This window comes from Carassius carassius, chromosome 40 (assembly GCF_963082965.1).
Source record: "Carassius carassius chromosome 40, fCarCar2.1, whole genome shotgun sequence".
Lineage (NCBI taxonomy): Eukaryota > Metazoa > Chordata > Actinopteri > Cypriniformes > Cyprinidae > Carassius > Carassius carassius.
The window spans coordinates 24,532,163-24,604,251 of NC_081794.1; the positions used below are offsets into that span (position 1 = coordinate 24,532,163).

At 37.0% G+C, this 72,089-nt stretch overlaps 2 protein-coding genes across 2 annotated transcripts; both read left to right on the forward strand.

The window, feature by feature from the left end:
- Positions 1-1,933: 1,933 nt before the first annotated feature.
- LOC132122463 (kinesin-like protein KIF19) lies at positions 1,934-43,107 on the forward strand. Its single transcript, XM_059532748.1, has 20 exons — positions 1,934-2,297; positions 3,808-3,888; positions 26,455-26,565; positions 26,756-26,843; positions 28,011-28,147; positions 31,363-31,488; positions 31,918-32,112; positions 32,856-33,002; positions 33,093-33,215; positions 33,429-33,585; positions 34,440-34,614; positions 34,803-35,001; positions 35,329-35,599; positions 35,864-35,985; positions 36,236-36,399; positions 36,673-36,766; positions 37,887-38,010; positions 38,185-38,570; positions 42,369-42,534; positions 42,775-43,107. The coding sequence occupies exons 1-20, from the start codon at positions 2,259-2,261 to the stop codon at positions 42,906-42,908; spliced, it is 3,039 nt and encodes a 1,012-aa protein (XP_059388731.1). The 5' UTR covers positions 1,934-2,258; the 3' UTR covers positions 42,909-43,107.
- Positions 43,108-51,252: 8,145 nt separating this feature from the next.
- On the forward strand, positions 51,253-70,237 carry LOC132122461 (cholesterol transporter ABCA5-like). Its single transcript, XM_059532746.1, has 38 exons — positions 51,253-51,393; positions 54,190-54,379; positions 54,681-54,848; positions 55,193-55,290; positions 55,739-55,965; positions 56,049-56,190; positions 56,818-56,994; positions 57,646-57,793; positions 58,317-58,485; positions 58,812-58,870; positions 59,166-59,276; positions 59,407-59,582; positions 60,633-60,752; positions 60,841-60,979; positions 61,064-61,154; positions 61,282-61,421; positions 62,801-62,920; positions 63,082-63,283; positions 63,446-63,612; positions 63,704-63,831; positions 64,046-64,183; positions 64,265-64,378; positions 64,922-65,092; positions 65,404-65,517; positions 65,714-65,851; positions 65,948-66,016; positions 66,100-66,191; positions 67,579-67,702; positions 67,791-67,908; positions 67,992-68,083; positions 68,175-68,350; positions 68,584-68,659; positions 68,744-68,838; positions 68,934-69,053; positions 69,152-69,304; positions 69,475-69,554; positions 69,632-69,687; positions 69,949-70,237. Exons 1-38 carry the CDS (start codon positions 51,289-51,291, stop codon positions 70,087-70,089), a joined length of 4,944 nt encoding a protein of 1,647 aa, XP_059388729.1. The 5' UTR covers positions 51,253-51,288; the 3' UTR covers positions 70,090-70,237.
- The last annotated feature ends 1,852 nt before the right edge of the window (positions 70,238-72,089 follow it).

A 72,089-nucleotide genomic window follows, 5' to 3' on the forward strand; every position in this document is an offset into this window, starting at 1 on the left:
TTACTTAATGTTCTAATGATTTTTGGCATAAAAGAAAAATTGATCATCTTGCCCATACAGTGTATTGTTGGTTATTTCTACAAATATACCTCTGCTACTTATGACTGGTTTTGTGGTTCAGGGTCACGTATGCCGATATCTAATAGGGGTGGGAATCACCAGAGGCCTCACAATACGATATTATCACGATACTTGTGTCATGATACAATATCATTGCCATTTTAAATATATTACGATATTCTGCAATATAATGCAATTTATTACCTTTTTCAAACTTCAAATCTAATATGCACAAGAAATATTTCTACTTATTATCAACATTGAAAGCAGTTGTGTGTGCATCACATTTTTGTTGAAGCCGTGATACTTTTCTTTCAAGATTCTTTGATTCTAAATGCCTTTACTTTTGATCAATATAATAAAACAAACATCTGGCTAATCTGTACATTTTGTCCATTGAAAACAAAGTAATTTAAACAAAAAAAAAAGACACAATATACTGTATATGACATCTAAAAAATCTTTAATCAAGGTTTTTTACCACACATCTGTGTGTTTTGATGGGTGTTGTCATATGTGTGTTTTAAGAACAGCCTGTCAAATTAAATTGCCCCCTTTGTTGAGCTTAAACAAATTACACCCCATGTTTGGACTGTTGCTCCAACAAGATAAGGGTCCCGGGCTCTATATATAACCCTGATAGCTGGGGTAAAAAGCTTTATTGTGAAAAAATCAATAAAGTCTACTTTGCCTGTACCCAGAATGCTTTGTGCTCCACTGTGATTGGTGAAGAGGCATTTGAGCTTGCATGAGCATCAGAAGTGTATTGCTGTAGGCTTTTCTTCTCAAAGGCTCATGTGATTAATGGTTTTGGCCTTTTCAAGGACCGAAGTTATTTGGAAATAAAGAGGGGGTTTATAATTAGGTTTGTTTTATGTGTCTCACATGATTTCTAGGCAGCTAATTGGATAAAAAAAAAGTTATTTGGTTGGTCTCATAGTTTTTGATCTGTCTTGTGTGTGTGTGTGTGTGTGTGTGTGTGTGTGTGTGAAAGGTGTGTGAAAAGTGTGTGTGTGTGTGTGTGTGTGTGTGTGTGTGTGTGTGTGTGTGTGTGTGAAAAGTGTGTGTGTGTGTGTGTGTGTGTGTGTGTGTGTGTGTGTGTGTGTGTGTGTGTGTGTGTGTGTGTGTGTGTGTGTGTGTGTGTGTGTGTGTGTGTGTGTGTGTGTGTGAAAGGTGTGTGAAAAGTGTGTGTGAAGAGAAAGATCTCCAGAAGGAGCACAAAACTAATGGTATATTGTCCTTTAAAGGAAGTAAACTCCATAAAGCTGCTTTGAAACAATGTGTATTATGAAAAGTGCTATACAAATAAACTTAACTTGACTTTTTCAGGAATGTGCATTAAGAAAGTAAACTGGTGATTTCATGTTGACTTTAAGGACAAAATGCAGCTGGATACTTATTGTTTGAGTTATGTCATGTCTAATTAAATAAAACACATTAAGCATTTATTTAAAATCTAATAAACAGTTTAGTCCGTTGTAAATATTCATTATTGTTTGATTATATTTGTCATTCTATCCTTCCACATGTGTCTTAAGATTTTAAAATACTGGTATTGTGTAAATAGGTCAATAACATGACAATAAAATCAAGTTTAAAAAAAAAATGCAGAAAATGAGCAGACCTCTAATTTTATTATTAATACCTTTTTTCAGTATCTGAATAAAATATGTATTTGTTTGTTTGTAATATGAGGGGCATGCGAACATCATGGGTTTCTAATGAGACAAAGGCTAAAATAAAATAAAGAATTAAAAAAAAAACTCAAATAAGTAACACATTTATATATATATGAATCGGAGGAAGAAAGCTGCAGTACAGTTGTTGACCAGCAGGTTTCGCTGCTGCCTCTGAATTTCTGTCCACCTGAGTGTAGGAGCATCAGCGGCGGTGAGTGACACGTCTCGTGACTGCTCATCTCTAGGGACATCACAAACACAACACACTCACTCACTCACGCACGGTTTACTGTGGGTGGAGAAACACACATCCTCAGAACATGGACCTGACGGACTTCACTGGCGTTGAAGAAACGCTCGCGACCCACGTTTGACCGTTCAGCGTGTTTTAAAGAAAGAGAGAAGCGCAGGTGCATTGTTGCATGAATCATGACCGCGCGGCGTCTGCTGTGCTCTCTTCACGCGACGCGCGTGTTTTAGCTGACAAATAGCCGTGAAAACGTCCCGCAAACCATTACGATGAAGGACACTGGAGAATCAAAGGATCATCAGCTGACAGTACGTGAAGTCCAATAACTTATTATTTACCTGCACTTGACTTTGTAGACTGTGTTCAGCCAAATATGTGTATATATCTATGTAGATTAAAGACTGTTTATACATATTTTTTCGTGTGTATCATTAAATATATAGCTTATATTCTAACAACATCTTGTAGTTGTAGATTTTGTTTCAACCAATAATAATAATAATGTATGTATAATGTTAGATATAGTATATACATTTATGATTTCTGATGCACTTGTAGAGTTGCACATGTTTTATCTGAATATCTTGTATCTTTACAGTTTTTTTTAAAGACTGTATGCAATAAATAACCTTGCATAACGCTTTTTATGTGTGTGGGTAGTACACACGTTATTTGGTGGACATGCTAAACTTCATCTTAACTTTATTATAATCTGTATTTTTATCTTTCTGTTCATAATGCAGTTCTTATGAGCTTATATTGAGAGACTGAAGTGTTTATATGTTTAAAACGAATTTCTTACATTGCAGAACAATTTAAAATGATCCAAAACTTAATACATTATATATGATCAGTTATATAACCCATGAAATCTAAATATGGACATAAAAAATATGCATATATATAATATATAATAAACAATAAATAAATATGCATCAACTATACATGTGTGCATACCGTGTAGATATGTCAGAGTTTCGACTGCGTTTAGCCAATAACTTTATATGGAAATATGTGATAGAAATACACAAGTTAATGTAAATAAATGTATAAAAGAAACAAGTGCTCTGATTTACTTCTATAGTCACATTTCATTCACTGACATCTTGTATATTTAAAACCCCCGGAGAGATTTCAGTCTGACAGTCTAAACATGTTATATTTAGATTCTTTGGGAGCTTAATACCTGTTTTCTAGTGATCTTTTGCCCCCCTCTCAATAATTCACAGCGGCAGTTTAAGTTCCTTTTCTCTTCTTCCACTGTAATACATCATTACTGTGCTTTAGCTAATGTAAATGTGAGTTAGTCACGTACCTTTTGTAAGCCAGTTTCTATATGATTAGAAAATCAATAATATATTAATAATGATGATAATAATAAAAATTGCTCTGTAAATCTGTGGCCCATATTTAGGTGGAGACATTTGCAGTGACTTTATGTGGGTGTTGGCTGTGAGCAACATAACAGAACTGGTCTTGCCACTTCCTGTTTACATATTAAATGATGGCATTTGTTGCTCTACAAGAAATAACAACCTCCAACTATAATATTCATACTGCATAATTAACTACTTAGATTGTAGACCGTGACCCGTCAGTGTTTATTTCAGCACAAGAAATTTTGATTGTGTGCAAAATCGATTCTCCAGCAAACTCAAACGTAAATGCCCTTAAAATACAAATTACTGCGAGTATTTGTACCATTTGGTATATTATTATTCGATTCAGTGGAATGCATGCTTTTTAAAAAATAGTTAAGGGTTGAAATACTTTTTGAAACCAGTGCATTACCTTTTTTAAATTTTTACTTTTTTGCAGGTGGCCCTGCGGATTCGGCCATTAAGTGATGCTGAACTGGAGGAAGGAGCCACTATTATAGCCCACAAAGTGGATGACCAGGTCAGACCAAACAGATGTGTCAGTTTGTGTGTGTGTGTGTGTGTGTGTGTGTGTGGTACATGTTACTATTTCTTTTCCATGAAGAATATATTTGAATAACTGCCTCAAAAAGACGACTGCGCACTCTCATTGTTCCTTGCTCTGTATCTGTGTAATTTGTATTGACTAATTTTTGTGTACTTTTGTGGTGGCTCTCTGTTGTTTTCAGTCTAGGCACTAAGCAGGTGACTCAGGCCATTACAATCAGCCAGGTTCTGAATGAAGCATTACTTTGAATTACTTTGAGTCCAGCGCTTCTGCTATTTAGAGAAAAATGCTTAAACTAGTAACAAGTATGCATGTTTTTTAGGTCAAGTGGTCTCTTCCTGTACAAGTGGGTGGTTACTGGCCAGAGTGAGATGCAAAGCGGTCCAGATTTTATTACTCAAAAGACTGATACTCTGATATTATGGAAGCCTGTAAAATAAGTTTTAAAAGATAGTTGTGCCTTTTCTCTCAGAATTACAATTCTAAGTTTTTCACAATTAAGATTTTTCCCCCCCTCATAATTCATAATTGCAAAATATCAACTCAGAATTGTAATTCTGAGGGGAAAAAAAGTTGAGAAGTTAACTTGCATAAAATAAGCTCCCAGTTCTGAAAAGAAAAGTTGGAATTGTGCGAAATAAACTTGCAATTGAGAGAAAAAGTCAGAATTGTTGACTTTTTACTCAATTACTTTACTTTTCTTTTCTTTTTTGGCAGAAACTAAAAGTGATAGATGTAAACTCAAATTTGCTTATATCTCACAAAAAATAAAAATAAAAATTGCATGAATATGATTCCATACAATACCATACTGGCATTAATGCATTTGTGGATTTAAAAATATATATTTTATGTTTAATATATGTATACATACATAAAAAGGGCTTAGGGCTGAATTTTTACAGACTTGTTTTAAAATAGTTTGGAAAATTATATGACAACATAATCACAGGTCTAGTTTAAGTGTCTCTAGAGCTCTCATTGGCTGTAATAATCAGGTGCTAACCAATCGCAGTGTTAGTGAATGAGGCGAGTGCAGTCAGATATTCTGTCTCAAGGTTCTGAGTCACAAAGACAATTAACCAATGCTGTGAGAGCTCAGCACGGCATGACATCATTTAATTTACCTGCGTCTGCAACAGCAGGCAGTCATTTTAATTCACCCATTTCACTCTGAACTTGGATTGATTAATTGCTGTAATTATAACTGTATTTGCTGGAATATGTCAGACAGGGTGACATTCATTTGATTTACAATTATAGCAGAACAATACAAAAGTGCTACTTCTGAAATTCTAATTATAGAATGTGTTGCTAGCAAAACCAAGGTTTGATACATTTAAAATGAATAGCTAGATTGCATGAATATATGTCACTTTGGTTAAAAGTATCTGGCAAAAGAATAAATGATAATACTTTTCACATTTATATGGAGCAGAACTTGTTCCTCATGTATATACTATGTAATTATTATAGTAATTACGATAACTAGGTAATAACTAAGTACTAACCCTGAAGCTACCCCTAAACCTAGAGAGCATGCCCAGTCGAATTGCAGAGGTCCTGAAAAAGAAGGGCCAACACTGCAAATACAGACTCTTTGCATAAATGTCATGTAATTGTCGATAAAAGCCTTTGAAACTTATGAAGTGCTTGTAATTATATTTCAGTACATCACAGAAACAACTGAAACAAAGATCTAAAAGAAATTTAGCAGCAAACTTTTTGAAAACTAATATTTATGTAATTCTCAAAAACTTTGGCCACGACTGTATGTGAGAGACAGTTATACAGTGCAGTGAAATTCAGTGGAAATCCCCAATTGATTTAGAATGTGTTTAGTTAAACTTCTTCTAGTAATAATTCAATACAGCTAAAGAATAATGGCATCTAGGGCTGTAGCTATCGAATATTTTAGTAATCGATTATTCCACCAAAAATCCCATCAATTAATCGAGTAATCGGATAAAATGTGTTTTTGCTTAATTAAAGTGCAATATTAATTATGCAAGAGAAGATAAGACTCCTGGGTCTCTTAAAATTAACAACAAAGTTTTCTTTTTTAGAAATGTTTTATTTCTATTTTTTAAATGCATAGAATGCAATGCATGCATCAAAAATAAACATTTAATTATTACCCATTGTTTCTCTGTCTGTACTTGTACTGTGAACAATGACAATAAAGTTGACAGATGAATTAAGTGCATTTAAGTGCCATTCGGTTGGGGTTTTAAATAAAGCATTTTCTGAGATGCACATTAAACATTAAACACATAAAACATTAATTTAATTTATCTTTTAATTACTGAAAATTAACTTAACTTCTTGGTAAACAAAGGGGATTTACTATTAAAAATACAACATGGAAGAAATGTTCTGTGATTAAACCTTTAAAAAAATAATGTTTGATTTTTTTTTTGTAGTAGGCTATGTACATTCTGCTGAACAATAGTCTTTAACCGGACTTTTATTTTGACGGGTTGACATACTTTACAGTTCTGTCTATGTGATATGGTCACATTTTTACTCATCAAACAGTCAAATGCTCATGAAGTGACTGTCAGAGCAGTTTTGGGGATGTTTTTCATGTGTTCACGTCCTTATTGAGACAGCAGACACTGAAATCACCGGAGCGTCACGCGCGCTTCAGTGTGTGTGACAAAGGAAGTCGCGCTTCTGCTCTATTCATTAACACAGACATGCAGAACACGCAGGATTCATATTTAAATAGACCGTTCCGGCTTAATATTTACAGATATTAGTCCATATCGTGATTTGATGTAAGTGCAATGACCTATTTTTGATTAATACATTCAAAATTTTGCAAATTTCATGCTATTCCGCGTTAAACTGTAAATTCCGTTTTTATGACTCGATTCCGCGATTCCCTCCGCGTTTTCTGCATCACGGAAATCATAGGGCCCTAGTTGTGGTATGCCAGCTCTATCTTGCTATGGACACATGCCACAACGTTCTCTTTACGTTTGCCCGCGCCCTCAAATCAAAACACTGCTGACTCCTTGCAGTATGCGACTTCGGATGCAGCGCTTGTGTCTCCTTCCGCTTTGTTATAACAACTAACCTGTCATTACTTCAGATTTGTTAATTGAGCCCCCACTATATCCAAAATCTGTATCTATATCCGATGTGGAAAAGGCAATTATAGAGCTTAAGTCTTCAAGAGCAAAAGATGTGTATGGGATGGACACACTTATGCTAAAACAAACAGGTCAGTCAATTAAGGGTCCATTAACACATATCATCAATGTGTAACTAGATCAAGGGAAATTTCCTGAGTCATGGAAAATTGCTAGTGTCATTCCTATATTTAAAGGTGGCAACTCCCTTCTTACATCTAATTACTGACCGATTAGCATTTTGCCAACAGTATCTAAAGTTTTTGGAAAATTGGTTGCTAAACAAATCATCAGTCATCTTAATTGCAGTTATTTTCCTTTGCACTCAATGCAGTTTGGATTTAGGGCTTATCATTCTACAGAGACAGCAACATGTTTTTTTCTGGAAAAGGTTAAATCAAATATAGACAAAGGAGGGATAGTGGGAGGAATATTTTTAGATCTTCGTAAAGCATTCGATACAGTTAACCATTCAGTTTTACTGCACAAACTTCATGCATTTAATTTTTCTTCAAAATGTATTAGTCTTATTAACTCATATCTTTTATCTCGTTCACAAAGTGTAAGAATTGACCAATATAATTCCACCCCCTTACTATTATCAACTGGTGTTCCACAGGGTTCAATTTTAGGTCCAATTATTTTTAGTTTATACATTAACGAGTTACCATCTTTGTGTAAGAACTGTGACACTTTGATGTATGCAGACGACACAGTTATTTTGGCCTATGGAAAATCTGCAGAGGAAGTTGCCTCTAAACTAACTGAGGCCATGTCATTGATTTCAATCTGGCTTGAACAATCCTGTCTGCAATTGAATATATCTAAAACAGTTACCATGCTTTTTTCTAAAAACAATATAAATATAGAACCTGAAATTTTTATATCTGGAGAAAGGTTACAGGTCGTCACAGAATATAAATATTTAGGATTTTATATAGATTCAAATCTCAATTTCAAAACTCACATCAAAAAAGTTAGTAATAGTAATAAGTTCAGTCTAGCAAATTTCAGATTCATTAGAGATTATCTTTCAACAGAAGCTGCTAAATTATATTTCTTTTCCATGATTTTATCCCACATAACATATTGTTTAATAAGCTGGTCCAATACTCACTCTACAACAATAAAACCACTAGAAAGATTATACAAACAAGCATTAAAAATACTGGATAAAAAAACAATACCACTACCACCACTGTAGTATTCTGAGGAAATATCAGTTACTTACCTGGGATAATCTAATTAAATTCAAAAACATTTGTTTAATTTATAAAATTAGATATGGCTTAGCACCTCCTCCACTATGTGATTTTATACATTTTAGATCCAGTGAGGTTAGGGTAACTAGAGGGGCAGTGAGGGAAGACTGCATCATACCCCAGAGAAAAACAGCTTTTGGTCAGGCCGTCTTCTCCGTATGAGCAGTTCAGCAATTGAACACAGTACCGGCAACCATTAGAGAGTCCTTGTCATTCTTTTCATTCAAAAAGAATGCAAAAAAATGGCTTGTAGAGAGCCAAACTTGTGGGCACTAATGCTTTTATGTGTGTATTTAAATATATCATTTTTATATGAATTGTATTTATTAACCATAATGTGTTGTATGCCATTTTTTTTGTGATTTTGTACTTGTGATTATTTTTAAAGGTTGCCTTGTTTAAATCTGGTTGGGGGACTACCGTTGAAAATGAGCACTTTTGAGCTAACTCGGGTACATTTACATTGTTTTAATGTTTATTAATGTACACTGTCCCCTTTCAAATAAAGAAATATATATATATATATACACATGTGTGTACAAGTACCGTAAAATAAAATGCAACCGAGATTTCAGTAGAATTTGGTTGTATGGTACTGTACTGGGATGGCTGATGCATAAAAATACAGAATAAAGGGTATAGTACATTTGAACTAGGCCGACTCACATTTTTATGAGTATGTTTTGGTATTTTTAAATGTCTTTTTTTAGTTAGAATTGCAATATGTAAATTCACAGTTCTCAGGAATAAAATCCATAATTGTGAAATGTAGACTTTGGAATTGCGAGAAAGTAAGTCAGATTTCTGAGTTTAGGCTATATCTCACAATTCTGAGTAAAAATGTCTGAATTTTGAGATATAGATAAACATTTGACGTGACTTTATTTATTTATTTAATATTTTGTGATGGAAACAGGCTTCCATAATCATGTGATTATGGAATCAGATGCTAACTTGAAACAGTCTCCCTTTGTGGTTCCTGGTTTTCAGTTAGATCCAGTATAATGTTGTATGGCTAATGTTGACTTCAGACCCATGGACGGGTCAGCTGAGTTATGACTTGGTCATAACAATGCAAACTGGTTATACAAGCGCTGATGGGATTAGTAGCATGTACAGAATGGTTTTGACGCTGTGTATTATGTTTGTGCAGTCATCCTCATTAATAGAGAAAGAGAACAACACTGCCAGTACCAACATATAATGAGGTTTTGTACATATAGAAAAAGATATAAACACAGGCTCTAAAACATGCACGCATGTTTGCTGGTGAACAACAAGACCAGTTCATGCTGGTCTAAGCTAGAAAGTAATTATCTAGATTTGCTGACAAACCAAACTAAGCACCTCTCTTATCTGTTTGTGTCTTATCAACACGCCATATGGCAGCGCCATCTACGAGTAGACAAAGACTTATTTTTTTTTATTAGTGGTGTCTGTGGTGTTTTTTTCCCCTGATGGCAGACACTCATGGAGGAGTAAACCTTAAGAGGATGAGCTCACCAACATGGGCTTTGGGTGGCTTAGACAGCAGCCACCTGCTCTTCTGTACTTCCAACCACCTGATGGATGTAGGATCATGCCAGGGTTGGTGCAGCATCAATGCCAGCTTGTCCTTTAAAGCTAAATCTGATGGGTGCATCATTTTCTTTTAAATTATATATTAGCTATTACATGTGCTTTGGCTTCTTTGGTTAATCAAACACAAGAACTTGCTCAAATGTCACCTGAATTTCTTGTGCAAATCATGTGGTAAATATGTTTTATGACACCATGGACAAGTTGGTATTGATTAACCTCGCTACATTAGTATGTGGTAGTGTTCATTTTGTTAACATAAACTGAGAAAAATATTCTGACCTTTTCCAATACAAAGACAAGTAGACACTGACATTTTTTAAACTGACAAAAAATAAATCAAAAAATAAAAACAAGGATGAAAAATATAAAAAAACAACAACACTCTGTATCCAAAATGTCTCTATTTTCTACAACAATAAAACAAAAAGAAAAACTCCTTTAAACTCTTGTGTCAGTCCAACCACACTGATATGTTGTTTTCGTTCAAATCAAAGCACAAACAATGTAGAAAAAGTATCTGCGTGGCACAACTGACACAGAACAGCATACGCTGTTTGCATTCTGAGGATACTCTACAAGATGGTGCTAGGGTGACGTGGTGGAAACAAATTATTGAATAACGTTTTTTTTGGTTTTGTGCACAGAAAGTATTCTCGTAGCTTCATGATATTATGGTTGAACCCCTGATGTCACATGGATTATTTTACCGATCTCTCTGCTACGTTTCTGTACATTTATTGTGTTAAAGACCCTTGCTGTCTATGGGAGGGTCAGAAAGCTCTTACACTCCATCAAAAATATCTTAATTTGTGTTCCAAAGATGAACGATCTTACAGGTTTGGAATGACATGAGGGTGAGTAATTAATGACAGAATTTTTATTTCTGGGTCACTATCCCTTTAACCATTATGCATCATGACTAAAACATTATATTGGCTAAAGATTTTTTGCTAAAAACTAAAAAGAACATTGACACAAGACTAAGACAAAAAAAAAAAGAAGAAAAAAAAAAACCCTCAGCTGATAAAATGACTAGTGTGTGCTTTAACTAATTTAGCAAGACAAACACACCCTGACCTCACGGTTCTCCTTAAGGTAAGGTGCTCGTGATGACGCACGTGTGCTACCAGACATACACTGCAAAGCGATTGGTTCTCTCATACATGCATAAGCACATGCTGAGGAGGCTGAACAGTGCTGTCACCTCTCCTTACCTGTGTGTCATTATACATTGATGATACCTTATCAATGAGGCAACTCGGCACATTGGCACAACACCAGACTTCAGCAACTTCTCTTCATTAGTGTTTCACACAGGCAATGCTTTTATTAAAAGGTGGTTGAATGTTAATGTTAAGCAAAACATCCCTCCACTAAACTTCAGAGTGCAGATAAACATTCCCGACGGCCCGTGACAAGAGCCATAATGCCCTAATAATCGCATAAGCTCATTATAGAGCATAAGCGATTAAAGCTTCTTCTTCGTTTATTTATTTATTTATTTATCTTTCTACTGCTTGTTATTGTTAAGACAGTTCTGTTTTTATGTGGTTAAAGTGGAGTGTCATCTATGATTAAATCCCCTCACATGAGCTGTATTTGTGGTCTTTTTTGGATGGAATAGAAGTTTTAATGTAAAATTGTAGTTACTTCCTCTTGACGGATTCATTGCAAATTAATTGTTTAAATCCATCTGAATTGAATGGACAGAAACATTAAATCCATGTATACTCTTTCTGCCACCATTATTAGATGATTGAAAAATTGGCATAATTAGATTAATGTAAACTACTGTATACTAACAGCACACTAATAATAGTAGTGAAAATAGTGATTGTAATAGTTGTATTAGTAATAGTTTAAAACATGCATGCATTAGTTCAGACTGTTCAGTTCAACTGTGATTTAATGATCCTTTTACATTTTTCATATCTGTTTTTGTAATAATTTACTTGGTAAGATTGTTAAAGAGATTATTACTTTTATTCCTCAGGGTACAGTAATTTTTAATCAAAACTGACAGTAACGGCATTTATAATGTAATATTTACAAATGCATATATAGGGCTGGAATAAAATCTCGATTTTAATCGATTCTCATTTTTACGGAACATTATCAATTCTTAAATACCAAGAATTGATTATTCTAGCCTGTTTTCAGTTACTGCAACTAATCAATCACAATAATCATTGTGCTTTGGTACTTTTGATATGAAACAAAGTCTCAGATTTCAAATTCTGTCCATTGTATTGCAGCATTTAAACAATCAATGCCCTTTTTTGGCGCTGATTACTGTGGAGTGACAGATCGCTGTAGCGCCTCAGTTCAGCAGATGTGACATCATCACTGTGGCCGTAAATACACATGCTGTATGCTCCTAAAAACATATTAGCAGTGAATGAGATTTGGATGTGGATGAGATTACCTTTTTTTTTGCCAACTGTTTGTATTATTTTGTGAAACATCCTTGGGCTCTTGACTGTCTGGTGTATTTTATTATTTTGTAAAGCGTCCTTGGGTTCATGAAAGGCGCTATAAAAATAAAACATATTATTATTTATTATTTGATGTGTCTCCTGTTAACTGGTCTGCTCACTAGCGTGTGTTTTTTCCCCCTCTCGCCCATAAAAAGTGGGTTGTGCACTGTTGCCATGAGAACAAGGTCAGGGCCATTGTTCGTTTTTTTCTTTTCTTGCCCCCTTCATGAAACAACATAAGTGCTGATGAACTCAAAGGATGCAAGGTCTGCTTAAGGATGCATGCTTACAAAAAATCTAGTTATATTGATCAGATTCACTTTGGATTATTATTTTAAAAAGTTCATGCAATTATCCTTTGTCTCTTCAAAAATTTAATTCATAGTACAGTGTTTACCCATGATGCATCTTTTATAGGATAGCACAGGTGGTTTGGACACCGCTCCTTCTACAAAGAAAGGAAAGATGTGTAAGGAAGAATAGACCTCATAGTTTCCCTTTAAAGACCTTGGCGGGTAAACAAAGCCGAGCTCGGGTCGTACCTGATAATGTGGCAAATTCCCTCCATTGTGCACCACAAAGCCACCGCTTTGGCCTTCTGTATTCAGTTTCTGCCATCTTTCTGCTCCTTGTGTCTCTCTGAGGACATTGAAATTGCTCTCACCTTGAGTCCAATAACTGAGAGAGCAAATTAGCAGAACAAGCCTCCCGCATGACGTCGCTCTTGCCACCCCACGGCTCCGCACGGATCAAAGATATTCATCTTCGGTATAATTATGATTATGGGCTTTCGAAGCGCTCCCCGCTCCCTGGGTCCTTTCTCTTAGTGTTCTCAAGGTTTGCACTTGATGACCCGGCTGTTGTTTTCTAGGCTTATTTTGGAGGGAGCATAATGCTTTTAGGGCCCGCAAGGGTTTAGGGAAAAGTAGTGTTTGGTGCCTTTTACAGGCATTCTGTTTGATTAGGCTCAGAGTTGGGCCAAGAAATAGTTCCCCTAACAAAACCAGCCTTCAGCAGATAAGATTTAGATGCAGCGCTGCTGGGGAAAATGCCAGCTGTTAGACTCGGCTCTTTTACAGGTTGACTCTCTGCATTTGTGTTTTATGGTGTACGCACCCTGGCCTGCTCTGTAAATGTCCATCACTGGAATACAGTGCCATTGGCCACATACAGGGGGCCATTACGGCCCATATAGTAGTTTTTCACTCGCAGGTTTTTATTAAGACCCTTATCTTTATACATTACAGAGTCTTTGTTCTTCATTTAAACAATACGAATGACAAGTTGATTTAAAAAGTTTTATAATTCAAATAAACAAGTACATTTTCCATGAAATTGCTTTTCAGACCAAACTAATTGATGAAACCTTTTGACAAACAGTTTCTTGCAGCATAATCTAGATTTGCTAATTGCTAATGCTACTCAGAGGAGGGTGGCATTAAGGGGAGGGACGTCCTTATTCTAGCAAATATTTGATTGGATTAAAATGTTGTAAGTTCAAGGTGAGTCGTCAATATTGTGGTTTGTAATGGAAAATAACTATGCATGTTATCAACTAGTAGCATACAGTATGGCCTCATTGCTAATAAACATTCACTTAAAGCTAGAAACCCCAATTTTTTATTCATGTGGTCGGGTCATAAAATGAATAATTTAAAGGTTTAAAATCTGTAAAAAAAAAAAATTAAACTCTGAAGTGTATTAAAAAAGATGTTTAGTTGTTTACGGTGATACCAGTGTTTACAATGCGAGCTGAGAAGTTAAATGGATGTGTAAAGCCTCACTAATAGACTGTCTGACCTTAAAAAAGCTCTTCCTGTCGACATGTGGGCTTTCTTTAAGTGGTTTAGCAAATGCTTCTTTTCTGTTGTATACAGACCCATCCTATTCTGAACTCACCGTCTGATCTTCCTCTCTCTTTCACCTTTCCTCGCCTCTTAATCTGGTGAGGTGGGCTCCGTTGATAAGTCTTGTGCTTGAAGAGGAGTGCAGTGTGCTGAAGGGTTCTCTAGCATCATGTGAAACCTTCTGACTGCAGTCTTGATTGCCTCTATGCCTGAGCATTGGGCTGAAATTAATGTAGAGCTCACTGATTCATACCGATGTATGGAGATGGTGTTTAACATGAGGCTTTAGGCTAAAATACATTTAACACCAATCAGACAGATTAACTGGCAAATAAAAGTTTACATTACAACATGATCGTGTACCATTTAGAACTGATGAGGGTGCCTATTAAATTAGATTACAGAATTTGATTTGAAATTTAGCAGACTTAGAACTGTGATCTTAGATCTGAGATGTAGACTATTGCCTTGATAAATCCTTTTTTTTGTAAATTGGAGTTTGAAGTTTTCTAGGCTTAAAAGACTGAACTGATTATTTAATTTTCAGTTGATTATATAATACATACATTTTTGGTAATGTAAGAACTGTTGAATCACAGTTCAGTAAAATCCCTCTTTCTGTTTTTCTAATTCAAATTCACTTACAAACTCTTACTATAACCTTTCAAGATACAAACAGAAGTGGAAGGTATTATGTGTTTCATCAGTGAATGACAAAAATGTGTTTTGTGCATCCTGTTCTCATCATAAATGTTCTATTCTGCTGGCCTGTGTCCAGTTCTCCTGCTTTAGGGCAGCCAGTGAAATGTAGCTGGATCTGTCTTATCCCCTGTGGCACTCAATACCTGTTACACAAGCTGTGGTCTGGCAAAGCTTCAACTTCAACCCTACCTGTCAGAGCTCTCGTTCTCTGCACGGGCAATACCAGACATAGAGACTGTGAGCCGACCAGATACATGAAGTTAGTTTTGTTAGAAAGATGACAATCAGAACAACTGTAATAAAAAGTAATAAGAAAATTTATTGAAGGGAAATGAGTTGTTGGTCTTGTAATACACTAGAGATCCTAAAATCTCAGGCCCAAGACAGTGGCACCATATTAACATGGCCTCCCCAATGAGTCTAACACAACTTTATTATCGACTGTTTTTAATCATTGACCCATGTGTATCATGTAGTTGGTCTTAAGCGGGCTGTATGTTGCAGAGTATCGCATTTGATTTGTATACTGTGATAGACGGTGTTTTGATGCTCTCTGTTACTTATTATGGGCTGTTATTTGGTATAATTTTGCACTGGACTCAGTCCCACTGCACCTTCCTGCTGTCCTGCATACTCATTCATAACGAGGCTCATGTTTTTCTTGCGCTTTTGCACTTGTTAGCCATAATGAGCGTGAGGTAATTTGCTCATTTTTTCCTCATCATTTGCGTCCCATAGGGAAGAAACATGTTGTTTTTCCTGCTGATGAATGCTAGGTGTGTGTGAGGCTGGGCTCAGTGCATATGAGTGATAGTCAAGGTCAGATAAACTGGTTTGAGGAGGAGGTTTTACTTTGGTGTCCTTTTGTATGTGAAAGATACAGTAATACTCAGCAGTAAGACATTGCTGTCAGAAGAGTTGCTGTCAGCGTCATGTAAATTTTCGTATTATTCTAGATAATTTTCTCACAAGAACAGTCATGTAAGGTCATACTGACCCAAGCAGACAGGACAAAACACTGGTGATGGAGCCATTTTGTACCTGCTCAGCCAAGTACAATAACTCATCACCTTCCAGATTATACATGATCGGAGTGCAGAGAAACCGCAGCTGGACTCTTTCAGCTCAGCGTGAAGCCCCAATGAAGGTTTCTTTTTGTTTTGAGTTCAAACAACTATGGAGTGCGTTTCTTTTCTTTGTGAAATATAATCTGCAAGTAGTTTTCCGCTTGCTAATGGATTGCCAATGGATTATTTGGTGGTAATTATTTTTGATAATGATAACACTGCTTAATATATTTTGAAATTGAATTTATCTAAAATAAAGAAGTATAAAATAACTATGCACACACAAACAATGCGATTTACTCGATGATGTTTTAACCTCCAGTTTATGAAAATATTCTTTATTAAATATAAATAACTTTTTTTCTTAATTAGTTTTACAACTTTGGTTTCTAATCTTACATTTACATGAATCCATGCTGCAGACACTTATTTATTTTTTATTTAGCAGTTCTTGCTTTCACTTGGAATCAACCCCTCCAGTGCTCACTCTTATGCCTTTCTGCATCGTATTTACAAGTTTCTTAGTAATTAGTGTGGTTTTGTATTACTTATTATTTTTTTATTTTGGAGGTTTATCGAATGTATGACTGACTCAAAAGCTTGAATTCCTTAACTGCCAGTTGTACAGTGTTATGTGGAAATTTTGTCCCTTTGGTGTTAGTACAGCCTGCGCTCGCTGTTGTTTTTGTCTTTTACTGCACTCTGTACAAAAGTTTGTTGACAATACACTTAAACTGTCTAGACCTCAGGGTGCAAATCTCTGTGATGTGGTCTCAGCCATCGGTCATGTCCTACTTTGTTGTGCAATGCTGACCTCCATGTCTTGACCTGAAAGTGGCCTTTGACCTCATTGTGCACTGGGTGGATGCCGATCGTCCCAGCTGTGAAGCTGTATTAATGCTAAGGTAATCTCAGGAAAATAAGGTTTGTGTTTGGGTCCGGTTGTGTTTAACCTTTTTTTTTTTATTGTATTAACTTTAAAGCCCATCAGTGAGAATGGAGATCAGCTTGAGACTCTAAATATATTGGGCTGTTGTCCTCTGATTCCAACAAGGATTTATTGTTTGTCAGAGGCCATTAATTTTATGAAGTTTTTACCTCCAGTTTAATCTCTGCTTGAATTGTATCGGTGACTCACCTGCTCATTCCCAGGCATGTCAGGGCCTGTTTATTCTGTGATGTTTTTCCACCTTGACCTGATGCATTGGTGTGTAACTTAATGTTGGCACACATGTAGAGCAAGAACTTCTTCATTGCATGATCTTGATTTTTGAGTCAATGCCAATGGTACTGAGATTAGAAGAGTGTTATGGACTCCATCTTTATAGTGTTTTGACCAAGTTGCCAGGAAACAGTACTTAGGCCAAGGACAATGTAAATGCAGCCACACGGTCAAAGCCAAGACTAACATAAAACCCAGACTCCATTTCAGTTCCTTTGCATTTTGACAAATAGTCCAATATTACACAATTGGCTTGTGTTTTACTGAAACAGCCACTGCTATTGTCTATTGGCGAGCTTAAGACACAATTATGACTGTCAAAATATCATTGTAATTTTATATACTGAATCTTATTTTGAAGTACATATTTTAGGTATGGAAGATTAAATCTAGGCATGTAGTATTAATACCAACTCATGCTTTCTGAAAAATGTATATGTTGCACATAGCTTCTTACATGCTTCATTACTCTTTAAAAGTGCATTGTCCAATGAGTGGCAATAAAAGTGTGTTCAGATTTGTCCACAACAGAAGTTATTTTTGTGTTCATATCTCAGTGTATTATAAATGAGATATCTGTTAAGTGGCACTGAAAGGTTAATGCTCCGTCGCGTTTGACAAATGATAAATTTATCAAAAGCAAACATGAGATAAAATGTTTTGTGAAGCAACCTTGCCACTATATCTTGCTTCTCAAGTATTTGAGTTATTTTATAGTAGCATGTGGTTTACGGGATTTGTGAAAGTACAATTCAAGTGCATTGATGCACCGGGTGAGCTATCGAGCAAGCTTACTACATCAGAAAAACAATACATATGGAGCTGATTATGTGATGCAAACATCAAAATGTATTAGTTTACAAATGATGCACTGTGGTAAATTTATATTTGAGGTCATAACATGGTATTATGCAAGGAACCATACAAAAGTCATTATTAATTTATAATTTACCCCTGTCATTATAATAATTGAAGTATTTGAACACTCAGCTTATTTGACCTATTGTTTTTTTTTTTCATACTTTGTTGCATGGAAGCAAAGTATTTTTACAGCCGTCTAGCTTAGCCTAGCACAGAGTGACCTACAGACCGATGATGTTAAAAAAGTAAAGGAACAATCATTGCCAAGTAGCTTGTATCAGGTTGGCAGCACTAGAACAGAGGAGGCACTCAAGGCCCTTGTAAGAAGAGACACCATTGTTGGGGTACCGTGTCGGAGAAGGGATGGTGAGATGAAAGAGTGGAATGAAGGGGGTGGCTAGCCCATCAGATAGCTTTCACCTTCTCAAAGCACAGCTCTTGGCTTTGAAAGGGCAACTCGAAGGTCACAGCCTTTTCAAGACTGCACGGTTTGTGTTTGGACCTATTGTTTGACTCCGCCTTGTACGTCAGGCCTGCAGACGTCACGTATGCAGAGTGGACGGCTCTGTGAATTGCTTGTCCTATCTCCAGAGCACAGTGTGGAGCAGAAACCTCATGTTCAGACAGGTGTCATGGAAGCCTGCCTTGTTACACAGAGTTTCTTGATGAAGGTTAAAGAGAGAACAATTGATTCTGCTTCTGAGGGACAACCAAAAGGATCACGATTTTCAGGAAAGGTTTGTCATATCTTCATTCATTACACTGCTAACATTTTATACAAACAAATAAAAATAAATTGTTAATTCGTCTTGTGGTGTAGTTTCTCACATCTCCAGAAAGTAGAGTTCCCTCCACCTTTGACTTAATGGTGAGAACAGTGATGTGTCATGTTGAAGTGTGAAACTGATCTGCCTTATTTAATGTGGCATCACACCTGCAGCTGCTGTGACCAAACTCATTAAGGGTTATTACATGTGTGAAAGAAATTGTACATGTTTTATGTGTGTGTTAATTGTTTTAGTTATGTTTTTTTTTCTCTTTTTTTCTCAAACACACAAACAGAGAATTGTTAAATATTGCCAGGTCGGTGGCATCTTTATCAGTACTGTAGTTGTCCAACTTGTGTGCTGTTTTCAAGAGACTTCTGAAGTCATATGCTAGCTTAAGGAACAGATGTCATTTACACTATCATTCAAATGTTTGTGGTCAGTAAGATTTTTTTATTTTCCTAAAATAAATTAATACTTTTATTGCACAAGAATGCATTACATTAATCAAAAGTGACAGCAAAAGATATTTATAATGTTGTGAAACATGTCTAATTCAAATATATCCTGTTCTTTTGAGCTTTCTAATTATCAAATAATTCTATAAATAAATCATGCAACACATTTTCCACAAAAATATCAAGCTGGACAATGGTTTTTAACTTAAATAATTATACAAATGTTTTTGTTTTTCTGATTAAGCAATACATAATAGTATACAGGTTTGCAACAAGTCAATGACAAAATAAAGATAATTTCAATTTTTGTGAGGTCTATTCATCTCAAGGTTTTAATAGAGATCGAATAGAACAAGACAGAAGATGCACTTTGTGCATCTTTGTGTTTAGTAATGATTAATGCATCTCTTTTGCTCTTCATTTCCCTCCTTTCTGCTCGTCTTGCTATGATTAATGTTCTGTTTTTCTCTAACCCTTACTGTTGGAGCAGAATGGCCATCTGTCAATGATATATTACTTGCAATGTGTGTGTCAGTGTTACAGGGAGTTACAACCCTTCCTGTGTGTGTGTATGTCTTCCCCCAGTGAGGCCCCTCTACAGCTACAGCTGCCCCCTCTCATCACCATTCTCCATCAGGCTAATAGCAACAGGTGTCTAAGTCGGTCCACACCCGCTTCTCTGTAGTCATGACAACTAGCATGTCACACAATAAAGAGAGGGGACATAGTATCTGGAAGAGATGCACACATAGATGTCAGCGTAAACACACCTGCATTCATGCATGCTTTATCATCAGCATGCACACCAGGGATGGAAATGAACTTTTTTGTCCACCGGCCACTGTGGCTGGTGGATTTCAAAATCTACCAGCCACTCAATGTTTTTACCAACCCCTTTTTTGTTTTTAACCGACAATTTGTAAATGTTTGTGAAAATGAATACTGCAAGATCTATAATACTTAAGCAGTTTATTTAATCTCAAGTCTCAATGAAATACTGACATTTTCTCTTTCAGTGATGCTCAAAAATGCTGCCCATCTAGGCAGCTTACTAAGTTTTGAAACAGCCGACTCTTGCTGAAGCAGCTCATTCTCTCAACTCCGTAGCCCAACCGGATGATACACTGCACTGTTTTCGTACGCATTAATAATGTTGTATTTAATTCCAAAGGAAAGGATTCAAACATGTGTAGTGATACAATGTTGTTTCTACATAACAACTTACAACCCTCTACGGACACCTTGGCAATTGAATCGCCATTGGCTAGTAATTATTTTAGTTTACTCGCCAGTCAGTCAAGCTTTATAATAATCAAGTATCACTTAAGAATAGAACTTTAGTAATTAGAAGTAAACTTGATAACCATGTTTGAATGCTTATTAGTCGTTTTAACTGAACATTTTAACTGGACTGGTGGTGGTGCTCTTTTGGTCATTCAGTGTTTCTGTAAAAAAAAGAAAAAAAGTACAAAAAAAATATACTGATAAGATAATAATAATACGATTTCTACTAATAAAAAATATAAAACACAATAAGGATTACTAAAGATTAATGAGCTGCTGGGTTCATGAATATTAATCAAGTTTTGTGTGTTCGCTCGAACTGATTTGCTGAAATCAAAACAGGGACGATAATAGGTGAGCGCCAGCCAATGAGATTGCCGTTCGCGCATTAACTCCACCCGCTACCAGAAAACCCAGCTGTTCTTAAAAGCTGACGTCTTTCATAGGAATCCGTCATTTTGACAGGAAAATACAACAAATAATATTGTTTAAATGTAGCACGTCAATCCCCTCTTTCTCTATGTGAGTTTGAGAGAAAGCGACGGCGATTTGTGCTCCTTAACATTAGAGTTTACGGTACATTATACAGGTGCGTTGCGGATCCATTGAGGGGAAAAAAAGCACAGATCGTCTGACGGAGAGTCAGAGAGTGTTCGCGAGTGAAAATATTTGTGCTAAACTTAGCCTCCAACTAACACACTGGCGAGTAAAATCAGAGAATTTATTAGCCATTGGCTAATATAAGATATCATTTAGTAGCCAGAAGGAAGATTTAGTCGCATATGCGAGGGATTTACTCACAATGTGGAGGGTTGAGTTACTAGCCACAGAGCTAACTTCTGAAAAAGTACTTGAAGACTGGAAATAAAATGCTCCCCCTAGACAGCAGTTATTAGACACGCGCGATAAACACAAACTGTCCATAGAATCTAAAATGTTGCAGAATGCTGGAGGAAAATGAACTTACCGTGGTTTGACAGAGACGTGACAGTATGCGGAAACTTGTGCGCGATAACAAATTCAACTTTTTACGCGATCTTGTATATCATGAGCGTGTGCTATAAAACGTACTGTAAATAACTAACAAATATATCACTCCGCCGGCGGCACTAACTTCAGCTGCAAACACTGTAGGCCTACTGGGAACAACGACGCCGTTTCGAGCCCGGTTTACACCGCCTTTCTCCACGGAGCTGCGTCGGATGATATTACACTTTATTGCGTGTCCACCAATCTTTGTCTGTACTTTGCCCATAGTGGCCCACAAGCTATTCAAAATATTCACTTGTATGCAGTAAGCATGACAGTTAAGCATTTTTTGTTTTGTTTGTAATTATTATTTTAATAATTCTTATTAATTATTATTTTTTAATTAATTATTTTAACAATATAACATTTACTTTAAGCATTTTTAAACATATTTACTAAAAAAGTAATCAGAAGATTAGTTGTTCTTAGTTTTGTTTTTAATTTAAATATCAATACTTTTTTAATATTTAATTTTATCATTTAATATGTATAAATATATTATAATAATTTACTTAAAATAATCTACATTTTCTAGAGTGTTATATACAGTATATTCAAACAATTCAATAGGTCAAGATGTCTAGATTAAAAAGATAATAATTATAAAAAGAAAATAATAAAAAAAAAATCCTAGGTCCCAAATAAATGTAATGTAATTAATGCAATTAAATGGATTTTATGCACGTCTACTTCCACAGTACCTTCCATATCATAGGAATAATATTTTAATTTCTGGTGTGCATGTTTCAGTAGTGCCAGGCTGACAGTTTCACATCCCTTGAGCTGCTCGAGTCGGGCTGACTTCAGTGGTTTGCCGCTATGGGTTTATTTCCCAGGGTAGCATCGTATGGCCCGTGTTACATCACAGCTTTATCAGTGACGCATAGGTGAGGCCTTAGAGAACCAAACTCTCTTATGATGAAGGATGGCTGAGTTTACACACATCACAATGCCTGGATCAGTACTATGAACCGATCGTATCACTCTGTCTGCCTCTGCTCTGTCAAGTTGTTGCATAATTGTTGGTCAATCTGACACCTCCTCATATTTGTTTCCTCATCACTGGCTTCATGTAACCGCTCAGTAGCTCATCTTTCTCTTTCATTTTCTCGGTCTTGTGTTTCTCTCTCTTCCTGTGTTTACCTGTTGGATAGAATAAAGTGTTGTTCATTAAGAGGCTCACCCTTTTCTCTCTAGGGTTTTTCGATACATTTCGAGCTGTGTGGTTGTGCACATGTTCAGACGTTCAGATCTGCACCAAAACACTGTTCTGCATTTATTTGTATTGATTTCATTATCATTTATTTGTTTTTATTTATTTTCATTTCTGTCTTTCCTGAATATTTAATTTGATAATTTTTTCCATTTAGTTTTTCCCTGTTTCCCTATTTTTTTTTCTTTATTTGGTCTATTTTTATTAACTTTAAAAAGTTAAAATTAAATTTATAATCAAGTTTTTTTGTCAAACGCTAATGAATAGGAAGCCTTTTTTTTTTAAGAATTAAAAATGTTGGTATAAGCCTCACACATAAATCTCTTCTACTGTCGTGAGGTAAATCTGACTGAATCTGATCTCAGATTTTTTTGTTAGTTTGTTTGTTTTTGGATATGGAGTCACAATAGTTCAGCGAGTCCATCCTGCAAGAGCTGACACAACCACTCCATGTCCTTTCTGATACATTAGGACCACTGCTGTGTTTAATATGCTGGATAGATCCCAATATTCACCTCCCTTTGCTGCTAATCTTCACCCCGTGGTTAATTGGTAACTCCATCCGCCTGGATGACTTGGACTGTCGCCCCCAACGACTGTGCCATTCTTTGTGTTCTTATTTAAATAACACCATATTGCTAATTGATTTCATGTCGGTGCATTAGCAGGCTGTTGCACAGACCCTGGCTGATCTTTGATGCCATTTAATATTTCACGACGACGCTCCGCTTTTAATTTTAGCACCCTTTATTCATGCTTGGCTCATTTTGTTTTTGTGCACTGACTCATATGTTGCAGATAGCGTGTGTGTTAGCATGGTTACATTGGCCACCGCTGCCATCTCAAACAAATTGGGGTATCATTTGATTGCCATTTCATAAAGTATTGTGTAGTGTAATGATGCCTAAAGGCTCTTTGAGTTCTCATGTCACCTTTATGAACGTATGAATTAGTCAGTGGACTAGTGGAGCAGTTAGTGTCTGGCCTGGTGAATGCCCTCCGTCCTTCATGCAGTTGGAAACCAAAGATGGCTTTCCCGAATAACCTGCAACCCTTTAATAGGGCCTCTTTTGCTTTCACCTGAGAGGGGAGACCTCAGAAACAGCTGGTTTCAGATGGTTGACCAGTGATTCTCATTGATCGCAGACAGGCTTGTGTTATTGCCAACACTTGCCAGCATTGCTGTTTTGAACACATGATTTAAGGTGAAATCTTACAAATTGTATTGCCCGGAGGTTGCTTTTTAATTATTTAGGAGATGTAGCTAAGTTATAAATTATGTTTTAGATGCTTTAGACATAAAATTGTGTGGCACGGTGGTTCAGTGGCCACTGTTGCCTCACTGTAAGAAGGTCCATGGTTCGAGACCCGGCTGAGCCAGGATGCCGTTCTGTGTGGAGTTTGCATTTTCTCCCCGTGGCTGTGTGGGTTTCTTCTGGGTGCTCCAGTTTTTCCCCACAATCCAAGGACATGCAAGTGAATTGGACAAAAGTAAATTGGCCGTAGTGAGTGAGTTTGTCCCAGCACCAGGGTTGCATGAGTTAGTGTACCCTCAATGTTATGGCTCAATGTTTTGTGTGTATGTGTGTCAGTTTGTTTCTGTAAATATCAGAATCAAATCAGCATATTAGAATGATTTCTGAAGGATCATGTGACACTGAAAACTGTAGTAGTTGCTGGTGAAAATTCAGCGTTTTTTGAGCACAAGACTTCTTTCAAAAACATTAAATAAATCTTACCGACCCCATATAATACAAAGCATATAAAGGCTCAAAATCTAAAATATAAACTTTTTATAAATTAACTGTATGGCTTTTTAATTGTATGTATTTGTATGACTTTATACGTAAAAAAAAAAAAAAATTCTTTTTTCAAAACATTACAATATGTTAGTTTAAGAATATATGTATATATTTTAATTAAATTTGTGATTATTTCTATTTAAAGTTTCTAATGAATAAAAATAGTTTAAAAATAGTTGATCTACAAGCAGAATAAGTTAATATACATTTATTAGAGGTGGCAGCACAGTCATGGTCAGACCATTCATGTTTCCGCTCTATTGGATCTTCTGTCCAACAGTGAACATTACACGAGAACATACAGTAGGTGTACAGTATTGGTCTTTATCAAGAGCAGGGACCATTTCAGGTGAGTGGAAACTGATCAGTGACCCAGTACGGATTACAGTGCTTCATTCTCTCATGCCACGTAAACTATACTGGCACTGGTGTCTTAAGAACATTAGGACTGGCCAAACTGCCACTCTACAGCTGTCACTGTGTGAATGGTGAGATAACATAAACTCATGCACCATATGGCTTAGAGCACGAAAACTGCACTTACCGTAAACAAACCCCTCACAAACAACCACACGTGCATGAGACAGATCTGACTCATGTGGGTTGATATTCTTGGAAGATGCTTCCCTAAGTGAGTGACTAAACTAATCAAGTGTCAGCTATTATACCATACATTTCCATGCTTTCAAAAAGACATTAAACAGGATTATTGCAAAATAATACTACAATTCAAAAGAGTCGACTTTGTATTTTTTAATTTGTTTTTAAATGTTATTTATTCCTGTCAATGTAAAGCTGCCTTTTCAGCAGCCATTACTCTTAATAAAAGTGCTTGATAAATCCATGAGGCATTTATTTCACGTCCTCTTGATAAATTGAAAAAGAGCAAAAGAAGAGAATTTATAACTTTTATAACTTTATACATTTCTTTGCCATCATTTTCAATCAATTGAATCCATCCTTGTTGAATAAAAGTATTAATTTAATTCAAAAAGGTTTTATGGACTCCCTCTCTCCCTGTGTTTGTATTTGCAATAAGCATAACATAATATATAAATGTAAAACATTGCATTAACATCTTGTCCATTCTTTTGTATGTCTTTTGTCCTTTTTCAACTGGTCTCCGCCTTTCTGTCATTCTTTTCCTCACCCATTCTTTTCTCTTCCTCTGTTTGCAAAGAACGTCTATATGTTTGTATTGTGTGGCGTTATAATTGGCCTCTTTTAAAAGTCAGATCTCCTCTGCTGCATATCAATTGAGTGGCTTCAAAGAGTAAGCCGGGGTTTTGGGTTTGAATGGGTCATCAAACGATTTGAGCTCTGACTGACTCGAACATTGGCTCTGAATCCTGAGGCCCTTTCAGAATGAGTGGTGCTCTTGAGACAACCAGATTCAACCTCGTGGTAAAATTTGGAGCCATCAGAGTCTCCTATGGGCTTCTAAAATGACTTCCATTAGGAACATTTTTCAAAATGTAGATGTAAAAATAGAAACGAATTAGGCGTGATGTCTTCTATCATGACGCACTCACCTTTTGCTTTTAAACCACAATAGCCACATCTTTCATGTGGATCCATTATGATATTTCTATTTAGAGGTGCTGTTATGACATTCTGTGTCACCGTAACTGAAATAAATGGCCTTTGTAGTTACTGTTAGCTGATAGCTAGCTGTGATTACCAGTAAAGAGTGTTGTCAGGTTAGGTCGTGAGTACAATGTTAGAATGGTTTTTATATACACTCTGAGAATGAATGCAGTGCATATCAAAACTATAACTAGATGTAACCAGGTGTACTCCGATTCATGTTTTTCTTTCCCTATTTTTCAGATGGTGGTGCTGATGGACCCCATGGAGGATCCAGATGATATTCTTCGAGCTCATCGATCCAGAGAGAAGACTTATATGTTTGATGTGGCCTTCGATTACTCCGCCACGCAGGCAAGCCCATTCTGTGTTTGTGCCTGTGAAGCAAAAGTTATTCAAAAGTTAATATGCTTTTCAAAGAGATCACATTTATGCAGTTATTTGTGTTCATGTATATGCACTTGAGTTTACTGTGTGGTTGAATGAAAGATGAAAGTACACACAAAAGTCTGCAATTAATTGTGTTTATGTGTGCTTTCCTTAGGACGAGGTGTACAGATCCACCACTAAAGGCTTGATCGAAGGTCTCATATCTGGGTACAATGCCACTGTTTTTGCCTATGGACCCACAGGTCAGTACACACATCATTCATACCAAGGGCTGGGCAATATATTGATTTTTCAATATATATATAATGTAAATGTAATAAAATGTAATGTATGTGTATTTTTAACTGGTAATTTCTCTAAAGCAATAAAACTTGTTGAAAAATTCAGATTTCTGATACAACCCCTGATTTTTTATTTTATTATTTTGCAATTGTGTTGTGTTGCATTTTATTATAGTCTTTTAATAGTGCTTTTGATTTCAACTTAAATGACCAAAATGTCTTAGAGCTTATAAATTGGTTAAATTCTTTTCCATTAATTGGTTCAAACATCTTTGTGTATTCAACAAAAATATGTTAAGGGAAGTTTACTAGACAGACAGACAGACAGACAGATAGATAGACAGATAGACAGATAGATAGATAGATAGATAGATAGATAGATAGATAGATAGATAGACAGACAGACAGACAGACAGACAGATAGATAGATAGATAGTGTAAACGATACATAGTACACTATAACGATAGATGGATGGATTTGATCAAACTGGGCACTACTAGGACACATAGATAAGCCTCCTTATCCTGATCTCCTTTCTTCCTGTTTACAGAAGAGGTTCAGTAAGCAATGTCACATGTACTGATTTCACAAAAAAAATACAAACATACAGTATATGCATACATGAATAAAAAATAAATGAATAAATACATAATGCCCACAATGCTCAAAATATAAGTTAAATATTTAATATATTAACCTAGCTGACTAAATTCCAGCTGTCAAGAACACATTATCTGGTAATCTGGTATTTAATCTAAAAAATAAATACCTTACTTAAAGACCTGATTTCATACTGCTTTGAATTGATTAAAAGGTCATTCCTGGAAAGCAGATGTCTGTGTGGCTCCCGTGTGCTCTCGTGCTCTAATCTGTCCTCAGAGTGACTCTTACTGACTGTTCCTGTCTGTGGCCGAGGCTATATAAAGCTTAGATCTGTGCTCCGTCTGACAGGGATAAAAGCCACCTGTAAACATTATGTATCACACACTCACTATGACTCACCTCACACCTGTGCCTTCTGTTTATGCCATGCTGATGAACATATGCTAATTATCTACAATTATTTCACATTTAAGAAAAGAGGTATTGATAAGCCTATTTTAATAAGCAGATTTGTGTGTCTGCAGGTTGTGGGAAGACTTACACTATGCTGGGAACAGACAGAGAACCTGGTATCTACGTTCGCACATTAAATGACCTATTCAAAGCCATCGAAGAAACCAGTGATGACATGCAGTACAGTGTCTCAATGTCCTACTTGGAGGTGAGAGCTTCATTTGGTTTCTAAATTGGAGGTGAGAGCTTCATTTGGTTTCTAAATTGGAGGTGAGAGCTTCATTTGGTTTCTAAATTGGATTTTAGCAGTCATTTGTTGATGTTTTTTTTCCCTTACATATTGTATCGGTATTGAGATTTGATGTAGAACTGATATAGAATACTGTCACCCTATTACCAGGCTAAATAAATACACATAGTAGAGTCAGTTGCCCTCATTTAGTTTTTAACAATAAAAAAAGGGTAACAGCTTAAGTGTTATGTGATAAGATAATCATCAGGCCTGTGCCGAGCGGCCGATAGCACGTCTGTTTATCAGCTCTGTTTGTGTGAGGGAGGGGTAATCTTGTTGGCTTAGTGACTATCTCAGCATCTTTGATTACGGTGATGTTGTATTGATACTAGAAAGCTTGTTTTCCCCCTGATCCCTTACTGTGTTAGCCTAGAAACAGACCAAGAAACATGTGACTGGCCAAGTAACAGCCTTGCATCTTAAAAGAAAAATGTCTGTTGAATTGCAAAAAAGGCCTTATATTAACCATTATATTATATGTGACCCTGGACCACAAAAGCAGTATTAAGTTGCTGGGGCATATTTTTACCAATAGCCAAAAAAGCATTGTATTAATATAATAATTATAATTATATAATTAAATAATTTAATTTAATTTACATTAAAATAAGTTTACTCTCAAGTCTATATGACATTCTGTTCTCTAAATATGGCTTGGGTACCTCCTTCAGTGTTAGTCTATGGGTAATTCTGTGTCCAGAGCTCCAGTTTAGCCTTCAAACTCAATAGCTCTGTCCTGTTTTTGACAGCTGATGCGTGTGCATTTGAGATCACATGTGTGAGCTGACAGCAGCACCACTTCAGTTCTCTGGGTTATTTTTCTCTTTCTGTCTCGTGTTCTTTTCTCGACATGTTGCATTGCCCATTTTGTCAGTCAAAGTCTGTTCAGCAGTATTTCTATAGTGACTGATGTTTGACAATGTGTTATTTCTCCTTTAAAATGGTGAAAGTGCTGCAGTATCTTACAGTGTCCTATAACCCAGTATGTAATTGAACCATAAATTTTATTATATAATATATATATATATATATATATATATATATATATATATATATATATATATATATATATATATTATTAATTTTTTTTTTTTTTTTTTTTTTTTACCTGTGTGCACTCACTAACACACACACTTTCTATGCTTTAGGATCTTGATGTACACACATAAACACACAGATTTGTTTGACTTCTTTAGGTTAAAGGGGTGTTTGGGATCTGCAGACCTATGAGTAATCCACTCTGTCCACATACGGAAAGAGCGACCTCAGTGAAGAGCACAATGCTCTCCTGTCCTCTGCTTTTCTTACACCTCGACATTAAAACTCCTGTTTACATTGGGCCGTCCAAATGCTCAAGGGAACGCTTCCCTGGAGAGAAAGCGTTTTTATTCTGAGCTTCTGTGGTTTAGGTTCAGACCTCCCGGTTTATCCTGTCTCTATTTTCTCTTTCCTTCCATCTATATCTTTAAGGGGGTCTTCTACTCTTTCTCTGTCAATGGATTCTTTTCATACTGTCAGCGTCACCCTAAAATTATCACATGCCTACGGCAGATCACAGTGACCTCACTGACAGTGATGAAATATTACGTTTGGGACGACTTAAATTGAGAGTTTTGCGGTGACCACAGTTGGTCAGGATGTGGCCTTGTTCTAAACCGGGTTGAATGAAGCTTATTGAAATACCCTAATATTCAATGCGACATTAATCTCTGCACTAGCATCCTGAAAATACTGTATAGGTGCTGGTCATATAGTTAGAATATCATCAAAAAGTTGATTTATTTTACTAATTCCATTCAAAAAGTGAAACTTGTATATTATATTCATTCATTACACACAGACTGATATATTTCAAATGTTTATTTCTTTTAATTTTGATGATTATAACTGACAACTAAGGAAAATCCCAAATTCAGTATCTCAGAAAATTAGAATATTACTTAAGACCAATACAAAGAAAGGACTTTTAGAAATCTTTGCCAACTGAAAAGTATGAACATGAAAAGTATGAGCATGTACAGCACTCAATACTTAGTTGGGGCTCCTTTTGCCTGAATTACTGCAGCAATGCGGCGTGGCATGGAGTCGATCAGTCTGTGGCACTGCTCAGGTGTTATGAAAGCCCAGGTTGCTCTGATAGTGGCCTTCAGCTCTTCTGCATTGTTGGGTCTGGCAAATCGCATCTTCCTCTTCACAATAACCCATAGATTTTCTATGGGGTTAAGGTCAGGCGAGTTTACTGACCAATTAAGAACAGGGATACTATGGTCCTTAAACCAGGTACTGGAAGCTTTGGCACTGTGTGCAGGTGCCAAGTCCTATTGGAAAATGAAATCTGCATCTCCATAAAGCATGAAGAGCTCTAAAACCTCCTGGTATTTGGCTGTGTTGACCTTGGACCTCAGAAAACACAGTGGACCAACACCAGCGGATGACATGGCACCCCAAACCATCACTGACTGTAGAAACTTTACACTGGACCTCTAGAAACGTGGATTGTGTGCCTCTCCTCTCTTCCTCCAGACTCTGGGACCCTGATTTCCAAAAGAAATGCAAAATTTACTTTCATCAGAGAACATAATTTTTCTACCACTCAGCAGCAGTCCATAATATAATATACAAGTTTCACTTTTTGAATGGAATTAGTGAAATAAATCAACTTTTTGATGATATTCTAATTATATGACCAGCACCTGTATATGACAGTTTGTACCATATATTCTGGATTTTGATTGGTTGAAACAGGTGTTGATTTACTATATGTAATTAATTCAGAATTGCTGCAATCATTATTTTTTGGGCTTGAAAATTTGAAAAGTGTTGTGAGGTGAACACTTAATGCGTCACAGCTGCAGTGTGCACTAAATGTTCAATAATTCAGTGGTCTGTTGTCAGTAGTTCCTTTCATATTTCACAAATTACAGCATTGTCCATGTGCTCAGCTGGTAGAGCATGTTGCTAGTAATGGAAAGGTCACAGATTGCACGTTCTGATATTTCTGCACTGCAGGTCACCTCAGATAAAAGAGTCTGTCTGTCAGATGCATGAATGTAAATGTCAAATGCATAAACGTTGATTGTAATCTTGAAATCTGAGCATGGGCTTTAATCTGTTTAATTCTTATGTTTCAGATCTATAATGAGATGATAAGAGACCTGCTGAATCCATCATCTGGGTTTCTGGACCTGAGAGAGGACTCAAAGGGAGAAATACAGGTCGCAGGAATCACAGAAGTCTCCACCATTAATGCACGAGAGGTCAGTTAGACACATCATTCAAGCACCATGTTACTTTAAATAATGTGTGTGAGAGAGAGAGAGAGTTATTAAAGTAAATAAATACTGTTACAGCAGTCATTGTTCATGTGCATTCTATGATACTTAATAAAAACAATAGGGGTGTATATTTAAATAAGTATTTAATAGTGAAACCCTTATTCAACAAGGATGCATTTAATTGATCAAAAAGTGACAGTAAGGCCATTTTTAATGTCACAAAATATTTATATTTAAAAATAAATGCTTTTTTTATGTATCAGTTTCCATAGAAATATTAAGCAGCACAATTGTTCAACATTGATAATAAAAAGTGTATATATATATAGGTATATATAAAACCTCAGACTTATGAGTGGTACTGTGGAGCTGGATGTTGAGTTTTTCCTCTGTTTTCGCTCTCTCTTACAGATCATGGAGTTGTTAATGAAAGGAAACAAGCAGAGAACTCAAGAGCCGACAGCAGCCAATCAGACGTCTTCTCGCTCTCACGCTGTGCTGCAGGTGGCCGTACGGCAACAGAGCCGATGTCGAGACATCCTGCAGGAAGTGCGATTCGCACGTCTCTTCATGATCGATCTGGCAGGGTCTGAACGGGCTTCACAGGTATGATGTGTAAGAGTAGGTGTGAAATATAAAAGTCCATTCATCTTTTAGTTTAACATAAAAGCACAGTGGGTGGGTAAGCTCAAACATACGTCTATAAAGATGGTAATCATTAATGCAAGGCCATCAATCTTTCTTTTTACAAAAAAGCTGGCACAGCTGGCCTCAGATATATTCAGATATATTCTGATATATTCAGAATCATATATCAGCCAGTGACGAGGGAACAATTCCAAGAGTGATTTAACTATAAGTGATAAAGTTGGAGGGAAATGAAGCCATGTAAATGAAAATATTTGTTGATTATGTCATCCGTTATGATTCAACAACTCCACAGGTTCAATCAGGGGATTATGGTGAAAGATAAGTGAATCATGTTAAAGTGAAATTTCCACTCACTTCATGAGATGGGAAGATATGAGATAACACATTTAGAGAGCGTGCCATGTATTTGCCATGGAAACAGTTAAAAATGTTAACCACTCAGGCACCCTGTGGGATTAAACATGCATGTGACAGGCACAGATGCAGATCACGTTGTTTCTGGTTATGGGGTTTTGTTGCACAGAAACATGAGTGCTTGTTTGTTCTCCATTGATGAAGAAGACGAGCCTGTCGAGCAACTATTCAGAAAATGTCATGTACAAGAGCGCCCCCTTCTGGAAGCTCTAACAGACTTCCTAACTTGCATGTAGACTGACAGTTTAAAAACTTGGTGCAATAAATACTGTTTCTGCTTTCAGACACAAAACCGGGGTCAAAGGTTAAAAGAGGGTGCTCATATCAACCGCTCTTTGCTTGCGCTGGGGAACTGCATCAATGCTTTGAGCGAAAAGAATGGCAACAAATATGTCAACTACAGAGACAGCAAGCTCACGCGATTGCTCAAGGTACAGCGGAGTGAATCTTCATGAACACAGAGGCATATGGGATATTTTTCTTGATTTTGGTTGTCTTACTGGGTTAACTCATGACTGCAGGATTCTCTTGGAGGAAACAGTCGGACGGTGATGATTGCCCATATAAGCCCTGCATCTCTGGCCTTTGAGGATTCAAGGAACACCTTGACTTATGCCGACCGTGCCAAAAGCATCCGCACACGGGTTAGTTTAACACATGATAAAACAATGCACAACCTAGTAACCCATTATTATCTTTTAAAAGTTTTGGTCAGCAAGATTTTCTTTTCTTTGTCAGTAAGATTGTTGGATTCTTTTTGTTACACACTTTGTAATGCCGTTTCTCAATATAACTGTTTGGCGAAGAGTTTTTTGTTTTTTTTGACTATTTTTGATCCTATCACTCTTCCTATGCAGGTAAAGAGAAACCTGTTGAATGTGTCCTATCACATCGCCCAGTACACCAGCATCATCTCTGACCTGCGCAGCGAGATTCAGCGGCTGAAGAAAAAGATAGCAGACCAGGCCAGCAGACCACTCAACCCGGACAGAACAGGCATCCGCCATGTTCAAGGTAACATCCTATCTGTAAGAAGTGAAGGGAGACGTACCGATGATTCCACCTTGACTATTCTATTCTATTCTATTCTGTTCTGTTTTATTCCGTTCTGTTCTATTCTAATGATGTTTTATGTTCGCTTTGATTTTTTAATATGTAATATGAACCATTGATATCATCTAAATTTGAATTTGAATTCTATTCTACTCTACTGTACTCTATTTAATTCTAATAGATAATGTTTCCTTGATTAGGTTATTGTCTGTTATATAATATTCTTCTCTAAATTATTCTGTTCTATTTAAATCTAGTAGATTATTTTGTGCTTGATTAGACACATTTCCACTTGACTCGATTATTTTCTAAATGATTCTGTTCTATTATATTCTAAGAAATTATTTTTCTGTTTGATCAGGTTATTTTCTAATTGATTGTTCTGTACATTTTTTCTGTTAGTTTTCTAATTTTTTCATTGATTCTATTCTATTGTGTTTTCTTTTTATAAGATAATTTTAATAAGATAATTCTGGTCTATTGTATTGTATAATTTTCTGTATCTATTATTTTGTGTATTATTTTCTGTTTGGTTAGATCCTTTTCTAAATGATTCAGTTCTATTCTGTTTTATTCTGGTCTTTCTGGTTCTTTTCTGTTTGATTAGAATATAAATTTAATTGATTTTGTTCTATTATATTATGAATGTTTACTATTTAAAATATATTATTTTGACTATATTTTGTCATTAGATTTTTTTTCTTAACATCACTAATAGATCATTTTTTGCTTAGATTGTTTTCAGTTCTATTTCTAATCTGTTCTATTCTCACTCAGAAGTGTGTCATAACATATCTTTTTGTGTTTGTCTGTAGCTGAGGTGCAGGCTCACTCTTCTCAGCAGAGCCGGGCTGAGATGGACCAACTGCGGGAGCAGCTGATCGATGCATTTAGACAGCAGATGGACATCAGGAAGCATCTTATGGAGCTGGACAACAGTAACATGGAAATCCAGATTGACACATCCAAACACCTGTTGACAATCACTGAGTGAGTCTTCATTCTGCACATAAAAAAAAAGATTATAGCTACATACAGACATTGTCCTTAAGCTATTTGGACACTTTAGTCAGTAGACTATCATCCACAGTCTGGAACACAGTTGTTTTATCATTTCAGACTGAATACACTTCTTTTGTGAAATGTTTTATTTTTATTTTTTTTCTGTCTCCATCTAGCTGGGAGCAAGAACGCTACAGGAGAAGAAAGAAGTGGCAGGGCGAGAGGAGAAAGGAGAGTTTTAATAAGGATGAAAGTGAAAAAGACTCAGACTCACCAGAATCTTTACCTGACAGCACAGAGACACAAGAGGTGGCCATCGCCAGAGAGAACCTAGTCACGCTCATGGCTGACCAGAAGAAAATACAGAAACAGAAGGTAATGTTGTTATTAGCCACTAGAGGGAGGAACAACACCTCTAAAAACGCAGTACTGCGCTGTGGGTTTAACTTATGTCTGATTCCTTTTAGTGAATCAGTTGGTTTAACTGGTTCATTTCAGTGAACTTGTTATAATAACTTGTTATTCATTTGGAACACTCTGCAAAGGCACTGCATACTACCCTTATACATTTCCTTTCTGTTTTTAGACTGAGACTCCTTATAAGCAAAGATAATGTGCATGATTTGCTATGTTAAAAAATTTGCTAAATAAAAAAAATAAATAAATGTTAATAAAGTCACTCATCACAGTAATTCTCTTTAGGCCGGATTGGAGCAGCGCCTGGCAGAGCTCAGAGAGAAAGCACGGCATCTTGAAGAGCTTCTCCCCTGCCGTGTGAGCTCAGAGGAGCAGAGGGAAGTGCTTTGCCTCCTCTGCAAGGTTCACGAGCTGGAGATCGAGAACGCAGAGATGCAATCCAGCGCGCTGCTCAAGGACAACGTGATCCGACAGAAAAACGTGGTAGTGCAGCGTTTCGAACAGCACAGACACCTCTGCCATGAGATCATCCAGCAGCAGCGGCAGTTTATTGATGGTGAGTCATTCGCTTATGACTTATTCGTCATTCGAATAAGAAATGGCACCGAAATCTCAGCCAGAGATGAATCAGGCCAAACTGTGGCAGTCAAGTTTTCCAGAGTGATGTAATATGAGGGTTCAGTCCAGTTCTAGCTAAAATATATGTGTATATACTATGTATGTATATATATATATATATATATATATATATATATATACATACATACATACGTACATGTTCTTGTGGAAAAATAAATGTAATAAGAAGTTGTTTTTGCAGATCACAGTCTCCTGGTTCCTCCTCATCTTCAAGAGCTCTATGAGATGTACATGAAGGAAATGGATGAGAAGCACTTGGACAGAGTCATGGCCCTGGACAAGTTCACCATCCGTACTCTTAGGGTATGTCAAGCAGGGATTTTCAAGTCAACATCAAATCAAAATTGACTCTGTTTACTTTGTGAATACACATTATTGCTCATATTTTGCACAAAACATCAGTGCACATTTTTCCAAAATCCTGAATAACATTTTCCTTCACATGGAACATTATGACAGTAAAATGAGTTTTGTGTTGACTTTAAAAGCTCTTCAAGAGAAAGACATGATAAAAGTGAATTGATCATGAACATGTTAACACATATCTCTGTAGGAGGGTTCCCTACCCAAGATCACCCTCCCCAGTAGAGGTCGTGACCCCTTGCAGGAGATGGATTCAGACCAAGAAAGTGTTCGCACACTGGGTTCAGATAACAGAGAAGGGCGGACAAAACTGAGGAGACACACGCTGCCTCCGATTCTCCCAGAGCCTGATGGGTAAGAAAAGCTCAAAGCAAATTCATTTGATACCTTTTTGACATTTCCCTCCTTATGCAAACTAAATATATTTCCTTGTATGGAAAGCTTTAATGGCCAAAAATATTTGGAATTTTGTGAATGTGAAAATAAAAATAGCAATGAATATTCTGCTTGTACTGTGGACATAAAAAGAACTGCAATATAACTACTTCCTTCATATTGTGTTAAAGGAGTCTGAGTTTGTTCACATGCTTTTACTTCTAAGTTAAACATGTTCTCCTGCCCATACAGAGACCGAGTGTTTAAGAGTAGTCACAAACAGATGAAGAACTCTGTAGTGATGACCCCACCACCCATTCACATCAATGGCCAGGGCAACAGAGAGGTGAGCTTCTGGGAGCCTACATTTGCAGCTTACTGTAATGTGACCCTGGACCACATAAGGGTACATTTTTTGAGAAATTGAGATTTACAGTATACATCATCTAAAAGCTGAATAGATAAGCTTGTTAGGATAGGACAATATTTGGCTGAGATACAACTATATGAAAATCTGAAATCTGAGGGTGCAAAAAAATCTAAATATTGAGAAACTCATCTTTAGAGCTGTCCAAATAAAGTTCTTAGCAATGCATATTACTGATCAAAATTGAAGTTTTGATATATTTATGGTAGGAAATTTACAAAGTATCTTCATGGAACATAATATTTATTTAATATCCTAACGATTTTTGCCATAAAATAAAATAAAAATAGTGGGATTAAAAACAAACAAAAAATCAATAATGTATTGTTGGCTGTTGCTACAAAGACAGTCATGCTACTTATGACTGGGTTTATGGTCCAGGGTCACATATAATCAGTGTTGTGCCTGAACGTGTTCATTGAACGATAGTTCATGAACTCGTTCATATTATGGGCGAACATGAACTGAACGTGCTGTATTACTGCCTGATAAACGTTACTGTGAACTCGTTCATTCTGGTGTCTGTGAACGGCACGCTCTCTCGTTAACTTTGTTCAATAGCCTATTGAACAAAGTTAACCTAAAATTTGTGAATTGAACTTTGGACTAGTTCATGTAGAAAGTGAACTTTCCCAACACTGCATATAATTAGTTTTTGTACTTTTATTCAGCAAAACTGACAGTAAAGATATTTATAATATAACAAAGATTTCAAAAAAATGAAAATTCAGCTTTGCACCACAGGAATAAACTATTTTTTAAATGTGTTAAAATAGAATATTTTTTTAAGAATTGTAAAAATATTCACAATATTAGTTTTTAGTGTATGTTTGGTCAGACAAATGCAACTTTAGTGAAATGTCTTTGACATCTTGACCGCTTTAAACAGTAGTATATATGAAAATGGTCAAATCTGAAAAAATATTCACAGAAAGAGTGAATATTGTGTTTAATCTACATTTGAATTGGTTTCTCTGTTTTTTAACTGAGTGTACTGAATAAATGAGTGCGTCTGACACTATGCTGACTGTCTCTGCAGCTGTTGCCATCTGTCCTGGATGACGCTCTGAGATGTAGCCATCTCAGTCACAGTATGAGCAGCCATCTGGACTCCTCACCTGAGAGCAGTGAAAACGGCACAGATGCCCCTCTGACTCCTAAAGGTTAGAGTCCCTCTGCTCCTTCATCTTTGTGCTGTTACACAGCTCCTTGGAACTCTTGATTCTGATTGGTCAGTTGAGGCAAATCTTACATGGCTTCTTCTCAGATTATTGCCAAATTACATAGTCTGTTTAATTAGTTATAGTTTTAAAATCCCTGAACTGTTTTCCCTCCAGAGAGACAGCAGATTCTAAGAGGCGTGCAGAACATCGCAGTCAAGGCTGCTCGACGCCGTTCTAAGGTTCTAGAAATAGATGCCCTGCGATTGCCCCCGCCACCTTCACCCCTAGATCCCAAGAAGCACAAGAGTAACCTGTCTCTGACCGAGGTGCCCCCTAAAGGCCTGGTGCTGCGGCGTGGAAGACAGCTCAGCCCAGAGCTATGCCACGCCACCTCCGATGACAACCTGTCCAGCAGTACGGGAGATGGCCCCCCACCCGGCGGCACATGGACACGGCCGCGGAACCGCCAGGCTGTGAAGAACCCCGCTCCACGAGAGCAGGACTTTGAGGGTCGCAGGCGCAAGAGGAGATCTCGATCCTTTGAAGTCACAGGACAAGCAGTGAGTTTTTAGATAAATGGATGAATCTTGCAAAAACTTGTTCAGGTCATAATTCAAGAAGAAGTTGTATTTTGCGTAATTAAAATTTAATGTATTTTTATGACAACTAAGCATATTGTGTTAATTTAAGAGGCAAGGCAGAATTTTCAGCAGTCGTTACTCTTGCCTTCCAGTGTCACGTGATCCTTCAGAAATCATTTTAATACTCTGATTTGTTGGAGGAAAAAAAAAAATCTTTTTATTATCAGTGTTTGAAAACGTTTAGCTGCTTGTTATTATTTTATTTAAAAAAAAACTAAAATTACTTGATTAATAGAATGTTTAAAAGAAAGGATTTTAAAAATAGAAATTGTTTGTAATATTGTATGCCTTACATTATCCCTTTACTAGCACTTTTGATAAATTGAATGCCTAAATACTAAATAAAAGTATTAATTTCCTTTTTTTAAAAATCACAATCCCTTGCTGACCCTAAACTTATGAATGTTAGTATAAATATTTGACAGTTTAAATAATAGGCTACTAATTGTTTGGAAATAAAAGACTACTACTACTGCTATTATAATGCGAAAACTTCAAATAATCCCAAAAAAAGACTTTAAAACATTTTATATATTTACATTTACATTTACATTTAATCATTTAGCAGACGCTTTTATCCAAAGCGACTTACAAATGAGAACAATAGAAGCAGTCAGGTCAACAAGAGAACAACAACAGTATACAAGTGCCATGACAAGTCTCAGTCTAGTATAGAACGCATAGGCAGGGTTTTTTTTTATATAATGAAAAGACAAGTAAAGGAAAAGTGCTAGTGTTAGTTGGTTAAGTGCAGGTGAAAAAGATGAGTCTTTAGATGTTTCTTGAAAATGAGTAAAGACTCAGCTGTACGAATTGAGATTGGGAGGTCATTCCACCAGCTGGGCACAGTCCAGGAAAAGGTCCGTGAGAGTGATTTTGAACTTCTTTGGGATGGTACCACAAGGCGTCATTCACTTGCAGAGCGCAAACTTCTGGAGGGCACATAAGATTTAACCAATGAGTTTAGGTAAGTTGGTGCCGTGCCAGTGGTCGTCTTGTAGGCTAGCTTCAGTACCTTGAATTTGATGCGAGCAGCTACTGGTAGCCAGTGTAACCTGATGAGGAGAGGAGTAACGTGAGCTTTTTTTGGCTCATTGAAGACAACCCTCGCTGCTGCATTCTGGATCAATTGCAGAGGCTTGACAGTACATGCAGGAAGGCCCGCCAGGAGAGCATTACAATAGTCCAATCTGGAGAGAACAAGAGCTTGGACAAGAAGTTGGGTTGCTTGCTCTGACAGGAAGGGTCTAATCTTCCTAATGTTGTTTAAGGCAAACCTGCAGGACCGGGTAGTTGTAGCAATGTGGTCTGTGAAGCTTAACTGATGATCCATCACAACTCCTAGGTTTCTAGCGGTCCTCGAAGGAGTAATGGTTGATGAGCCCAGCTGTATAGAGAAGTTGTGATGAAGCAATGGATTAGCCAGAATCACCAGGAGTTCTGTCTTCGTAAGGTTAAGCTGAAGGTGATGGTCATTCATCCAGCTAGAGATGTCACTCAGACAAGCTGAAATGCGAGCAGCTACCATCAGGTCATCTGGTTGGAATGAGAAGTAGAGTTGGGTGTCATCAGCGTAGCAGTGATAAGAAAAGCCATGCTTCTGAATGACAGATCCTAATGATGTCATGTAGATGGAGAAGAGAAGTGGTCCAAGTACTGAGCCTTGAGGAACCCCAGTAGTAAGGTGGTGTGACTTTGAAACATCACCCCTCCAAGACACACTGAAGGATCTGTCAGAGAGGTAGGACTTAACCCACAGGAGTGCTGTTCCAGAGATGCCCATCTTTCTGAGGGTGGACAGGAGAATCTGGTGATTAACAGTGTCAAAAGCAGCAGAAAGGTCCAGTAAGATGAGTAACGAGGATTTTGAAGCTGCTCTTGCTAGTCGCAGGGCTTCAGTAACCGAGATCAGAGCAGTCTCAGTTGAGTGGCCACTTTTGAAGCCAGATTGGTTGCTGTCCAGGAGGTTGTTCTGTACAAGGAACATAGAAAACTGGTTGAACACAGCTCGCTCAAGTGTCTTTGCAATGAATGGAAGAAGGGATACCGATCTGTAGTTTTCAAGAAGCGCTGGATTTAGAGATGGCTTCTTGAGCAGTGGGCTTACCCGAGCCTGCTTGAATTGCTGAGGGAAATGTTCCAGAGTGAAGAGAGGAGTTGATAACGTGAGTAAGCGAAGGTATGACTGAAGAAGAGATCGCTTGAAGGAGGTGAGTGGGGATCGGATCAAGTGGACAAGTAGTAGGATGATTGGACAGGAGAAGTTTGGAGACGACCATTCCTGAGAGTGGGGAGAAGGAGGAGAAAAAGTGTGCGTCAGTCATTGTGAAGTTGTCCTCAGTCTGCGGTGTGGAGAATTGGTCACTGATGGATCTAGTCTTATTTGTGAAGAAAACTGCAAAGTCGTCCACTGTAAGAGTCGATGGAGGAGGTGGTGGCGGCGGATTAAGAAGAGAAGAGAAAGTCTTGAAGAGTGTCCGAGCGTCACAACAGCTGTTAATTTTGTTGTGGTAGTAGGATGTTTTAGCCATGAAGACATTTGCAGAGAAGGAAGAGAGGAGAGACTGATACACACTGAGGTCGGTAGAGTTTCTTGATTTCTGCCATTTCCTCTCTGCAGCCCTGAGTTTAGAGCGATGTTCACGGAGAACCTCGGACAGCCAGGGGGCAGATGGGGCGGTGCGTGCTGGTCTAGACAACAGTGGACAAAAGTTGTCCAAGCAAGATGTTAAAGTGGAGCAAAGAGTTGTTCGTGTCCAGAGCAGAGAACTGAGAGAGTGCAGGAAGCGAGGATGAAACCACAGAAGATAGGCGAGATGGAGAGAGGGAGCGTAGGTTCAGTCGAAAGGTGACCTGCGTTGGAGTGTGAGGCACTTCAGGAGTAAGTGCTAGGTTAGCGGTAATGAGGAAGTGGTCTGAGGTGTGCATTGGAGCAACTGAAGAGTTGTCCACAGAGCAACAGTGCGTGTAGATGAGGTCCAGTTGGTTGCCTGATTTGTGAGTCGCTGTAGTAGACACTAGCTTGAGATCAAATGAGGTGATCAGAGTTTTGAAGTCAGCAGCCTGGGGTTTATCTAGGTGGATGTTGAAGTCACCAAGCAGTATCAGAGGGGTACCATCTTCAGGAAAGTTTGATAGCAGCACATCCAACTCCTCCAAGAAGTTTCCCAATTGACCTGGGGGACGATAAATGACCACAAAGTGGATTTTAACAGGATGGGTTACAGTAATGGCATGTGATTCAAATGAACCAGTACCTGTAGGTGATAGCTGAAGATCAAATTTCCATTCTTTTGATATAAGGAGACCCGTACCTCCACCCCTCCCAGTGGTACGAGGAGTGTGGGAACAAGTGAAATTAGTGGAGAGGGCTGCAGGGGTGGCAGTATCTTCAGGTTTGATCCAAGTCTCTGTCAGTGCCATGAGGTTGAGACCGGAATGAGTAGCAATAGAAGAAATGAAGTCTGCTTTGTTAACTGCAGACTGGCAGTTCCAGAGACCAACTGGAATAGAGAGCGTAGTAGTAGAGGTCAGAGGGACAGGCTGTAGGTTTGTCAGACAGGCCTTCCTGCGACGTACATAGCACACTAGTCTGATGAGAAAACAAGACAAAACACTCACAAGCTGCTGTCCTTCTCTGTAGCTCGACTGTTTCTTCTGTCAAATTTATTTATTTATTTATTTTTAAACAAACTCAATATTTTCTCCACCCCATAGCTGTCTCAGGCTAAGAACACAAGCCAGCGATTTTGTCCCCTGGACAGCACTTCTGATCCCCACCTGCACATTAACGGTCATCCCCCGGCCCCCGGTCTGAGACCCCAACACAGAGCTCAGCCTCAGCTTACAAAAGCTCGACCCTCTCACAATATTCCCCAAACAGGTATGATATCAAATTATTATTATTATTATTTTTTTTTATGATTTATTAATTTACTCATTCATGATGTATTAATTAATGCATACATTTATTGCAAGATAAACTTGTAATTAGTTCAGTGAATACCAGTATTTTTTTTTTTTTATGCACAGATGTATTGTGTTAAGTTACACTAAGAACAGCTATTAAGAAAGTTCTAGAGTCAGTTTTGATTTCCTGTTGACCTTTATTAATTCTCCACAGGATCAACAGCAGATGTCCCTTCCTCCACTCTGCCATCACACCTCATCAAGCGTGGCCCCCAAACCAGGCAACTTCAGCCTCTCCTGTACGTCACAACCACCGGAGCAGGGGGTCAGCGCACCCGTAAACAATGAAGCCTGGTCTGAACATAGACTGTCTCCTTTCAACCCCAGCATCAGCACTATGGAACCAGTAACACATGTAGAGACCAAGTGGAAGGTTTCTTCTTATATCCAGATGAAAGAGCTGTACAGTGGATGATAAAACATTACTTAAATGTATCAGATCACATGAAAACTGGGCTACAAAGAAAGACAGTGTACCCCTGTTTTGCTACCTGTTTTTTTTTTTCTTAAATGCTCCTAGCTTTTCTCCGAAGACATGCGACTTACAATGTCTTCTTTTATTTTTTGGTGGCAAAAATGGATTGTAATGAATTCAATGGCCTTGGATTGTGTAGAAACTTCTCACAAAGACATGCAAACACACTCCTTTAAAGCTGAGCCAATGGGACAGGGGATGAAACCTGCCTCAGATGCCTTCCGATTGATTATGTATATCAGGCCTTAAAGTGACAACTGAAATACATTAAGCAGTTCCCACAAACATATTTAAATCAGCAGAACTGAAACGGTGATGCTTGTTTATGCGACTGAGGAATCAAATATTGCCCCTCTCATTCCCCAGGGAGCTATATATATTTTGCAGCTTCTCTGGCTGTGAAAGTATTGCTCCCTCAGGTCTTGCACAAATGAATGTACTGTCACATTGCTAATAATTCATATGTCTGGCTTCTGTGACCGATTCATTTACTGATGTCATTTTGTGTTTACTGGTAATAATCAAAGTAAATTTGCCTCACTGTCACGCAGGTTTCAGCGTAGCTGTTTTCTCCAAAATCCTTTTGGGTTTGTGTTAGTTCTTAGTACCAGACAAGATGGCATACTGTATTTAACGTAGTTCGTACCCTCAGTGGAATGTTTTTAATCAAAAAATGAAAAAAAGTCTGCCTTTTCTTTGAAAAGACTATTTTTGTTTTGTTTTTCAGAATTATACATGCATACGCTTTTTTTCTACTCTTAATTTTATACCTTTTTTGTAACCAAATAAATTTGATTGACAAAGTGATTGCAGTAATGTATGCACTGTACATATCACCTTCAGAAATATATACATTTTTGTCGAGGTCAGTTCTAAGGACATCATGTTATGGACAAAAAGTCTTCTCTGTCTTGCAAAATAATACTGAGTTCTAGAAGTCAAAATTTTACTTTATTTCTAGAAGACAACAAAGCCGCGATGCCTGCAGAACATCCGAGTCTTTCTCTGTCCAGACTACCATCTTTGCTCATTTTTGTTGTTGGTCACGGTCCAGAAAGCATACAGACCATTCTTACATCATATATCATTCACAGTACTTTCCACATTATTTTTCAGAACACTTGCTTTCATTGCAGAAAACCACCTGCTAGTCTGTTTTTCACAAGACAACTTCACTTATCTACCACTTTCCAGGTGACCAAGGTTGCAGAGGATTACACATCATAGGATTTTAATAAGTTTATACACACATTATTTATCTCCCTTCTCCAGTATTTCTATCTGTGTATTCTTTGTTCATAAGCTCAGTCAGTTTGGCCTTGATGCCTTCAAATACACCCAGCCCACATGCGAGGCAAACTAACCTTCGCACGTTTTCTATATGATTAATTATTTAATCAGTCATAGTATACAAATGTTTCCCTTTTAGGAACCCACAGGTGGGGTCGGAGGTGTGTTGATGACGTCAATTACAAACCACACAACCAATCAGCGAAGTCCTACAAATTCTGAGGGCTCGTGATTAGTGTGAATACACCGACGAATCACGACTCTCGTAACTTGCAGCGCTGCGTTGATTGGTTGAATGACTGGTCGGTCCAGCTGCTGATGGCAGAGGCGCGAGTACGTTAGTGTTGACAAGAGGTGTGTTCGACATCGGCTGCGGCTGGATGCAACCGATCGGCGAGAGTAGCCGCGTGCAGGTGGGGAGGAGCTGCAAATGGAGATATGAAGCCGGACACGTTGTGGCTCCCGTAGTTTGCTGCAATTACGTCAGTCATGGCAGATCACGTGGCGTTTGCTTACTTGATCGCGTTTAAGATGTGTGTATAAGTGGTTTTGGAAGGGTGTCTTCCAAGACAAGATAACATATTGGATATAAACTTTAGCAGTATGACATGGGTGTTTCTGCTAATACAAAATGATAAAAGTAACCTAAAAAAAATTCCCTGGTGGGTATGTGTTTTTTAGAAGATTTACAGTACCCTCCTGCTGAGCTCTTTTTAACATTTTAAACATAACACCACTGATTTTCATATACAGAAAAGCACAATTCTGTTGGATTTATATTGTGATTTAGACCAACTATTTGAAATTGAACAGAATGTTGTCAAGTTGTTAAGTTGAAGTTACAGCAGGTTGTTAGCAGTTTGCTAACCACATGCAGGTGAAGTATAAACACAGCTAAATAAACTAGAGAATATGAAGAAACCAAACAAATGGAGGAACATAATGTATTAATTCTCAAATTCTGTGAAATCAATATCTTAATTATAGATTTGTACACACATCTGCACTTTGTTGTTTCTGATGAGAGAATTCGCCTCTGAAGGCCTCTGATTGGCCACTGCATTCAAGAGCTCAACAGAATCTTGTGTGATTGGTTATAATGCGCAGCGCTGTAAAAACGCATCTATCTCTGGCACAGCGCCAGCAAGCGATCACAGATCTGAATTTAGCAGCTGATGATATGACTTGCTGAACGTACTCGCACCGGTGTGATTGTATTAAAATTAATAAAATCTATTTTTTGCCTTTTGGAAGCTGCATTCAACTTGACTCCCAGCAAACAGGGGACGTCCCCCGGACGTTCCGAACGTCCGCTTAGGTCCGCAGTACGTCCGAGTTCCGCTTTTGACGTTCGCTGGCGGACGTTCGGAGGACATTCGTCTGAGACAGTTTGTGAACGTCCCTGTTTCGTCCCTCATCTGCCATTTCCATTCCAACACTTGAAAAATTCAGTCCTTTATCTTTTATCATCAGTCCTGACCAGTGTTGGGCAGTAGTTACATGTAACTAAATTACGTTTTTTAATTGCAAAATAAATGTAGCTGCTATCTGTTAATGTAATGTAAACTGTAATTAAATTACAGTTAATTATGATATTGTTAATGATTACAAAGGGAGTTACATTTGAATATTTTCACACATATACATATTTACAATATGAGACACCAATGTTTCTGGAGTTGAAGACACAGAATATGACACATGCTTATTCCATAACTGTTTTATTTCCTATTTTGGTTTATTTAAATAATTATTTATTTATTTATTTTATTTTATTTTTAGATTAACTGACTTTTTTCCAAGGCATTGTTAGATGCCAATGTTTCCTGTCATAGCTATGCAAAGATTTGATTTCAAAAACAGTATCATAGCTATTAAACCATATTTTATGATTTTAAATCTGTATTTAACCTAAAAAATATTGCAAAGTAAAAACAGCTGCTAAAGTCCTATTTTGAGGTGGTTGTACTTTACAATTAAATTATAGTCTTAATTCAGTTGAAGAAGGATTCTGAAATCTGAGAGTAATCAGTGTTGAGTACCACTGTATCATTAACCCTGCCTGCTTTAAAGGAATCAAAATAATCAAAATTTGAAAACAATAGAAATTTAGAAAAGTAATCAAAAAGTAATCAAATGTTATCAGTTACATTACTTAAAGTTACTTGAAACAGTGACACTACATATTACATTTTAAATAAGGTAATTTGTAATCTGTAACCTATAACATTTCCAAAGTAACCTTCCCAACACTGGACCTGACACCTCGCAACTCAGTAATAATAACAGATTGCAAAAAAAAAAAAAATGTTTTGATTTGCTGATTGATATTATTATTTTTTTTTTACTATATAGATTTGAAACATTGTAAAATAAAGTTAATGTTAAATTAATAATTTTCATTTCTGGAAAAAGAAAGTAACTTTTGTAATGAAAAATGTCATTAAATCAGGAGTCTGTTTTCAGCATTTAAACATCAAAATCATGATGCCTTTCAATAATATAATTGAACATAGCTACAATTAGGTTAATGCATGAATGAAGAAAATATGTTTGCATCCCAGGAGCTCTACTAGAATGTTATAGAGTGAATGCCGAGGAAAACATGAAGAAAAGAAAGTGAAAAATAACACAGGTAAGACAAATAAATAAATTATTTTAATTTACGTATTAAACTTTATTTGTGCTATATAAATAAACTTGTATTGTATAAACTGTTGGTAAGCCGACAAGAAAAGTTATTTAGGAAATAAATTATACTAGTTATTGCATTTAAGACTGCTATACTACATAGCTCTAATAAAAAAGTAATATAGCCACACTGGAGATAGGATCCAAGCAGCTGTCGATCAAATGAGCACATGACCGAATGACGTAACTTTAGGGCACGCGGCATGTATCCATGGCAACGCTTAGCCGCTAATGACAGTTATCGGTCATCAGGTGATTTCCTCAGATACGGCCTTGAGTTTTCGCTTTTGTTTAGTCAAAAAATGTATTTATTATTTTATATTATTAGACATTATAGCTACCTTAACTACTGTTCATCTCCTAATGCTTACATTTGATGAAGTTTACCTTTTTAAACCTTTGCTGAAGTTGTCCCACGCGGCTGCTGAGGTTTGGCTATGTGAACACTGTCTAAGCTAAAACTAGCTTGTAAAGCTGAAATGATTAAACGTATATAATACTGGCAGATATTAATTATTTAATTTCCATATGGTAAAAATACACACTGAGACGCCTAACGTTATATGCGGCAAAAAGGCATATGTCCGCTAAATTTCGGACCGCTTGGTCTAAATCCAAACTGTCAACAGTCTTTACAAATCGTTTGTCAATGGATAAACGACAGTCCTAGACATATAAAGTCATAACACTACTGAATGTGTTCATTTTGTTGTTTTAGGTTAGAAGACAATGGGAAAAAATGCCATCGATTAACCACAGCTGACAACCAGAGACACTCGGACACACCATCCACCAAAACACACACACACACGAAAATAGCCCTGCAGCTTTACGATTGTTCAATTTAAATAAGGGTGGGTGACGTGACATGGCAGTTTTGCTGTCTTCAGTGTAAAACATGTATGAATACAAAATATATTTGCCAAAAACCTTCTCAATATTGTGCAGAACATTATGCTTTATGTGAACATATTCAACATTAAAACAGTTCATAACTAATTTTTTCAGAATTTTCAACCAAACATAAAAATCACATGGTGTGACTGTCCGGCACTTGTTTCTCAAAGTGAGAACTTGAATAAAACTAAAAAAAAAATAAATGCAAAAATTCTCAAAAAAATACAGAAAAATAATACAGATGTCTATTTGTGAGCCTACTCTTTTCAAAGTCCAAGCATAATGTTTTGAGTCAGTTCTAATCAAAAAGATTTTGTCACACAAATCAAAGTCATATGGTGTGACACTATTTTGGGATATTTGAACGGGCAACTGTTTTGACACCCTTGGGAAGGAGAGGACCTTCTTCAGCAATGTTGTACAGAACTAGCAGTGTATTGCTACTGTTCAACCTGAGGTGAGTCATCATTTTTATTTTTACAATAAATCAGATCTTGTTGGCACTCTGACAAAAGTCCCACTTCCAGATGTCTTTTGGTGTGACACATTTTTTTTTTATAAAAATGCAAAAGAAATGTTATTATTTTGTAAATCTATGCTGCTTTGTTATAGCTAGCACGTTGTTAGTATGCTAATGTGTAGCTACAAGACTCAAGGTTGTGCTAAGTGCAGAAAACATCATATGGTGTGACACTTCATCATATGGTGTGACATGTCTGCCTGTCACGCCATATGATTTGATTGTCACACCATATGATATGAATTGTAATTCCCTGCATATATAACAATAAATAACAAAGTCCAATGTATGTTTTGTCCTTTTAAACATTTATTTGGGTCAATCATCACATAAAAGCTGTAATTATCCACCATCGATTGTGTTTTGTTTAGTTTAGTTTTATTCGGTGATACAGATTTCTTGTATCAGACCCCTTCACAGAAACCTTAGAATGCTGTTTAAGTCTAAACAATGTTGTCTTCATCTCAAACCATACATTTCCTTTTCTTTTGTCAATTTGAGGCAGATAATGATGACAAGTGCAGAGAGGACAAAGAGATACAGGGAGAGAGTGAATTCAAATCCACTCAGCTACGCTGTATGTTCACGGTTCATATGATATAAAAAAAATGGTTGTTTTACTTATATTAATACATATTGCAGACCAGTTTTGAATTGAAATGAAATTTGATACACAAACATATGTTCATATGGTTCATACAATATAAAAAAAATGTTTGTGGTTGGAGCCTAGATGAACTGATTTATTTGTGGATCCACTCAGCTACGCTGTATGTTCACGGTTCATATGATATTAAAAAAATGGTTGTTTTACTTATATTAATACACATTGCAGACCAGTTTTGAATTGAAATGAAATTTGATACACAAACATATGTTCATATGGTTGATACAATATTAAAAAAAAAATTGTTTTATTGTTAAATATCAAATAAATCAATAAAATTTGAATATTGCCTTGCAGCATTGAAGAGTGGTAAAATATTTCCTGCCATATGAGTGATCAGTACTCACCAATAAGTAGGATAATACATGGTTTGCATTGACACATGGCGACATTATCATATGGTGTGACACTATATCTTTTGGTGTGACATTCCAAATTGTGAAAATAACATACCTTTATTAATGATAAAACCTGAAAATGTTCATGGAATACATAGAAAATAGTATCAGCAAGAGTCACAAATATTTTTATAATTTTCTAACAAGGTTTGTCACAAATTTAATTAATTTTCACAAAGCTATAATGGATCACAGTTTAGTTATGATAAATGACTTTGATAAAGTGAGTAACTTAAGAAAGGTTTAATCCATTTTCAGTTTATATACAATTATTTTCATGTCACACCATATGACGATTGTAAGCACTAATACAACAAATTGTCACATAAATTCTGATTCCAATTGAAAATTTTGAAACAACATATGTTTCTATAAAGATGAGAGTTAGTAGAACAAGTCAACCATTTTTATGCCTGTTATTTGAAATTTTTGAAAAAACACTTTTTTATAGTACATATGTCACTGACCCATAAACGTATTTGCTTCATACAGCGTGTCTGTTGTCTTTGATTAGCTTAAAAGTAAAAATGACATTTAGAAAATCCCCTAAACGTCCCGAATGTCCGCTGCACGTCCTGTGAACTCCACTCGACGTCAAGCGGACCCTACACGATGACGTCCGGGGGACGTTCGCAGAGGCCATTAAGGGGACGTCCTGTGGACCTTTTTTTGTTAGCTGGGAGTGGAGTGCCGCTTCACTTCATCCCCTCTCTGTTTTTACATAATGTTATGATCCCATATACTCACATCTGATTGGCCGCAATGCGATTTCTGACCAATCAAAACAAAGTTCTGCCTTGAGGTAACCAGCCAAAGGAAAAAAAGCCACATCTTTTGCGCATGACCGATCACTAGACAACACCGCCCTGGATCTCTTCCCTGTTTATCTATTTCCCAAAGGATTTTTATTTGGAAAGAATAAAGCGAATTTGGAGGAAAGGAAAGACATGTATTAATGTATTTGATACGTAAGTGCACTTCCTTGTTTAAGCTTGACGTAAAACTGTTAGCCACTTAGCGTTAACTGTCAGTGTTTACACACCGAGAGCAGCAAACAAAACGTATTATTACAGCGGTAGTTTTCTCGTTTTGTTCTACTATTTGTACTCTATTTTAAAGAAAAAAGAAGAGGCGAAAGCCAAGCCCTGCCGTTATTGATCTGCACCGCGCGCAACATGTCGGGTGCACGCGACCTCCTGAACGCGCAATAACATTCTGCATAAAATTTCGTAATGTGTTTTACAGGTAACGCTAGTTAGAAGCACACACTGTCACTCTTTACAAGCTGCTTTCTCGTATTCTTATCTGCGTTGCCTTCGTACTCCCCTTTCCCTTCACTCTGCTTTAGGTGTTAACAATTGTCTCTGGAGTTGAGGACGACGTTTAGTCGTGAATGATATAAAGTTTAATAGCTGCATGTGAAATAGCATAAGTTGTTTTGTTTGTGGGGGTAAAACTGTTTAACTTTAAACTAAAAAAAAAACAAAAACTCCAGATGTAAACTAAGTTATGGGGAAAAATATTTATATATAAATTCGCAATTGTCTTTAATTATTTTATGTATTTATTAATCAGTGACATCTTATCTTCTTATCAACTTATCTTAGCTTTGCCGAATAGTATGAACGATGATTTGTGAAGAAACATACTTTTGGCATGACATAAAATGGCCAAATGTTGCTTTGCAGCTCTCTGATCCATGTGCCTGTCAGCTGAAGCGTGCTGGAAGAATGCAGCCTATAACCAGAAGAGATGCTGGAGTCTGGCATCAAACGAGGAGCCTGCTCTACAAAAACCTGCTGATCAAATGGAGGACCAAACAACAGAGTCTCCAGGTGCCTTTCATCTGACACTCATATGCTTTCTTCTCCGCTCCAAATCTGTTGCACTATTAAAGCTTTTGCACGTTTTTTGCCATGGTTTTGAGCTCTCTCTGAAGTTTGTACAGTCTTCACCAGAAAAGACTAAAAAGTCAATTTCAACCCAGAGTTTTGGTGTGTCCTAAAAAGTGTTAATTTGTATTTCCACCAATAAAGGTCTTAAATCATAACAGAAAGTCTTAAATGTATAAAGTCATGGCAGTAAATTTTGAAGGCATCTTCCTTGTTTTCCAATACGAAAATATCTAAACATCCTTAAGTCAAGTTGCAATTACTTGAGATGTAAAATGAAGATATGAAGTCTTATTTTCTTGAAAATGTTAAGAACAAATTGCTTGAAAAAACTGAGTTTATTTATTTATTATTATTTTATTTTATTTTATCAGAATTATTGCACATAAGCACAAATCAAAAGAATGCCAACTTGTGTGGTTTGCTCGCAGATGTAGAATGGCAGATATCACAGGCAGTTATGCTTAATAGAGAGAAGCAGAAATCATAATTACAAATAAAATACAATTTATCATACAGCACTGTTGTTTCTTAATATTTATTTACTTCAATCCACTCTGTTGACTCTTTTAGTGCCCAGCAGGATGTTTATTGTCTGCTTTAAATCAGAAAGAGAAAAGAAAAGAATAATTTCCCTTTTTTCTTTTGTTCATGTTGTCATTTATTTTTTATGTAAGGTAACTTTTTAAATGCATTTTAATGACTCTCTGCCTGCTGTTAATTGATGGGTGTTCCATTAGTTCATCTCAGCACCTACCATCAACACTTAAGTATTTTTAAACTGACTTTGTAAAGGGAAAATTATGATCCATTATGGAAAGTGGTTGAAAATGGAACAAAATGAATTGTCGGAAATAGTCAAGTGGTTTTTTTTTTTCTTTTCCTGGGGGGTGGAGATGATGAAGCAAGTTGCATTGTTCAGAGTTCTTGGTTATAGTGGGCTTCATGTAGGTCCGACTTAATTCAGTCAGTAACTTTACAGTGATTTATTGTACCACTATGCAGCGAAACCTTGATCAGACATTGGATACCCTACTGTTCAAAAGATCAAAAAGTCTGTTGTGCTTACCAAGTCTATGTTTATTTAATCAAAAATATGGTGAAACGGTAAAATTGTCAAATAATGTCACAATTTAAAGTTTTTTTATTTATTTTATAAAAAAATTTTTGTATACAATTTATTATATTTTAAAATGAAAATATTCCTGTGATGCAAAGCTGAAATTTAATCAGCCATTACTCCAGTGTTCAATGTCACGATTGTTCAGAAATCAATCACTGTAATTTAATAATTTACTGCTCCATAAATATTTCAGATTTCTTTTTTCATTTGCTGGTTAGTGCTGGTTAAGGTTGTGTGTGTGTGTGTGTGGAAACTATGATGCTTATTTTATTTGTTATTTTCAGAATTCTTTGAAGAATACAAAAGTTCAAAAGAAGAGGATTTATTTAAAATAGAAAATATGAGACGATATACAGTACAGACCAAAAGTTTGGACACACCTTCTCATTCAAAGAGTTTTCTTTATTTTCATGACTATGAAAATTGTAGAGTCACACTGAAGGCATCAAGGGCTATTTGACCAAGAAGGAGAGTGACGGGGTGCTGCGCCAGATGACCTGGCCTCCACAGTCACCGGACCTGAACCCAATCGAGATGGTTTAGGGGTGAGCTGGACCGCAGACAGAAGGCAAAAGGGCCAACAAGTGCTAAGCATCTCTCGGGGAACTCCTTCAAGACTGTTGGAAGACCATTTCAGGTGACTACCTCTTGAAGCTCATCAAGAGAATGCCAAGAGTGTGCAAAGCAGTAATCAAAGCAAAAGGTGGCTACTTTGAAGAACCTAGAATATGACATATTTTCAGTTGTTTCACACTTTTTTGTTATGTATATAATTCCATATATAATTCCACATGTGCTAATTCATAGTTTTGATGCCTTCAGTGTGAATCTACAATTTTCATAGTCATGAAAATAAAGAAAATTCTTTGAATGAGAAGGTGTGTCCAAACTTTTGGTCTGTACTGTATATATATATATATATATATATATATATATATATATATATATATATATATATATTAGTCTTTTTTTTTTTTTATTAAATAAATGCATCCTTGCTGAAAAAAATCTAAAAAAAAACACATTTGAACGGTAGTGTAAACTTGAAAAACCATAAAACTTTTAACATTTTTAATAATACAGTGTTAGTTTCATGGGAGGGAATAGCCTATTTGACCAATAAGAATCCAGTATTGGAATTATGTAAATCATTAAATCAATGACTTTCTTCAATGTGGTCTTAAAATGAATTCCCCAGAACTTTTTGAAGCAAAGATTGTAGTGCACATCCTCCAGGCACATTAAAAGCTGAACTCATTTCATGTTCTAGCAAATAAAATGGGATTGAAAAACCCTTACTGGCACTGTGTTTATGGCCCCCCTAAGGCAGCAAATCAAGCATTTGATAACATGACCGTATGAATATATATATATATATATATATATATATATATATATATTCTATATATATATTCTATATATATATATATACAGTATATATATATATAAACCTCTATTACTCCAGCTACAAAATATATCTTTACAGTATTTTGTAAGTATTTTTATATTATTGAAATTTTGGAAGATTATTATTATAATTACAATTTTTTTAGGACAGTATATTTTACACAACATTTCTTGATCAAATGTAATTGTTGCTCTTTTTTTCTTTGCAGGAGTTTATCTTGCCATTGCTGTTCCTGGGCTTCCTCATCCTCCTTAGCACCCTCAACCCTCATGTCTCATACGGCAGTATCAGCACCAAGGAGCTGGAGAATGAACGGAACCTGTCAATCAAAGGTCTCGGCTACACCCCCATCAACAATATAACCAATCACATCATGGAAGAGGTGGCACGGGAACTGTGTACGTCAGATTTATTGTTTTATTCTTTTTAAAAAGTTTACATTTTTACAAATTTTACTTTTTATTTTGATAAAATCACACTAGAACATTAAACCGATCTGTAATTATTTTTTGCATAATTCAAATTTTTCTGTTTCTAATTTAAAGCAAACAGCTAAGTAGTTTTGCATTGGGTATTCTTTTATGTTACTGAACGCTTTGCTAATTAATGGTTTGGTAGCATTGACTCTGATGGTTTTTAAAGAGTACTTCCTGTGTGTGTGTGTTTCTTTTCATTTGTTTGTGGGTGTTGAATCCTCAGTCATGAATGAGCGATTAGAGATGTTCTCCACTGAGGAACAATTGGAGAATGCCAGTCTCGCTGATCCAGTTGGCTTTGTAGGAGTGGTCTTCTTGGATTCGATGGAGTACCTTCTGCGATTCCCGTTTGACACACTCCCTCTGCCTAGCGACCACAGCGAATCCATAAGTGAGAAAATAAATACCCGTCATACCAGCTCCTTAAATTACAGATAAAATGGTACAAAAAAAAATTATTTGCATTAAAAGGAGGTCCTCAATTAACCAATGAAGAAGCTAAATCAGGTGCCACAGCTGCTGTGGCTTTATGACTTTAGCGAATCCATAAGTGAGAATCACTCAGTGCTGAAGTCATAAAGCCACAGCAGCTGTGGCACCTGATTTAGCTTCTTCATTGGTTAATTGAGGACCTCCTTTTAATGCAAATGACTTTTTTTTTTTTACCATTTTATCTGTAATGTAAGGAGCTGGTATGAGGGGTGTTTATTTTCTTCTTTTTTTTTTTATCCATAGCAAGCTGTTACACAGACTATGTCAACTGCCGTACCACCAACTACTGGTACTCTGGATTCATACGGCTGCAGTCTCTCATTGATGCTGCCATTATACAGGTTTGAAACGGCATGGATGAATAATTTATTGGTATTGAAGCATTGTAGCTATTAAAATTGAGTGCATCTGCCTGCGGAAGCCTGGGATGAACATATATTAACTGTTAAAAGCTAAACCTTTTTAAAAGACACCATAACTAGTCTTCACATGATCCTTTAGAAATCATTCTGATATGCTAATTTCCTGCTGAAGAAAGATTTTTTATTATTGCTTTCGAAAAAATTATCAATGTTGAAAACAGTTGTGATGCTCAGTATTTTTGTGGAAACCATTATTAAGTTTTTTTTCAGGATTCTTTAATGAAGAGAGAGTTCAAAAGTTCAGAACATTTATTTGAAATGGAAATATTTTGTAGTATCAGATTTTTACAGTGTTTTTATGGTAATAGAAAGTTGCTGAGTGGCATGATTTATTTGCTCCCATAATTACGTCTTCATTCTTTTTCAGATGAAAACCAAACGTCCCGTGTGGAATGAACTAAAAGTGCGTGCAGTGATGATGGGACATCCGGGTACAGTGGAGGTCCAGAAGTGGCATTATGCCCTGATCTCCATATATCTAGTGCTGGCATTTACACCCTTTGTCTCTTTCCTCATTTTCAATGTGGTGGCTGAAAAAGAGCAGCGGCTGAAAGACACAATGGGTATGATGGGATTGTATGACTCTGCCTTTTGGTAAGTGTTTCCACTGCAGGACATTATAATTCATAGCATCATAATTCAAAAATGTCTGTAAACTTTTCTTCCGATTTCTTTAGGCTTTCATGGGGCCTCCTTTATGCTGCATTAGTGACGACCATGTCTATTCTCATGGCTGTAATAGCAACCTGTACACCCCTGTTCTCCAACAGCAACTTCTTTGTCATCTTCCTCCTCATTTTCCTCTATGGAATATCTTCTGTAAGTCCTAGCAACCCTCCAATCACATCCTGAACAAAAGCAACTCAAAGCTTTAGAGTGCGCAAAGCCATTTAAATGGCCGTCACTCATTTGGCCTCAGGTCTCGATTTCTGGCTACACTGAGAGTAGTCATATGAGTCACAGGCTAATCTGGGATCATATTGAATGTGTTATTAGTTTTCATTTTCATTTTCCGAGGCTAAATTGCTTTCTGCTGCATTGGTTTTCTTTTGGCTCAGTGGGGTATGACAGTACTGGTACAATATCTGACAGAATTTCTTCAAGAAAGCATTAGCCATAAAGTTTTGTCAGCATTAAAGTGTATTTTCTTCAAGAAATGAAACCACATTTGCGAGTTATTTCCATAATGTGACGTTTCTAAATGGAACAGGATATACAACGTGAACAAAATACTGGACAGGTTTTGGTTTTATACATTGGGAATTGATTGTATTGTGAAAAGTGGTGTCAAATGTGACATTAAGAATTAAAAATGTAAGGGTCTGTTGTTTTTTAACATGAAATTAAATGAATTTTTAACATGAAATAAAATGAATTGAACACCGTAAGATCAGTGTGTTACATTTTTGTTTGCTGAACTCAAACCTTTCTTCAAAAATCCCACAGATTTGCTTCTCCTTCATGTTGACCCCTTTGTTTAAGAAGCCCACGTTTGCAAGTACAGTGGGCTCCATGCTGACTCTGGTGCTTGCATGTCTATCTCTGATGAGAGATTTCCCCCAGTCAACCGCGTGGCTACTCTGCCTTCTGTCTCCAAGCGCCTTCTCTATCGGCATCACCCAGGTAACACACTTCTCCACAAACAGACTCCATGGTGTCCATGGTTTAATGACAGTCACCTTGGTTGTGGGACCATTAGCCAAGAAATGCATATGAGAATAGTGATGATTTGAATAACAAATCAGTAGTACTTTAGCCTAGAAAGTTTTTACACAGAGTAGTTTATGTACACTTTTGTTGGGGTGTTCTTTTTTTTTTTTTAAGGTAATATTTTTATTTAGCAAGGATGCATTAAAATGATCATAAGTGACAGTAACAATGTTGTTTATAATATTACAAAAGATTTCCATTTCAAACATGTGCTGTTGTTTAGAACTATTTTATTTATCAAATTATTTTGAAAAAAGAAAATGCATCACAGTTTACATAACATAAAATACTAAGCAGCACAATTGATTTCAGCATAGATCATCAGAAATGTTTCTTGGTCACCAAATCAGTGTATCAGAATAATTTCTGAAGAATCATGTGGCACTGAAAGTTCAAATGTAAAAGAATTAACAAAATGAAAAAACTTCACAATCTTTTTTAATCAGAAATTCAGTAAAAATTTAAAAGTATACTACCATCCAAAAGTTTGGGGTCATTTAGTTAGTTAGTTATGTTTAACAATAAAGAAGTCCAAAATGGCACTGGCACTGTTTGTTTGTGTAGGCGGTGTATCTGGAATCTCAGGGGGACGGCGCAGTGTTTTCCTGTCTGGGGAATGGTCCTCACGCCCTCTATGTTCCTATGGTCATGCTGTTGTTGGACTGCATTCTCTATCTGCTTTTAGCCATTTACCTGGACCAAGTGCTACCAGGTGACAACTAGAGCCAAAGCATTTTGCATAACCAGTTTAGAACCACAGAACTTCTCTTTGTGTTTTAGTGCAGATCCAGTTCTTAACTATGTTTATATTCAGGTGCCATATACAGATTCATACCAATGCTAATTAATTTGATCAGCCTGGAAACTAGACTGTGTTTGTTCACTGTCCATTTAATGTGAATTCAGAATAATTTTGATGCTTGAGATATACCTTTTTTTTTTTTAAAGTAGACCACAAAATGTTCCTTTTCTTAAGAGGAAGATTGCACAAGCACACTTTTCTAGCTTAAGACTTCAAAAGTTTAAGTTATACTGGAAATGCAACAGTTTGTTCTCTTTAAAGGTTTAAAAGCATTTAAAGATGCCATAAAAATCATTTTGTGGCTGCTCTAAAGAATACACACACAAATAGTTATTACTTATTAGTTATTACAAATTTATTACTTAGTTATTATTTAACTGGGATGGAGGCGTTTTGTGACCTTCTCACATAAATGTCCCATTTCTTCCTTCAGGCGAGTTTGGCACAAGGCGCTCAGTGCTGTACTTCCTACAGCCATCCTATTGGTCAAAGCGCTATGTGGAGGTGAGCTCTGTGTATGAGGGCGAGGTCAACGGACCCCCAGTGAATGATGAATCGGTGGAGGCGGTTTCTCCTGAGTTTAGAGGCAAAGAGGTTATCAGGTGCAGACTTGAAACACAAAGCGAACAGTGGTCCACAATTTGTCTGTCTGGTCTGTCTTCCTCCCTTCCTTCCTTCCTTCCTTCCTTCCTTCCTTCCTTCCTTCCTTCCTTCCTTTATTATCTTTATTTTATTTTTTTGTATCTCCATATTCAGACCAGTAAAGTGATTTAGAGAGCAGTTTAGAAAAGGAAGCAATGTTTTTAGACCTGATGTATGTTTAAATCCTTCAAAGCCTGGATAGATTTGGGCTTGAAGTGAGCTGGCATCCAGCCTGAGCAACCCATTTAATAACCATTTGTGTGTTTATTTTTTCTACTCTTGTTAGGATCTGCAATATTCTTAAAATCTACAGAGCGAAAGACACCAAAGTGGAGGCTTTGAGAGGTGAGACTTCCCACCTGTGTCCAAATTTTGACACTTTCTTGTTTGCGATACACAAATGATGTATGCATCCTCTTGCTCAGCATTTATTGATTTGAGGACTTCATTACTTTTTGTATACTGTAAATAAAATGTTTAAAGTAATCACAAAATGGTATTTGCAACACTTTTTACCTCCATAGTACTAAACAGTCTCATAGTGCACATGATCTTGGCCTTAAAAATGAAGTGTATGACCAGACTTCTGGCTCTTAAGTGTACGTGAATGTTTTGTCTTCTGTACATTTGTGATCTATAGGTTTGACTTTGGACATCTATGAGGGTCAGATCACTGCCCTGCTGGGTCACAGTGGAGCAGGAAAATCCACCCTCATGAACATCCTGTGTGGCATTTTTCCCCCTACAGAAGGTCAGACGTGTGATGCATAAGTAAAATATTGTGAACACATTTAACTCATACTGGATCTCTAACCTTTGCCAAAACTGAAGTTGTACTGTAGCTATACTCACGATTCTATTATTCTGTGTTTTACGCATAGGCACGGCAACCATCTATGGCTCTCCTGTGGCAGAGATAGCAATGAGGACTGAGATGAAACAGCTGGTTGGTATATGCCCCCAGTTGAACATCATCTTTGATTTGCTCACTGTAGAGGAACACCTGAGAATCTTTGCTTCCATCAAAGGGATCCTGCCCTCTGATATTGATGGTGAGGTAGGAACTCCCAGTGGATCTAGAGACCACATCTTCTGACCACATGTTGACTCATCGTGTGGGAAATTCAAAAACAGTTTCCCATACAATGCATCAAAAAAGCTGATATGACATCAGCTATACACTGCGTTTATTTATATTAATTATGCAGTGCAACAGTGACCTCACACTTAAGTGGTCTTGGCTCTAAAATGATTTTTTGCTTAATTCCTTTTATCCATAGATACACTACCAATGAAATGGTTAGTTTTTTTTTGTTTTGATGTTTGTGAAATGAGTCTCTTATGCTTACCAATGCTGCATTTATTTGATAAAAAAAATACAGTAAAAAAAAAAAGCTGTTTTCTATTTTAATATATTTTAAAATATAATTGATGGTAACGCTGAATTTTCACTTCAGTGTGACATGATCATTAAAAAAATAATTATATATATATATACCGTTATTCCTCAAATAACAACCGTCAGTCAAATAAACGCCGGGCCTCTTATAGTGGCCGGGGGCGTGGTCAACACGGACAAATAAAGGCCGGGGGAAAATCTATGCGGCAGAACGTACACGCCCACTGCCAGAGCGTTTCTCGTTCTCAAGTCAAGAACCGGTTGCATCGGTTTTCAGATCACCAGTACACTGAACTGAGAACCGTTTCTGTCAGACGCGTCCGATTCGAGAACTGAGGAGCTTATGATACTGCACATGCGTGATTCAGCGTGAAGCAGACTGACACACAGAGCGTCTGAACCGAACTGATTCTTTTGGTGATTGATTCTGAACTGATTCTGTGCTAATGTTATGATTTCTGTCCACTGGAACGTTATCGCTTTTAATTTAAAACAATTACTTATCAAACAGATGGAATTAGAACTAAAGGCCTGCCTCAAATAAAAGCCTGTTACCTTCTGCAGTTCAGGTAAACAAAGGCCTCGGCTTTTATTTGAGGAATTACGGTATACTCTGCACTATATATATATATATATGACATCCAGCTAGTTCATGCTTTTTTGTTAGAATTTCTATTCCAAAATATCTCTCATATATAAATATCTAAGGTGAGAAAAGTTCTAAAGGATCTGGATTTAGAAAAGATTATGGACGCCAAGGCGAAAAACCTGAGTGGAGGCCAGAAAAGGAAGCTCTCTTTGGGCATAGCGATTCTTGGAGACCCAAAGGTAAATGTCTGATGGCTTATACCTTTGACTTCTTGATTCGTTTGCTTATTTATCCCCCTCCCTTGATGTCCTTTTGCTTATGAATCAGATCCTTCTTCTGGATGAGCCTACGGCTGGTATGGACCCAGTGTCTCGACAGCAGGTCTGGTCCTTACTGAAGAGCCGTAGAGCAGGCAGAGTTATTGTATTCAGCACTCATTACATGGACGAGGCAGATAAACTTGCAGGTGCTTGGATCATATTTCACTTTCCTTCCATTTCGTCATTTATGCCTCAATCTCACACACTTCTGTGCATTTTCTGTCACACAGATCGTAAAGCTGTCTTCTCTCAAGGACAGCTGAAATGTGTTGGTTCCTCTTTGTACCTGAAGAACAAGTGTGGGGTTGGCTACCAACTTAGGTAAGTCTTAATATAAGTGGCAAAAATTAAATATTTATGACATTTTATGTGTATGTATGTATTTTTTTGTCTTCCTGTCACCAATTGCTGCTGCTACATTAACACCGTCATTCTAAACCTCTTCTAGGATGTCTGTAACTGAAGGCTGTGAAGTGGAGAACATCACATCACTGGTCAAGCAGCATGTTCCCAAGGCTCAGCTGTCAAGGCAGCAAGAGGCTGAGCTTACATTCACATTGTCTTCCGAGAGCATGGATGCTTTCCCAGGTCTCGCTTCTGTTTGCCATTGCCGCTTCTCATGTCACCATCTGCTATGTGCCTCACTGCCATATGCCCCGAGTAGCAACAGATTGCTTCATACTTTCCCCAGGATTGTGGTGTTGTATTTTTATTTACCATATTTTTCGGACTATAAGTCGCACCTGAGTATAAGTCGCATCAGTCCAAAAATACATCATGATGAGGAAAAAAAACATATATAAGTCGCATTTATTTAGAACCAAGAGAAAACATTACCGTATACAGCCGCAAGAGGGCGCTTTATGCTGCTCAGAGGTAGACTCATAGACAGTAAAAGAAATAGACACAGGGACCCCATTGGAACTCAATTGAGATAAGTGAAGCCCATTTTTGGCATTTTTTAGCACTTCCGTTTCTGACGCGCAGACTCAAACTAAGCTTGATGACGTCAGCAACCTGTCTGACAGATGTAAATCTTCTAGTAGCTGTGCGTGCAAACTGCCATCGTTAATCTTGCAGAGACGGCGAGCTTGAGCGGGGAGTTCTTTGGCGTGAGTGAGCAGGAGTAAGTATTCTGATTAATTATTTTGTATAGTATTTTAAAATGTAACGCCAGGGCTTGTATCTATGGGCTTCTCTCTTGACGTCTCCCCGATTACCTGCGATCTTCTCCTCCTGTCTGTACGGTAATTTCTCTACTGTGCAACAGAGAGTCGAGTGGTTATGACGCAATCGTTAGCCTATTTTTACAAAAACTGTTTCTACGGGGCCATACTGTAACATAGAAGGTAATGGAGCCCTTTATACATTGTCGTGTATCTTTAGAAATAAATAATGGACAAATGGAGTCTTTAAACGCCTCAGATGTAAAGATATTCGCTGTCAAAGTGACGCCAAAATGAATGGGAGTCAATGGGATGCTAACGCAAGTGAAGTTCTGCTACAAGATGGCGGCACGCGGCCGACTTCAACTTCCGGGCGACTTCCTTCCCGCCTGGGTAGACTACAGGAGCACTGAGAAGCATAGAGTGCCCTCTGGCGGCTGTAGACGGTAATGTTTTCTCTTGGTTCATGTCAAATTAATTTTGACAAATAAGTCGCTCCTGACTATAAGTTGCAGGACCACCCAAACTATGAAAAAAAAGTGGGACTTATAGTCCGGAAAATACGGTATGTAGATTTATTGTCAGTAGCCTTTTTATATGAAGTCTATGATACTGGTTACTTCATATCATGTATGACTTGCATATAGGTTTGTATTGATATGAGGGTTAGTAAATGTTGAGAAGTGCAAAGAAGTACTTTTGGTGTGTGTGGTTGGTTTTCTTGTTTCTTGCCATCCTAAAATATGAACAATTTCTATGGTTACTAAACTCTTCTTGCCTCTCACTCATGTTGCATTCCAGGGCTGTTCACGGAGCTGGACTGTCGACCTGACCTGGGAATCATTAACTACGGTGTCTCCATGACAACATTAGAGGATGTCTTCTTGCGCTTGGAGGCAGAGGCAGAAGTGGATCAGTCTGGTAAGATAACCACCGATCTAAACCGTTTCAAAGCATCTCTGTTCAGATGAAACACTTGACATGAACTACATAAAACGAATCAGTATTACAATGAACCAACATAGTGAAGTGATCAAGAGGTATAATGCCTACTCTATTTGTGTGGGTTCTTTTATTGCTAGATTACAGTGTGTTTAACCAAGAAAAGGTGGAAGACGAGGGAGACGCGTCCTCTGTGGATGACACAGAGCAGCAGCTGCTGATGTTTTCAGACAGCAGACAGGATGCAGTAACTGGTCGAGCCCTTTGGAGGCAGCAGTTTAGCACCATGGCCCGGTTGCACATGCTTAACCTGCAGAGAGAGAGACAATCTATCATATACTAGTGAGCACATGCTAGCAAGTACTACTTGATCATGTTTGCCTTTCAATAAAAAACCCATCGAGGCAATAGATGCATGATCCATATAATCATTTGAATTATCCATATGATTAATGTGTTATACAAAGCTGCAAGTCATACTTTTGTCTCCTTTCTTTTACTCAGTTTGACACTGTTCCTAGCGTTCTTATCTGTAATGCTTATGGTATCCTTGGTCTGGAGAGACTTTCATAGTCCTTCTCCTAAAAGACTGTTTTCACCTATATACCTGCTGCACCGCAATGAGACTCCTCGCAAATACACCACCAGCCTGCTTGTGCAAAACTCCACCGGTCTGTGACAGTACTTGTGTGTATTATACTGACAATTGTTGGCAATTCACATTAGCCAGTTTGGTTAATTGGCATCTGTATTCTGTGGTAGACTCTGACCTGTCTGGGTTCATCCACGATCTGGAGTCTCAGGATATTAAAGTGGAAATGATGAAAGAACTGGACTACATGTCTGCTGCACCTGTCAGCGCTGCCATCAACGTGACAGGATCCAGTGAGGTGAGAAGGAGAATTGCATGTTTTCATACCAAGTGGTTAACCTCTCTACGCTTTTACACTCCATAGTTTGAATTCTAGGAATATTTTTCTCAAGAGTGGATTGCTCTGAAATGATTGTTTCTACGTTGAAAATTAATTACTTAAAAAATACTGGCTGTTCTTAAAGATATTTATTTAACCCCTTCTGTCCTTTCTTCTTGCTTCTCAATACCAGAATTGTACCTACATTTTAGCATTTAACAGTACTACTATTCACTCTTTGCCTATGGCTGTCAATGTGCTCAGTAACGCCCTCCTGAGTGGCTTTAATGGCACTGGACACATTAAAACATGGACTAAACCCTTCTACAATGTAAGTGTGGTGCATTGATTAGAACACTGCTATTGTTGTTTCTTGTGGGCGTCTACAGCTATATTCTGTCTGCATTTTTAGCAAATCCCAGGTAAGGTGTCCTATTCACTGGTTCACATTGAGACTGTGATTCTTGGGACGCTGGCCGCTGGGATGCCAGCCTATTTTGCAATGGACCACACAAGAGACAAAGAGGTATATATGTGGATTGTTACTTCATATAATGATAGTTTAAATTAAATATTTTTATCATTATTATTATTTTTTTAACTTATTTTAACTTCATTATTTTTATTAGGCAAGTATGCATTAAATTGATCAAAACTGACAAATGTGTTTTACATTGCAAAGCATTCTTTTTTTTTTATAAATGCAGTTCTATTGAACTTTTCTGATCAGCAAATCCTCATATTAGAATGATTTCTGAAGGTTCATGTGAAACTGAAGACTGTTAATGATGCTGAAAGTTCAGCATTGCAACACAGGAATAAATGGTTTTCTATTTTAATATGATTTTTTTAAATGCAGTTATTTGTAATAATATTTCATGCTACTTCATTTTCGATCAAATAAATGTAGACTTGATAGAGACTTTTCGAATACATTTAAACATCATAGGGGTCGCCTTAAATTGATTTCATCAGAATGTCTACAACAATATGTCAGTGTTGCTTTAAGAATGTTTTCACATTGAATGCAACCTCTCTATCTTCGCTGTTTTATTGTTTTTTTTATCAGTTGAAGTGTTGCTCGATCCTGAGGAGCTCTGGTCTTGTTCCTTCAGCGTACTGGTGCGGTCAGGCAGCTATTGATGTCCCTTTCTATTATCTTATCTTAATCTGTATGACCAGCACCCTGTTTGCCTTCCATTCTACAAACCTGCTAACCTTATATAATACCTTGTGTGTGGTAAGAAAACGCTTCACCCAGCTTCCACTAGACTTAATGAAAATAGAAGTTATTTAAGCATAAAGAGCAGAGCAGATGTTAGCATTAGCATATGACAGGGTGGCGAACTCCGGTCCTGGAGAGCCACAGTCCTGCATACTTCTACTCCAACCCTAATAAGCTTCCTAGAACCCCTTCAGGCCTTGATTAGCTTATTCAGGTGTGTTTGATTAGGGTTGAAGCAGAACTCTGCAGGGCTGCGGCTCTCCAGGGCCGATGTTCGCCACCCCTGGCATATCACAACTCAGCTACTATCTTTACTTCAATTTTAGGCTCTGTGTCTGATTGGCTTCGCTCCAGCCATGGTTCTCTTCACATACTGCATATCCTTCATGTTCGTCAAGTTCCAGAGCAATAGGGACGACTTCTCAGGGGTCTCCATAATGGTGAGTCTTCAAGAAACTTTCCCACAACCTTCAAATAATCTTAATAATAACAATAAACCTGTTCCTGTGGAAAAACCTGGAAACATAATTTTCAATTTATTTTACGTTGTGAATTATTTTATATTTTAAATTATCTTTCAAACACACATGTGTCTGTAGGAATTAATTAAAGGTATTTTTTTCTTTTCTTCCGTAGTTGTGTGTGGTTTCTGCGGTCGTAGTCCAGATAGCTCTTGTGAATAAGAAATATGTTGTGGCTCATCTCCTACACAGTGCACTGTGTTTCTTCAGTCCACTCTACCCTCTCATGGGTTGCCTTAACTGCATTACCATGGTAATACTTTACTTACAGCACTCATATTCGATGTCTGAGGTTATAAATGAAATATCCCTATTGTTATTGAACCTAATACAAGTCTTTTTATTCTAGGCCACCTTCCTTCAGTCTCCTTATGATGATGATTTCCTGGGGAAGAATCTCTTCATCTCTGTTGTGTCTGTGAGTTGCTTTAAATATAATTTTATCGTCTCTAAGTGTGTTGTAATGTCTTTTACACTGAATCTTTGTTGTGTCGTCCATAGCCATATATCCAGTGTATTCTGCTGCTCTTCACACTTAGATGGCTTGAGATCAGATATGGAGGGAAGACTATGAATAATGATCAGCTCTGCAGGTCTGTCTTCATAAAACTAAATACCCAACTAAATTTTTGCATAAAGCCTCTGATCAGGAATTAAATGACACAACTTGGATAAAGAATTGAAGTGAATTGGGTACAACAGTCAAATTCTTTTATTTATTATCTTTTATGCATAATATTTATTATCGCCATATTTATACAATGGGGAATATTAAATACTATTTCAAACTAGTTTCATAATTACTATAGATGATAGTTTCTAATGACTCTCCCCCCCTAAATAAAAAAAAAAAAAATATATATATATATATTAGTGCTGTCAACGTTAACGCATGCGATTAATTTTTGTCTGGTTTAACGTGTCAAAATATTTAACGCAATTAACGCAGCATCCGTATTTTCTGCCATCCGTTGGCTAGCTTTACATTATATGATCACGCTCTTATTCATTTAAATGCTTTTAAACATTTCAAGCACGGCAAGACAAAAGAGAATGCGCTGTCTGTGAATGCCCTTATGTGACACATACACACGTACACACACACACACACACACACACACACACACACACAATGCATAGACAGGGCGCCAGAATCCAGTTCTCTTAAGCGCTTGAACTAACAATAAACATCCCAAAGTGCCAGTTTTGTCGATTATCCTCATAAGAGCAATCTTAAATGATTTATATAAAGTCTAAAATGAACAAAAAGAGTTGTGAGAGAATGAGGCGAGATCCATAGACAGTATATAAACGGTGAGATCCGCGTGTCTGTCTGCTCTTAAAGGGACAGCAGCCAATAAAGCTTCCTGTCAGTAAAGTTAAAGAACAAAGGGAACAGAGAAAATGACACGCTGCTCTTGACTAAATAACTTTTGTAGCTTTAATAAGGATTAACTATTTAATTTATAGTTTATGCAGTGCAGACTGCATATAACTTTGATAACTTTATTAAATTTCTGTATATTTCCTAACTGTTAAGACAGGAAGGGCAGGAGTAAACATGACATTTATTATGGGTTTATGTTAGCATTGTTTTAAGTTTACTTAAATTAAAAACTGTTATATTTTTGAAGCCTAATAATAAATCAGTAGCTGTATTAATATCAGTAATACTGGCCTTCATTCATAAAAAGATGTCATTTAAACAAGTATTTAAATTTAATTGTGAAATTATTACATTAAAAAATATATTAAAAACGTACAAAAACATTTCTTTTTTTATTGCGATTAATTGCGATTAATCACAGAAAAAATGTGTGATTAATCTAGTTAAAGTTTTTAATCGATTGACAGCACTAATATATATATATATATATATATATATTGGTTTGGGCCAGCAGGTTTTTTATTTAATTATATATATGTGTATGTTTTTTTTAAAATCAGTAAATAAGCAAGTATATTCTCTTTGTTCTCCAGGATTTCCTCCCGAGCGAAGAGCAAAGGTCAGCGAAACCCAGAGGAGAACGTGAGTGAGGATGAGGATGTTCAGGTGGAGAAAGCTCGAGTGAAGGAGGCGTTGACTTGTCAGAGCTGTGAGGAGGTAGAGCTCCACTTTTCAGTAGTCTTAAGAGACTCAAATCACTTTTGTCTGATAACTCATTAAAAATGGAAAAATCTAACTTTTACAGAAACCGTTGGTAGTAGTGAGTAACCTCAGCAAACAGTACAAATGCAAGAGGGAGAGATTTTTGCTCAGCAAAAGAAGGAAAGTGGCCACTAAGAACGTCTCATTTTGTGTTCGCAAAGGTAGAGTCTGCCTCTGATTTGATGCACTGTCAGTAATGATTTTAAAGAGAGCAAGCAGTTCATGAACAATGGCCTGTTCTCAGGTGAGGTTTTGGGTCTGCTGGGACCAAATGGAGCAGGAAAGAGCACTATCATCCACATGCTGTCTGGAGTCACTGAACCCACTGCTGGACAGGTTTGTGTTCAGTGTTCTCTTATGAGTTCTTTTGATCATATGAACATATGTCTTCAGTGTGTTATGACTAAAGTTTGATATTTATTTTTAGATTCTAACGGGAGATTATGAAACAGACTTCCAAACAGTGGGAAACCCCTTGGAACATGTGGGGTACTGTCCTCAGGTAAACCCTCTGTGGCCTAGAATCACTCTACAGGAGCACCTGGAGATCTATGCTGCTATAAAGGGGCTACAGCAGCATGATATCTCAAATATCATTAAGCGGTACCATATATTAAAAAAAAAAAACTTTTACATTTAAAATACTATTCAAAGGTTTGGGGTCAGTAAGATTTTTTTTTCTCTTTCACCAAGGCTCCATTTGTTTGAGAAAAAAATACCACAGCTTCTTTATTATTATTTATTATTTTATTAAATGTTTTCAATGTGACTCTTTATCTACCACATCATACAGTGAGACCACCACAGTTCAAGGCTTAAGTATTGTGTCTTCACAGTGTTGTCGATGCTCTAGAGCTGAAGGATCATCTTTACAAACAGGCTAAAAACTTGTCTGCTGGGCTGAAGAGGAAGGCAAGTTAAAAAATAGAATTCAATATCATGAAAAACCAGACTTTGTATTTTAGGCTTATTTTTTTAAAATCTTTTTCATACTAGTTGTGCTTTGCACTAAGCATGCTGGGAAATCCTCAGATAGTTCTGTTGGATGAACCATCTACAGGAATGGATCCCAAATCGAAACAACGCATGTGGTAAAATTAACTACACTGATGTTAATTGATATAATCGAACCGTGTACATATAAAACAGGTGCAAAAGTGAACGTTTCTGTTGTTCACTCCAATAGGAGGGCGATCCGAGCTGCCTTTAAGAACAAACGGCGAGGAGCCATATTTACCACCCACTACATGGATGAAGCCGAGGCTGTGTGTGACCGTGTGGCCATCATGGTTTCTGGTCAGCTGAGGTGAGGCTTTAGTATGGATAAAAACCTCAGTTAAAAATAACATGGATTAACATGAACATGAAGAGAATTTCTGAGCAAGCAGGTGTTGCCTCCTGCAGGTGTATTGGCTCTATTCAGCACCTGAAGGGGAAATTTGGGAGAGGCTACAGCCTCGAGATTAATCTCAGGGAGGAGCTCTCAGGTCTCCAGGAGGTAGCGCTGTTGCACGAAGAGATACTGAAGATATTTCCCCACGCTGCTCGTCAGGACAGGTAATGAGTGTCTGTATTCGTTTAGAAACTAAATGGGAGAATAAAAGATGTCAGATTAAACCATGATTTGAAGCCATAAACTGCAAGTGTCTGGCATAAAAATAAAATGTAAAACTCCTGGGAGTTAGAAATGTACATTTTGTATGTGTGTGTGTCTTGGATCTTTGCAGTTTTGCCACTCTGATGGTGTACAAAATTCCAATGGAAGATGTGAAGTCGCTAGCCAAGTCCTTTGCCCAATTAGAAAGTGGTAAGAAATGGACACGTAACAACTACAGTTTTTGTGAAAGATAACATTTTTTTAACATTCTCCTAATTTCTTCACAGCTAAACAGAACTTTAACTTTGAAGAGTACAATTTCTCCCAGTCGACGCTTGAACAAGTATGTTACAATGTATTAAAAAAAAGCCTGCAAACAATTATGTATTTATTTAAATTATATAAAATATAATATTCTAATATTATAATGCAAGTATAATATTATAAGTAAGTTAATAACTTCTGCAGCTTTTAGTCTCAAATAAAATTAATCTGGTTTCACATTAGAAAACAAAGCAATGAAACTGATGTTAATTAGGATTTTTGCGGCACTTATCTGTCATGGCTAATTAAATTTAATTAAAAGCATATACCTGTTCTGCAGGTTTTCATGGAGTTCGCTAAAGAGCAAGAGAATGCAGAAGAGGAGGTCGGAACGCTTAGTACAACTTTTCAATGGCAGAGACTGAGACAGGACGGGCCTTTATCCATCAATCACACAGACAGCATAGTACACCAGCTATGAGCCAATCCTGTTAAACCGTCCCTGAAGCGTTGTGCCATACTTTACCCTCTTTCTCTTTCTCTTTCTCTTTCTCTATCGCTCTGCATGTACCATCCTTTGCCTTAAAGAGCCTTAAACTGATGGGACTCACAGGACAATAGACTGTGGAGACTCCGGAAATCCGGATTTTCCGACCTGAAAATGATGCTCTCGTAAATCAAGCAAAAAAAAAAAGTGCGGGGGGTCAGGGTGTAGGCGGTTGCGATGGGTCGGGTATTGGTAAACATAATGATCGCTCACCGCTGTCAACGTTTTTTGTGCCTTTGAATCATGTCGTCATGTCACTCCGCAAGTAGTCCAATAATTTGTCACGATTGAAGTTCAAAGTGTACGCGCACCGTTCTGAATGCACACACACACCCAACCATCTACTCATGTGAACAGCTTCAGTTGACTGACGAAGACCGTGAACACGGGTGATTCATGTAAGCAAATCCAATAATAATAATAATAACCTTTATTTTCTAAGTAAGCATCAGAATTTTGAAGTCCACCCTAAACCTAATGGGAAGCCAGTGCAAAGACTCCAAAACGGGAGTAATATGATCATGTATATTAGTTCTAGTAAGGATTCTGGCAGCTGAATTTTGTAAAACCTGCATTCTGTTTAAGGTAGCTTTTGACACGCCAGCTAACAAGGCATTACAGTAATCAATACGGGAAAACACAAAAGTGTTTATCAATCTCTCAGCAACAGTAAACGATAGCATTGGACGCAATCTGGCAATATTTCTAAGATGGAAGAATGAAATTTTAACAGTATTCAGAACATGTGGCTCAAACGTTAGATTGGCATCAAAAATTACTCCTAGATTCCTCAATTTTGTTTGAAACTCCACATTTGAGCCATCAAGAGTTAGAATAACTGGCTCTGATTTGCGTAGATGGTAGGGTGAACCAACAAGCATAATCTCAGTCTTTTCACTGTTAAGACAAAGAAAATTATCCGTCATCCATTCCTTCATCCTAGAAATACACTCAGAAAGAAAATTAACAGGCACAATTTCATTAGGTCTAAAATTAATATAGATCTGGGTATCATCTGCATAGAAGTGGAATTTTAGACCAAGAGATCTCAAAAGTTAGCCAAGAGGATAGACATAAATATTAAAAAGAAGAGGGCCCAAAATTTACCCCTGTGGGACACCAGACTGCACAACATTAACCTCAGATCTAAATCCACCCATGGCAACGAACTGCTTCCGATCAAAAAGGTAGGACTTAAACCAATTAAGAGCAGTATTTGAAACCCTAAAAAAAGTTTCAAGACGAGTAATTAAAATTGAGTGATCAACAGTGTCAAAAGCGGCACTGAGATCAAGTAGGATCAAAATTGAAAGACACCCAGAATCTGAGGCGATTAACAGGTCATTGGTGACCCTAACCAGAGCTGTTTCTGTACTATGTAATTTACGAAAGCCTGATTGCAGAGGCTCAAAGAGATTGTTCTGAGTTAAATGAGAAATCAACTGAGAATATATATTGAATATATTGTCTTTCATTTTTATATGCAGGTCTAGTAAAATTTGACCAATCAATTGATCACTTTTGTCATGATTCCATAACATTAATGTTAAACGATTCTGGGCTAACTTAGCAAAGTAACGCCATGTTGGTTATTGCTTACTTCTAGCTAGAAAGTTTAGCAGCTTCTACAAGGCTCGAAATTGCCAACATTTTTGTCGCATATGCTCCTGAAATTTAATCTGTGCAACCTAAAAATATATTTGGGAGTAACGTTATATGCGCAGAGCATATGAGCATATCTGTCCACTAATGACTCATCCGATTTGCGAACTAATGACTCCTTTGAACCGATTCACTTTAATGAATGCTTAAATCTGATCTGGGTCGAGTTTCCCGATAGCAATGTATCTTAGCTCTGAAGAGCGCTCTCAACGTGCAAGGTTATATACGCTCGCCGCAATTCCACGCGCTTTTCCCAAAAGCTTTACTTGACA

Excerpts from the sequence above, each read along its gene's own strand:
- LOC132122461 (XM_059532746.1), top strand. The coding sequence starts at position 51,289 with ATGCAGCCTATAACCAGAAGAGATGCTGGAGTCTGGCATCAAACGAGG. Across the intron at positions 64,379-64,921 it reads ACCACACAAGAGACAAAGAG|TTGAAGTGTTGCTCGATCCT; the intron begins GTATATATGTGG and ends TTTTTTTATCAG. Across the intron at positions 68,084-68,174 it reads CTGAACCCACTGCTGGACAG|ATTCTAACGGGAGATTATGA; the intron begins GTTTGTGTTCAG and ends ATTTATTTTTAG.
- LOC132122463 (XM_059532748.1), top strand. The coding sequence starts at position 2,259 with ATGAAGGACACTGGAGAATCAAAGGATCATCAGCTGACA. Across the intron at positions 34,615-34,802 it reads CACCTGTTGACAATCACTGA|CTGGGAGCAAGAACGCTACA; the intron begins GTGAGTCTTCAT and ends GTCTCCATCTAG. Across the intron at positions 36,400-36,672 it reads ATTCTCCCAGAGCCTGATGG|AGACCGAGTGTTTAAGAGTA; the intron begins GTAAGAAAAGCT and ends CTGCCCATACAG.